The following is a 70,768-nucleotide window of genomic DNA, read 5'->3' on the forward strand; positions in this document are numbered from 1 at the left end:
CCTGCAACCCATGGTGTGTGTGTGAGTGTGCACAAGATTTCCTTGTAACCAATGCGATATCAACCGAGAGGAGCACTCATAAAAGTCATCCTGACCAGAGGTCACCAACTTCTTTGAACCTGAGAGCTACTTCATAGCTACTGAATTAGCAACCAGTTCTCCAAACTCTCTTGGAATAGCAAATTGTCTCAGTTTTCCTTTACTGATATATTATTAGTGTTACTCATGTATGTGAAGACACTGATCATGTTAATTTCTCACAATAATGATCGACAATGACTTAACAAGGCTGGATACAGATTCTAACGAGACTCAACACTTTATCTCTAATAATCAGAGTTCCCCTGAACTTCTTCTGACTAATATTTTTAATCATTTTATTTTTAAGATTACATCATTTTTCAATCTATATAAATACAAGTGTGATTACAAAAGAATAGCAACAGAATAAAATTACATTATAGATGCAGCCCACTGAGTTGTGCTATTTTTTTTAGAACAGGCCTGCAGGCCACCGATGTGGTCTTTTTTTTTGGGGGGGGGGGGGGGGCAACCTGGTGCCCAAGGGCACCGTGTTCCTGTGGTGATCCTACCATCTAGTGGTAAGAAATGTCACTGCAAAAGAGATTACCGCTTTATTTTTATTTTTTGGCGCGTGCCGTGTCGAGATGCCTTTGAGTATGAACAAATGACATGAACTGATCTACGAGATGCCCCTCCTCAAACCGGATGATCTCGGCATCGCACGTCGCGCGTTAGCAACGAAACGAGGAAGTGTTGGGTTTAGTGTCACTTGAGCAAATAAGTTCCTATCATCAGCAAATTCCACGTGGGGGAAACCCACTCTCATGTTAGTTTTGATGTCTTGACGACTTGATGTCACAACGAAATGTCACACTTTGGAACTTTAATACACTGTATTTGACCTCAACAAACAATTTATTAATGTATTAATGTGTGTGTATATATATAGCGCCTGGGCCTGGGACCGTTCTGTGTGGAGTTTGCATGTTCTCCCTGTGTCTGTGTGGGTTCTCTCCCGGTTCTCCGGCTTCCTCACACAGTCCAAAAACATGCATGTGAGGTCAATTGAACATTCTAAATTGTCCGTAGGTGTGCATGTGAGTGTGAATGGTTGTTTGTTTCTATGTGGTCCTGTGATGAACTGGCGACTTGTCCAGGATGTCACCCTGCCTTCGCCCTAAGACAGCTGGGATAGGCTCCAGCACACCCCCGTGACCCTGAATAGGAATTAGCGGGTATAGAAGATATATATATACATATATATATATATATATATATATATATATATATATATATATATATATATATATATATATATATATATATATATATATATATATATGTATATTTATATATATATATATGTATATATATATATATATATGTATATATATGTATATATATATATATATATATATGTATATATATATATATATATATATATATATATATATATATGTATATATATATATATATATATATATATATATATATATATATATATATATATATATAAATATATATATATATATATATATACATATATATATATATATACATATATATATATATATATATATATATATATATATATATATATATATATATATATATATATATATATATATGAACCACAGAATAGGAACCATTTCATCGACAGACCCTCTCACTACGTTACCATGTTTTACCACAACACCAGCATCAACACCACTGACCTATAAATATCGAGCTCACTGGTCTGTTTGTAACAGTAAACACAGAGAATGAAATAAGTAATAATAGAGAAAAAACACCACTTTGACTTCATTTCTACGTAATTGTACTGTAAATCAAGTACCAAGGCCAGTCCCGTGCGGATGGGACGTGAGGAACTATCCAACCAGAGACGTAACGCTGTTTGACGAGCGTGTGCTGCCCCCTGGTGCCTGTGTAGAGTGATGCATCATCAGGGCGAGGTACTTTCAACAGCTAGTTGTAGTGGGCGTGAACGCCTTTACGGGTGAAACGTGACTTTAAGGAGGCATCGGACACATCCTGCTTTTCTCTCCGACTGCCGGAAACACGTGCCTGATGGAATTATTCGGTGCAGGATTCGCAACTAATTACCTGCATGAGGAAGAGGAGGGGGAAAGATGGAGAATCAAAACAACTGTTTGCGTCTCAAGACGTTTTTCATTTACAGAAACTGTAAGCACGGTTTAAATAAGAACCCCCCCCCCCATGAATGTTTCTCCACGGCAGCGGTAGAATGACGTGCGTGGCTTGACGCAGACAAACACGGTCTGGGCCTTCTTTGCCTGACTAATGAACCGCAGGCCACCGCAAATAACTCGACAGAATCCCGCAGCAGTCGAACACGCGCGAGCGAACAACCTCCCACGCGCTGTCACACTTCTCTCCCGTGTGATTTCACTACAGCAGGGTGTTCCTCTCCTCGTCTTTCTATATATCCTCGTCAGTGACTATATCTGTTCTTCAGCGGAGATCATTCGTGCGTCATGTCATCTTCAATGAAAGTCACGCAATTCGCTAAATGTACACAGAACACCTGGTCCCGAGGTGCGGTGCCTTTGAGGCGGGCATATTTCCCTGGCACCCAGTGACACCTGGAGATGATGGATGATGGTAATTATGTCTCTACCCTCCGATGACATCTTTAGAACAGGAAATAAAATTCCCAATATGAAGGCCACGGTGTGCAAATACATTTTTCTTCCTCTGTTTATTAAAAAAACAAAAACAAAAACAAAAAACAAGCAGAAAAATCTTCTTCTTTTTAAATGTAGTGATAGAAGTGCACGTGCTAAATCAAACCTATAGGGGCAGACTGTTGGAGCTATTCCATTTAGCTTCAATTTTATCCTGATATTCTTTTTTTCATGTTTATGTTGATGAAACTGGTCAACAATTCGTACCTTTTTAACACGTGGTTTTAATATCTAATGTTTAAGGCTAACTTGTTCTTAGTGATAGTGACAGACCAAAGTAATATACTGATAAAGTAATATAAAGTATTCCAAATGTAACATTTAATGGACATTTCACGTTGATAATTCATGTAAAATGAAAATGTGAAATCTCTTCGGAATTTTATTTTCGTCTGCGTCCTGTGTAACACAATTACTTCCTTGCTTTGCAAAATCACAATATGACGTGGTTGTTTTTTTTTTTTTTTTTTTTTTTGTGCTTTCATGATATCACATCATCTTTACGCAAAAGGAACATTGATCTGTAAACATAATCGCTACATTGAAAAACAATTCCTGTGTAATCTCTCTGGGATGATTTGCATGTAAACATTTGCAAAGGTATCATTCGTCTGCATTACAATTCGTAGTAAATGCACAAATATTTTAAAAAATAGACGGTACAAGTGTATCACACCTATACACACATCCAGCCTTCAGATCCAAGCTCCAGGTCGTGCTCAAGAGCTCCGTTCAGAGGCACAAAGTCACGTGATGTTCTCCTCCTTCCCTTTCCACAGGCCAACTCCTCCTCAGTGGGTTTTGCAGTGATCAGCGGCGAGGCACTAGTCAGAGTCTGGGCCAGAGACCTCTGGTGGGATCCTCTCGATGGACTCGGTGGAGGAACTCTGGGAGCGTTGGGACTGAGAGGACAGACGCTGCGACGCGTGAGGACTGTCCACCTCGCAGTGCATCAGGGGAAAGTGGATGTCGTCCATGTTTGGCAGCACAAATACTTTCTGGAGGACAACCAAAACAAAAACTGTGGGCTGGAAGACGATCAAAAAAAGAATGTTTTGTGTGGTTTTTTTTGGTTCTGTTTTGTACAGTAATATTTGCATTTTCACCTGGAACTCATCCTGGAGCTTCTTTTCAATCCACTCAGTCACGTGACAGGAAGTCACCTCTCTCTCCCCCAGTTTGGGACGCACATGCAGGTCCAACTTGGGAGGCACCGAGAAGCTGTACCTGCAGGGCGGAATCACCAGGAATACTTTGGTGATTTTTAACTAATGGCGTTAAAGGTGTTAGTGTGCAGTCACATTTCAATCTTAATAGACAAATCAATATTTTAATATAGTTGGGGGGTGGGGGGGGGTGTAATCAGAAGGAAAAAACACACAACGTAACGAACATGGCAGGCTATTTAAGAAACCAAAGAATCATGTCAAGGTATTTTCTGATCTTTCATAATTGTTGTCAAACAAAATGTCATTTTCAAATTCTCTGGTTCTTCCGTGGTGACAAACCTGACATTTTTACATGGATTTGGCATTTAAAGGCAAATAGCTCATTTAGGAATCCACCAGGTTAAATGTCTAACATGCAATCTGGAGTATCCGGTATGTTAAGAATGTTGGATGAAGTTGGGCGAGGTAATGAAATACACACATTATATCGTCATTTATTATTTCACTAATACAGAACACACTGATATCCCATGCAGGGAAGGATGGAAAGCAATTTGTAAAAGTGTTAGAAAAAGAGTTTCTTTGCGCTTGCTCAAAATGGATATCAGTCTCCTGGTGGCCTGTCAATGGCAGTGGGAGCTCTATCTGAATAAAACATGGATCATTTTTCAGTGTTTGTTCTTGTGCTTCACTTATAAATTCTGAGATATGTAAACTGAAGCCTTTATTTATAAGGTTTTGTCACGAAGCTGCTGTTAGAATTCCTTGGCAGGCTCCAGAGGATTTTCTGATTTCCACATGGTTTCTGAGTCACGGTCTTTGACTTTGGGAAAGGCAGAGTGAGCTCATGCTGCCACAGATGAGAACTATATTTGCTTTCTTACCATATCCTGTCAGTGGGTGGAGGCGGGACGTTGACGACCAGAGTCCCTGACAGCTCCCGCACCTCCACAGTGAGCAGCAGGGGCGTGTTGGACATCTCCTCAAACTTCTTCCTAATGAACTCGTTCTCCGTCGCCCTCTGGAAATACTTGGATTTAGCTATTTTGTCCACAAATCTCAAAATCTTCTTTCCAGTCTTTCCTCCCCCGGCCCTGCAAAGAGAAGAGGATTAGAGCGGGAGGGCGAGATGCGTCTGTACGATGCAAATACGTTGATGATGAAAGTCAAAAATCTGCCCGGAGACGAAGAGCCTGAAACGTAAATGCAAAAAGCGAGCGTTGGGCCATCTGGAGCGCGATGTCGGCTCCGTCTATTTCCTGCAGTGGAGGGAATGAACCTTCGCAGCACAGATGGGTCAAAGTGACACAGCGTTACTAAGATGAGTCCCTCATCTTACTCTTCCTTCCTATTGCTTTCCTTTGGGAAATATTGCCAACAATTCGACAGCAGGAGACAAGAAAACAAAAGTTTTACCCGTCAGCAGGTGGCGTGGTTCCCTTCTCCCCTACCGGACCCTGAGGCTCAGCCAGGCCCGGCGGCTCGTCCTCATCCGACGAAGCGGCGCTGGAGGACTCTTCATCACTGTCAGCCAACACGTTTAAAACAGGTCTGGAGGGACGAAGAGAGGGAGAGGAGGCCGCTCTCAAACAAAACCAAACGCTCATTATAGTGTCGTGAGGTTTTATTCTTAGTCTGTACATCCAGCCCCAGTCACTTGGTGCAGATTGAGAGTCGCAAGGTGTGTTTGTCCACCACGTATTTGCACAAATGCCCGCGTGATTGAGGGCTGTTGCGGGTGGGGGATGTTCCAACTTCACTGCTCTAATGTTACTGCATGGTTTTGTTTCCGTTCGACAAGCCTGTTTAGGAGTTTTCCATGTTTTCAGCAGGGCGTCTGATTTAGCTGCCGTTTTGATCCCTTTATTTCACTCTCACTTATCATGCTTCAAATATCACAGCCTCCTCTTCCATCCACTCATACTGTAGATGTGGCATGTGACCTTATGTATATCATGTTGTCTGCAAATGCATAAAAAGTATTTCCACTGTAGTTATGTTGAAAAAAAATCAGTACTTGATTTTTTTGTTCATTTCAATTTGCTGATGGAAATGCTCACATAATTCTTTAATGAGTGCCATTTAAAAAAAAAAATGACAGGTTATTTTATTGTGTATGTGTGGAATATCATGAAAAATGGGTTGTCTACTGTGTTTATTGAAGAGATAATAGACATACCCTGGGATTCAGCACAATGTTAACTGGAACGATTTTAGTCGTGCAATCACCCAACTAATAAAAAAAACCAAAAAAAAAACAAACTGTATTTTGTTTTTTTCCTTGATAGAACACTGACATTTTACGACCCTTGTATCAGTGACGATGACTGGAAATGATTCTCAAAACACTTGTACACGTTTGGTATTTCCCGGCAAAGCTTCAGATGCACCGCAGGCAGCAGATGTAAAGCTGCGCCGGCGATCCTAATCCTTGCTACTGTGGGCCAACGACGGGCAGGTCCATGTTTCACAAATGCAACGTAAAGCTGTGCTGTGAGGATCAGAGACGGCAGGGATCAGGGGGGAGACAGAGAGACGCGCAGGTCTGTGTGCGCAATAAGACGACGACAACAATAGAGGGTTTAATGCTCAGGGGCCATCGCTCTGGGCAGCATCGTGCAATATTATTTCAGACTGACAGTAATGTTGGGGTATTGGCTGAAAGCTACTTAGCGGTGACAGATAAAGAGCAGCTCAGTCAGCACAAGGATTACTGCCCAATCGGGAAAGAAAAAAAAAACAGCTGGAAAAAGCAGCTGCACATTTGTTATTTTTGAGTAGAAAAGGCTTTAAATCAGCAATAATCTTGGACATTTATGTACAATGTAACCTCCTACAGTGTTATAGGATGGAAATACAAACCAGTGGTGATAAAACTGCAACCGGCAAGTAAAAGTGTACTGACAGTGTTGGACCGGGGATCTGAGTCGGTTTTATAAGCATTGTCTTGTCAAGGGAAGTGAACAGCTGTTCATGTTAATCTAAATTATAATATAAAATGAGATGCTAACGTTTAGTGGTGGGTGGGTTTTTGACTCTTTGCCATAGTTTTCAAATGGCCTATCTATTTTTCTTGCACATCAAAGAAATACAGAAGTGCCAGTGAGGCAAATTCCCAAACAGACTCTTAAACTAGATATTCACATTCTGAATAGATTAACTGCCTATTATGTCTGGTCAGAATTTGATAACGCAGCAATGGCAGCACCTTACTTGTATGTGGATGTAACAATATTTTAAAATTGTTTTAACATACTGTATCCTCGTTATCTCTTTATAAACAAGAGCGAAGTAAATGTTCACTGTTTGTTACTGACCGTGAGCTCCTGGTTTCAGCCGCACAGTCTGCGTCCTGCCCGCCCTCCTTACCCAGCTTGGACAGGTTGAACTTAGTCTGCAGGGTCATCTGCAGGGCGCCAGTGTAGACAAGCTGCAGCTCCACCCACAGGCCTGGCGAGGGGCAGCACAGACATGGGGTCAATTTTGGCACGTCAAAAAATTAAGGCAGAGCTTAAGCGGACACGCAGCCTAATCTGGACACGCGGCGCTTAGTAGGCGGATTAAAGAGCTTTTCGCCGTGATTATCGAGCCTTGAAATTAAATTTGTAGCAAATTACGGGGGGACTGTAAATCTCTTTCGGGAGCAGACGTAGCGCAGACCAAGTGAAACAGCGATGAGGCCGAGAGCCAAGGGGAGCAGAGAGGTTGCGTAACAAAGAGAAAGAGGTGGGGGCAAGGGGGTGGAGGGTTATGATGTCACACACATGGATTCACATTTATATTCCATATATCATCTGCCAGATTGCCTGGTTTTAAACTGTCTGTACATGAGAGTAAGCGTGCGTGTACACACACACACACACACACGCACGCACACACACACACACACACACACACACACACACACACACACACACACACACACACACAAACAGAAGGTCAATATGCTCTAATTGTTAAAGGTTATAGTATAATGGCTCTGCTGCTCTGTGGGATTACAACAGGCGCTCAACCTCTGGTCTGATTTATATATGACTTATATATATATATATACATATATATATATATATATATACATATATATATATGTATATATATATATATATGTACAATGTAAATGCATCAAACAGAGCAAAGTGCCATGTTCTTATTATTGTGTGTGCGGGTTTTTGTACATGTGGCCGTGTGTGACCAGAGCACAATTCCATACAACAGAGAAGTGAGGACATTCCAACAGTATCAGGGACGTTCCTTCCACTAGCCCCCAATGTTGTCATTCAGTTTTAATCACAGCTGCCTGGTCAGTCAAAGTAGGCCTGCCCCTGTAAGCCATGGGCTTCATGGATGCTCTGTTGATTTTATTATGCAGTAACTTACAAAGTACCTCATTATTACCCCACGTAGCCCAGCACTCACATCTGTATATTGTCTGAAACTGAGTGAGTCTAGTACTGACGTTGTTATTATTAACCTTGTTGAATGAGTTTGACATTGTTTCCATTTAAAACCAACTTGCAATTGGTTGTGGCACAATTCTGTTCTATTGACTGGACATACGACTGAAGGCTCCTGTTAGTAGTAATAAGGACTTGGTTAGGCTGTGCAAAAGAACGGAACCTGGTACAAATGTGTGTGTGATTGTGTGTGTCTCTGTTTGGGAAAAACAGCGAGAGAAAGAGAGAAGGAGAGGGAGAGAGTGAGAGCTCCAACCTCTGCGGTTGACCTCTGGTCTGGAGGCAGCGGTGATCTGTGGCATGGCGGAGCCCATATCCAGCTCAGTCAGAGTCAGCTCATTCATAAAGTAAGGCAGCTGCAAGGATGACATAATCATCACCATCATCATTGCCACCGTTGCTGTCGTTATGGTGAGGTAGAATTTTTTTTTATACACTCATTCTTTTGTTTGAATTAGACTACTGTTCTCCGCACTCTGATTCTGCTCAGCTTCTTCTGAATCTTGTGGGACACCACGTCCGACCAGTGCTTCTCCCGCAGGAAGTCCCAGAAGATCCGACCAATGAGAGCGTTGGCCCAGGCGGTGTGGCTCATCCTCGGCGGCTCCGCAGGCTCACAGGTGCACTGCATGCGCGTGTGAAAGACAGCAGGTGGAATAAATTCTGTTTAGTTGCAGTTTAAGTCTTAGCTTTAAAGAGAGACTCACTTTTCCTTTGAAGGTGGGACTCGTCTCGGTGCTGCTGCCCGCGGGACTGGAGACGGGCGTCCACTCTTCCGAGGCCAGCAGGCGGGACATGTAGTGGGTGTACTCCAACAGGGACGGGCTCCGTGCGTTGCCGAGGTTGGTGTCAGCGGTGCAGGTGGCGGCGAGGTTGTTGGCTTCACTGTCGCTGCTGATCACTGCGCTGCCAGGAGCAGCAGCTGTAGGGCTCACACTGTGTGCCAGTGTGAGCTCTGTTGAGTGAACATTGGATGTTATTAAACCATCAGCAATAATTATCATTCAGGGGTGATAATTGTCATGTCCAGATATGCAGCAGGTACAACTAGGCGTCAGGTTCAGCAGAAGGAAAAAGGTGGACATTTTTTTTGAAGAGCAGCAGACAGGGTGTTTTGAGAAGCTGCTTCACAGGAGTCCAGGATAGCAAAAAGAACGAGAAGAAATTGGTACTAATATGGCTTCTTAAAGGCTTTGGAGACAGTGAGTTGAGTACTGAAGTGTGACACATTCACTTTTATTAAGCACAACTTTTCATCGTTTGAGGGTTATCTATCTGCTAGGCTGCATTGCCAGTCAAACACAGTCTTAAACTAACATTGAGGCTTGTAGAGCAACAATGATTCGTTCCAGACCTGTCGAAGACAAAACTTTGGGAATCACTGCTCACGCACTGGAGATTCGGCCTCTCTCTGTCTAACGTTCTCACTTCTGTCTCCATGTTAATCCACGTCTTTGGATGATAAAAAGTGACATCCATGTTGCAAAGTTGTTCCTCTCTAAATTTGGAATTAAACAGAACAGCTGTTTCATAAGCTGTATAAAGAATCACCACTTCGGACCGTGAAACTGAACAGAAAGAAAGTGTTGGGTAAGAGGAAATGTGACTCTTTGTGTGTTTGCTCTTTTACTTCCACTTAGAAGGTAGATCAGTACAAAATAAAACAACTACCTTTCTTTTTGACGTTTAATATATGACCTGTCTGCAACCTCCCAAGGGTTCGGCTTTAACAGGCATAGAACTGGAGCACATAATCCATAATCCACACACATATCACATTTTGTATGGATGCTTGATCTGGATGCTTTTGGCAATGCGTTACATACCTGATCTAGACACACATCTGCCAGGCCTCTGTCTGTCTCTCTCCGCATCCATGGACGCAAACAGGAAGTGACGGAACCACTCTTCTTTCTCCCGGCCCGTGCGGCCAAAGAGGTAGAGCGTGGTGGGAGCCTGGTGGGTCTGTTGGTAGGAACCTTTCTGGGGACTTGCTGGTTCACTTCCTGGTTCCTTTGACCAGCTACCCTCCGGTATCCCCGTCTGGCAGTTCGGCTCGTGTGCCAGCTGGATGCAGATGGGATACTTTGGGTTCCATGTCCTCTTCCGAGCCAACACAGAGGGTAGCAGGAAGACCTTCAGTAAGCAGAGGCAAGGATTAGGATGCAGCCGAGCATCAGATTTTGCATTAAATAATGCATCAGGATTTGAAGGGAATGGGGCAGGACAATTTTTGATTGTTTTTCTGTTTTACATTTACTTTTAATCCTGCTCAACTGACAATTTTAAAAGTTAGAGGAGCATTTTTTGATTTTGATTTCAGAATGAGCATGGACGCTGGGATAATTCAGGGTTAGGGCAACCTGGAAAGCAATCAGAGGTAGCAACAAAGACGGCAAGTTGTCAAAGCTCCACTAAAGAGACTACCACTCTCTGCAGCTCTGGCTTCAAATAAAAGCACGAGGACAGAAAAGAAAATCCAAGAATTCACTGATGTAACTGTGTGTATACAAAAGCCTGGTCATCACAGTATTTTACTACACAGTGACGGACTTGCACCGTGCTCTTTATTCCATATTGGAGGCTAAACTATGACTAAAATGATTGCCAAAAGACACCATTTCCTGGATGACAGTTTCACTACATAACTGGCTTTAAGTGGTCAAAGTTAAATGATGATGCATGAGGCAACTGTGCAAAATACATCTACAAAACGTATTGATCCTAATGGAATCACCTTGGAAATTACTGGTTTAAAAACAAAAAACACAATACACAATATATATCTGTATTAGAATTATTATTATTGTTATCATTTTTTTGCTTTGTTTTTCTTTTCTTTTTTAAATTATTTATATGAAGTCCTCAGTTTCCGTTTGTCTGAATTTAAGGCACAGAGTTTCATGTAGAGCATAAATCCACTTAAAGCAGTTACTCAGGCCTCACTCTCGTCTTACTTTGCTCTTTGCGAGCTGAAAGCAGTGTGACTTGACAAAACAGGCATCGAGGACTTTTTCATCGTACGTGGCCCTGCGGCCGATGTTGGTGCGTGGGTAGTCCAGTCGGAGACAAGATCCCTCCAGGGTAGCGAACGCGGAGTGAGTCAGGGCCGGATGGTATGTTTCTGGGTCGTAATCCTGTATCTCATTCATCCAGCCCTGCAAAAACAAGCAAAATGTTCAATTTGAGTTTGTCATTTCGGGCCAACATTCAAAGTTGGGGGCTGATTTCTTGCAGTGCTCTGGGTCACGGATGCACTAAGAAAAAAATGTTGGACTTTTGATTTGGAAAGTGAGACTGTGAGAGTATCTTTTTTTTTTTTTTTTTAAGTAGAATGACACAAATATGGGAGAGTTGTTTGTATTATAATTGACATTAATGATTCTGATTCTGACTGAGTGCTGTGATCACGATGTGCCCCAAAGACACTCAAGCAAACTTCCTCAAACTTCTAATGATTTAACAGGGGAATTAACTCAGCACTGAGAAGGCACCGGCAGCAGCGGCAGCGGCGGTGGCAGCAGCGGCAGCGGCGGTGGCAGCAGCAGCAGCGTTATCCAGCCATGTGTGCTGACAAATTACAGCTTCTTCCTGCTGGTATCCACCACTAATTGCCTTTAGAAGTGACAGTTTCTGTGCAGTAGCTGTCTTTGCCCCCCTAACCCTGAGTTAAGCTTCTCCAGGAGCGCTGCTTTAATTACCAGCTCAACTGAAGCTGTTTTTCTTCTGCTTTTTTGTCTCAAACTATTGAAGATTTGACAGTCGAGGCACCCAGGGCACCTTTGTAGTTAGTTGCCTGTCATTTTCAGAGGCTTAAATTCATGAAAGAGAACAGAGAGGCGTAAGTGGTTGCTGACTCTCCTGTCTTAATTACTGTATTAGCATGATTAAAAACGAATTAAATTTCATTTGGGTTATTGTATTTAATGTACAACCTATTAATATTATTTTTGAGGTTCACAAATATGCTATTGTATGGGTTTTTTGAGCTTGTATGCAGTTGTGTGATTGTGAAGCGTAAAGCATTAACATAATAAGGAAAAGCTGGCTGCCAAGAGAGTTTTACTTTGGAGCCACTTTAAATTTCCTAACAATGTGCTCTACGAATAAAAAAGATTTTATTTGGCACTTTTTTTGCTTGGTTCAGGTGGAAAAAAAGTGTGTGCTGAGTGTCTCCTTAGTGCAGAATGAACTTGCATATTCAGCACAATTTTACAATAATAACCCTCCATGTATGTCCCTAATGGAAAATAAAGAATATTTCCTCAAAATTCTTTAACTATTGAAAGAAGAGTTGAAAAACTTTTTGATATTACAGTAAGACAAAAGTGGTGACAATGAGAGAAATCATGATTGTTATTATTATTTTTTAATTCATGGCCACCTTACCTTGAGGGTGTCCGACTCGGTGCATACAGGCCCACCTGTCAAAATCCCCTCTCCCAGCAGATTCTGCTGGTGTCTGTATAGAGTGTCTGTACACCGAGGCCTGGAGGTGCCCATCCTGATGAGCAACAATCCTAGCAGGAACCCCAGCGCCAGCCCCAGGGCCAGGCCGGAGAAGTAGGGACTGAGCGGCAGGATGAAGTAGCCGTAGGACAGGACGGCCACGCAGAACAGGCCTGTGCGCGGCAGAGGAGGAGGGGACTGAGAGAGAGGGAACGTCCTGCCTGGTGGACTTGGTGCATGGATCTGTGGCGACCTTCTCTGTGGTCCACGAGACTCTGTGCTTAATGCCTGCATCATGTCAGCGTCCGGACATATCTCCAGCTCCTGTTCCCGGCCACGCTCCCTGCCGTGGTGCACAGGACAGCGTCTGTGGCGGCTCCTCCCTGGAAGTCTGACGGAGGGCCACTCAAACACAGGCAGAGCGTCGCTCTCCGCTCTTCTGACAGGAGACTCTGAAAGAACCGTGTCGGTGCTGCTCTCCCGTCCCAGACCTCTGGGACTACCCGCGTGGCTCCTACCATGGGACTTGGGACTGCCGGTACTCTCCTCTCTCATGATCTTACTGAACATGCTGCTGAGAGGTTCGTGAACGGCCTCGGAGAACTTCCTCTTGGTGTCCTCCAGCTCCATTTTGAAGAAGCCCCCCTTCAGGCCCTCCGCGTTGGGCGAGAGCGCACTGGGGGAAGGGGGCGCGGTGCGGGAGTCCCCGTTGCCGCGGCCTTTGGATTGTGTGAGCTGCTTCCACAGGTGCAGGTTGAGGCGGGAGTCCGACTTGGACTGCGACACCTCGGGTTCTGAGCGGGAGATCTCCGTGGAGATGGACTTGACCAGGCTGAGGAAGGGTTTGGGTCTGAGGGTGGAGCCCTCTTTGAGCTCCAGCTCTGTGGAGAGGGACTTGACCAGGCTTGCGAGGGGCCTGTGCGTTGGGGAAGAGGAACTCGGCAAGAGGAAGCTGCTGGGGCCAACGGTGGAGCAGTTGTCCAAAGAGCTGGGAGACGACGGCGAAAGGGGGACGTGGAAGTTTTGGGACTGCAGCCCTCTGTCATCCTCCACAGATAGCTGCCTCTCTTTGGAGAGGGATATGGAGGGGTAGTCCTCATCGTGGTCCAGGGAGAAGATGAGCTCACTGTCATCGAGACTGTCCCATTCTCCTTCCGTGCCGGTCAACTGGATCACGATCCCTCTTGGAAGATGCCTCTTGGAGCCAGTGGGCTGGGCGCTACTCGGGGACAGGCCTCGAGCCGGGCTGTGACGTTCCTGAAGGGGTCTGCCGACTCCACCCCCTTCATCCCTGCCTCTCCTGTCCCCGTTATCTCCGCGCTCTGCCATTTCTTGACATTACACTGCGCAGAGAAGGCACCTTCGAGAAACAGAGAGAAAGAAAGGCGCTCAGCAGTGCAGGAATGAGCCAGATAGGGAGGAGAAGGGGAATCTTATCTGCGCTTGAGAGCAAGAGCGACACATTCAGTAAAATGTCACGCAGTTTAGCTCTTAAGAGTTTGCTTAATCTACATTACATGGAATGCATGTAAGCCTCCGTCTGATGCAAGACGCTGCTGCTGTCATCCGACATACTGGATGGGTTTCAGACGCACGCAAAAATAGACAGGACAGTCTGTTCCCCCGACTGCCAAATGATGCACAAACTAGGACAGTTCAGGCTTGGATCTAATGTCTTTTGGGGACTGATTGGATGTTTATGCAAAATCCATTCCATTTACGTGCAGAGAATGAGAAAAAAATAAATAATGTAATGTGAGAGGCGATGCAGCCTTTCAAGGCAAAACAAATGGGCTAGTTTTTAGTATTACTGCTCTCCTGAAAGAAAAAAACACACACACACACATTAAAGACAAATCTCCTCAAGGAAGCAGCCAGCGTGCACTCTGCTGCTCTTAAAAGCTAACTGTGCACTATGAACTCTCCCCTGAGCTGCAACTCTGTCTCAGATGTGTCCTGCAGACGTTGCTCCTCTTGACTCTTACCTCCAAGAGGTTTTTGTGACACACAGTTGGCTGGCTCTGCAAAACGCAGCACCTACTCACTTGTCGCTGACTCGGCAACAGAGCAGCGCTACACCTCTCACCCCAAGCTGGGAAACAGAACAAAGATCCTGCAGAGAGCCTCTCGGGGTCAAGTCCCCTGCTCTTTATGCAAGCTGAACTCTACCTCCGACTCGTCAGATTTACATAACCGCATTCACCGCGCTGCGTGGCACAATTTCAACCAATTCTGCAGCAGCTGGTGGATTCTGACTAATCTGCTCTCACCCAAAATGGACAGAGGGGCGATAAACCTCGCAGACTCACACGCCGCCAGGCCGCGTTAAAACCTCTGGATGCTTTCAGTCGTCAAGGGACAGCGGAGGAGGAATTAAAACCCGTTAGGGGCCAAAATAAACTTGGCACGTAAACATGTGTGCTAAACTGCTCTTTATCAAGAGAAGCTAATTTTTTTATAAAGTTAATGTCAAAGTGAGCCCGTTCTAACACGTAGACACACTGCTTATGAAACAGTTGGAAATACTTCATATGCTGCTTTATTTGAAGACTAATTCAGTGTTCTTATTGTAATAAACTGCAAAGATTTAATGATTCATTTATTGTAGACGTCGGTCAGTTTGGAAGTCAAACTGACCAACAGCAATGGTATATTTAGGTTAAGGCAAAGTCAGTTCCCCCACTGTGGCCAGGAATGCATGTAAAACTGAGTGAAAATCTATTTGAAAGTTGCTCCGACATTTCAGTCACAGCAACAGAGCTCATGTTCATACTTAAAAAGAAACAGCAACAAAGTGGGATGCCTCCACTGGGGACGATGGCTGAGAAAAATTTATTAAATCAGATGAAGCCATCCATATAAAGGCTGGCTCTAAAAATAGCTTTTCAATATAAACAAGAGGAGCAAAAAAACAATATGCTTTGAAACCGTCTTGCATCTTTTGTCATCGTGAAGGCCCACTGTTGCAACACCAGACCACAGAGAAAGCAGAGGAATGTGCCTTAAATATGAGGGGACAAACAAAATGTGATGTTAAATGAAAAGCACCAATGAAACAGGCATAAGGCTGTTCTGGGCTCCATGTGGTGGAATTCGACACGGAGACTGATCAAGTGATGTGCTGTCACACGAAACACGACATACATCTGCTCTGAGAGCCCGAATGTGTCCGATCAATCCATCGGATAAAGCAGGCAGCATTGCGTGGCAGGGTGTGTGTGTGTGTGTGTGTGTGTGTGTGTGTTTACAGCTGTGTGGGGCGAGGTTTGCGTGTCACCCGCTGATCAGACACGGACAGTAACAATCTCAGATTAACATTAATGCAGGGTTTTACTCTCAAATCTGACAAATCACACGGCGGGATTACAGGCTAAACCAACGTTTGGTGGGGTCTTTCCAAGCGAGCTCTTCACCGTGACCCGGGTTCGATTGCTGTTATTAGTAACGTCACGACCCTTGGGAATCCTCATGTTACCCTTGCTGAGGTCCTAATGAGGAAAGAACTTCAAGAAGCAATATGTTTTCATTATCACTGGTTCTAACAGAAATAAACACATTATCAGAATTTCATCATTTCATAGCCTGATCTGAACACTCTATATACAAACGTTTCCACTTCCAAGTAAAAGTCATCATGCTATATTAATTTATTAAATTGTTTCTAACTCATCTCATCAACTCATCTTTCGCATGTTTAACCCTTTGTTGTTGTATTTTCTATCTGAAGCATCTATTACAAAACTTGAGCACTGATATTCTTGGCAGTTTAATAAATGTGTACAAAGAGTTTTTAAGAGTGATTTTTAATCTCTTTCCTATTCCCTTAAATTGTCTTCCCATAGTTTACACTCCGTATCATCTCTGCTGACTGAAAAAGCAACATGTGTCTTTGCCCCACCTCAACTTGTTGTCACTGTTGTCTGTGCACCTCTCTGTTGACCTCATACATGTGGGAAGCCTCTGTCCATATGTCCATGAAACAATGTTAATGTCTGAAATGTGTAAACCCTGTATTCTGGCGTCATAGTGGATGTCACATCTTTTTTTCTTTTTTTTTTTTATAGGCGTTGAGATCAGGGTAACAATCACCAGACCCAGCGCAGATTTATGTGCTGGGCTGCACATCGCTAATTATTAGCAAATATAAAGCACAAAAGATATTTATTTTTAGTCACTTTATCTCACTGAAATATGTATTTTCAAATCTATTTCATGTCAACAGATCGCTTTAAATGTTACATGTTGAATGTTGTATTTTCAATGCTTTGACTTATCTCAACAGACAGTTAGCGCAAACAAAAACAAAACATATATTGTACAAATAATGAAGACCGGATGTTCTATTGGCAAAATTGCCTCATCTTTAAGAGTAAATTCTTCTTCTTGGCTTTAAATGAAACACATTTCTGGCTGTTCAATATGTGACTAATCCCAAAACAATGAATCGTGAAATGCACGCACAAACGGAAAGCAAAGACACGATATGTACAATGACAACAATCCAAGACAATGTGAAACAGTCAACGTGTGTTGCATGGACCCATGTGCAAGTTAAACAAACCCTTGGAGATCACTTTGCGTGCACATAGACACCAGCTCGTCAGCCATGTGCCATTCAGAAACCCTGAGTTGGAAAAGAGGAGAGAAAACACTCACCCCAAAAAGTGATGCTGTGCATGAAACTGGCACTACTGCTGCCGCTCGCTGTTGCCTCCTCTCGCTGAAGTCCTCCTCATTTGTGTGCGCGAGGACCACAGAGTGAGGGAATCTCTCTCTGCCACGCTGCTTCTCTCGCCCCCTCCTTTTCTCTCTCTCACTCACACACACACACAGACGCACACACATACACACACACCTCCCCTCTACACACATCCAGATGTGTCATGCGTTGCCCAGAATCACAGTTCAGCAAACTGATTATGAAAAGCATGGCTGCTTGATAATCCAGATTAAGAAAAAAAAAAAAAAGTCCAGCAGCCCCAACAGACGACAACAAACTCACTCACCCACATGACTGCATGCAAAGACTGTCAACACATCTAATTTCATCAAACGTGGGGGTGGCATAACACCCTGATTACTGTTACTGCACCCCAACACCCAGGCAAACGTCATGTAAATCTGGAGTCGGACTATCTGCATCTCTGCAAAATCAGCCCCCTGGCTCTGCCTTTTCCCTCCAGCCTGTACTTTCACCAACTGGCAGTGAGGTGAAGTCTCGCTCACGCCTCCCTCCCCATGTCTTGGCCTACATAAAACACGGAGGAAGGCCCAGAAATGACAATTTGAAGAACATGCAGTCTGCAGCGGGGGTGGGACCAATGATGACCGCCATCCATCACTGGCTGGAAGGGGTGGTCCTAAACCGCCAGAATGAATGGATTCATGCGCCACAATTCATTGACCTGCCTCTACCAGTGACCTGCTCTATGTGTAAATATTAATGCTTAAAAAGATCAAACCAGCCAACAAAAGCACACTTGACACTATAAAATGCTAAATATGTATTTTCTATTCGGTCTTATGCTAGTAGATCCCTATAAAATGTAGACGTATCATCAGCATATGCGTTCATGCATTTGCCCCATGGTTCTCTATACGGCTCCCTCCTATCTGCAGAGAAATTCCCCCTTTGAGTTTAATTTCCCCTCATATTCTTAAACTATCAAATCATTTTGATAGCAAATCTCCACAGATCTCTCTATCATTATAATATGACTTGGATTGCTGCTTAGCATAAGAATTAAATCCTCTCAGTATTTCTCTGACTATATTTAGAGTGCGGCTATGAAAAGCCAGCTGTTTAGCATATCTCCCTGGCATATGGTATTATTATAATTACGCAGCCATTACTCCTGATGTGTGAGAGCAACAAGAGACCTAAGGCGGCCTCTTTGTTGCTCTCATCAGGTTTTATTCCATGTCTTGAGCATGCGTGTGAGTATCAGCACGAGCGTGCTGGCTACCCCCCGCAGAGCCCACATACCTTGCCATCTGTTGACACATGCAGCTGTTCAAAAATAGCCCACTCACCAGAGGCTTCCCAGAGCGACCGGCAGATAGGACACGCGGCTCCAACGTGAGCACACACTGAGTGACGATATTCTGGAGCTACTGACAAGATTTTTGTTATTGTTGTTTTGTTGTTGTTGCTGTAGTTTCGTGTTTTATCAGTTCTGGACCCTGAACTGAAATCGCCACTATAATCTGGGTCTGGAAACCAACAATGGAGCCTTTTTCCGATCATTTCATGGAATTCCACCCAATCCATGGCACCAATGTCAGACTAGACCACTCAGGAACCCAGGCCACCCGTGTGGAGAGCTTCGCCAATGGTCTGTGTTTTAGCAAGTATCCACTACAGCCAGGGGAGATCTTCCTAATTGAGATCGAGGACAAGGAACTGGGCTGGTGTGGCCACCTCCGCATGGGCCTGACCGCCAGGGACCCCAAGGCCTTGGAGGAGGTACCCGAGTACTCCATCCCTGACCTGACAGATCTAGGGGACAGCTGGGTGTTTGCCATCACCCGCAACCACAACAAGATCATTGAGGACGCTGTAGATGTGGGTCAGGAGGCTGGAGATGGAGAACTAGCCGGGGGCCACAGACTTGGACAGGGTGAGGCTGAGGATGCCGCTGGAGTTGAAGCGAGAGGCAACGACCGCAACAACAGGCCAAAGACTTTCTTCACCGATACGCACTTGCACATTGAAAACGTTCGGATCCCCAGAGACAAGCTGGTCGGTAGAAGCAGGCCGGGACGATTCAGTCACATTTTGGACGACTTGTATAAAACGAACGTCCTGCCTCCCACCGCCAGACGGAGCAGGATTGGTGTTTTGTACGTGCCGAAAGGGCGGGGCCTGGCGGACATGCACATGGTCATTAACGGTGAGGACATGGGAGCGTCTGCAAAGGGGATCCCCGCTGCAGAGCCTCTCTACGCCGTGGTAGATGTCTTCGCTGCCACCAAGTGTGTCCGAATTGTCCAAGTGGAATATGGATGTGAGTGTCACAAAGCTATTTTGTGTTTATTATGAAAATCTGGACACATTTAGAAGAGAATACTGTATATAATCATGCACATGTAGCTGAGGTCCATCTATGGTTAATGTTGACTTATTGCTATTTCCGCCTGTGCTGACTTAAATTTTCTAACTCACACCTTCTGTGTTTTGAGTAGATGATGTTGGCACAAATTTATAGTAGCCTGTGTTTTTCATCATTTGGTTACTGCAGAAAAATGAAAATACTGTCTGTTTTTAACTTTCCAGGGACCAAATTCCAATTTAGCTAACCCATATTCTACTTTGTTGTCCTTCTTTTCATTGCTTTAGTTTCATCCTTGCAAACATTGTGCAGGAAGGCCATCCAGAAGCACGTTGTCCACAGGATGGCCATCGACTGGTTAGAGCTCCCAGAGGCACTAAAGCACTACTGCAAATATGAATGAAGCACAAACTGGCCCTGGATAGTATACTTGAAGATTAAGTGAAGGCAACTGACTGCTTTTGGTATCTTGAAGCCATTTCGCCTTTTATCCAAAAGGTTTCTTCAGTTCTGGATGCAAATACAAGGGATATTTATGTTCTTGAAGGAGCAAGACAGGTAAACACTATTTTATATGTGGTTAGAGATATTTCCAATACAATTTGCTAAAGAAGTGATAACTCCATGGGAATAAATGTGCAGTTTGTTCAGCTGTGTGTCGGTTTTATTCAGCTTTCTTTCACAAATACACCAGGAAACTGCCATAGCTGTAATTTAACACTACCTGTTAATGACCAGCACACAAAGTAAACATTCTCAACTCAACAAGTAATTGTTGTGACATGTAGTATGTTTAGTAATATTACCAAATTCTAATATAATTGTATTTATAGAGACGTTTAAAAAAAGAAAAAAAAATCACACTACTAATACACCGTTGGCACAAAACGCAGGACAAAAGAAAATAAGGAAAACGTGATTCAAGACCATAATGCCGCCTTAGCCACGATCAATCCTATAAATTCACGAAATATTTAACTTATCTAACAAGAGTGGCGTGTTGAAGGGCAACTTAAACACATTTTCAGTCTCACTGCGTACGATTGCTCCGCTGCAGAAAAGAGAAAAACAAACGAGCGCTCCGTCGTCTTATAATTGGCAAACACTGACATCTAGTGCCCAAGCAGGGAACAGCGGTGGGCGGAGCTCAGCTCAAGCTCAAGAGCCACGATAGCTTGTGAGTTCTCACGAGAAGAGGCAAACTGTAGATCTTCCGAAACCCGTGAAAGCTCGCCTGCTCAAAGATTCCTGCAGAGAATCATCGGGATATTCCAGCAGGCGACACAACATGTCTTTCTGTCAGTTTTTTGGCGGTGAGGTCTTCAAGGATCACTTCAAACCGGGTGAGGAGACGCTGCCTGTCGTTCGGTTCACAATAGTGTTGTGATGTAACTGCCTTTCAGTCCGGCTTAATGCCCCTGTTTGGACGCAAGTTCCGACCTGTGTTGAAATAAATAAATCGTTTGGTTCACAAGCTAGATGAAAAATGGTTTATATTGTATGCAATAGTCAAGGAAAACAAGAATGTCCAGGAAAGTAGTTTTCCTTACGGATCTTTCCTGCTTTGTTGATTAAATAACCTATTACCTCACTACCACTACTATTAATAACTATTACTATTACGTACCGTGATAATTGGAAAAATAAAACAAGATAACATGAAACAAGAAATTACATTTATAATGAGTATTATTTAAGAACATTATTTGAATTCCTAAACATCAAAGTAAATCTATTTTAATCAAGTTTAGGTTTATTTCTTACAGAAATAACTACACTGCCACCCTTTTCACCCATTGGTAGTATAATCATTTTTGATGTGTTCTTTGAATCCACTCTTTCATCCACATCCATCATCCCCGTCCTTTGCTTTTTATCTTTGAGAACATGAGAAAACCCAACAGCTCAGTCCAAACTGTGTAAAGCAGCTCACAAATATCTTTGTCTTGTAAACAGTTTCACCATAGCTTCTAGCACTTTGCAAAGTCCAGGTGGGATTGGACATTTGTGGGAGAAATGTGATTACATAATTTGATATGGCTGTTTGTTTGTTTTTACGATCCAATGTTTCAATCTAAAAACCAACTGCCTCCTGCAGGTATATACGTGTGCTCCCAATGTAACCACCCGCTGTTCTCCAGCCGCTCCAAGTTTGCCCACTCGTCTCCTTGGCCGGCTTTCACAGAAACCATCAGAGAGGACAGCGTCACCAAGATGATGGAGACTCTGACTGCCTTCAAGGTACGTCTCTAGCCAATGAATCAGCGTGACGATGGACTTTAAAAATATAAAAATGAAACAGGTCAGACAGGATGGTGATAGGAGTGCATATAACAATCGCAGGTCCTTTGTGGCAAGTGTGGCAACGGGCTGGGACACGAGTTTGTGAATGATGGCCCTCAAGAAGGAGTCTCACGCTTCTGAATCTTCAGCCACTCGCTCAAGTTTGTCCCAAATAAAGGTAAGATGATGGTAGCCAAGGTAGTGATGCTGGCTGGGCATGTGTGTAAAAATAGCTGCATTCCAAAAGCAAAAAACTGTCATTACAGAGAGCTTTTTTTATGTGATGGCTCTTTGACTCAGAGAGCTCTCTGAAGATTCTCTCCAAAAAAGTAGGACGTTGTTTTTTTGTTTTGGATTTGTCAATTAACTGTACAAGATGTTCTTGTTGCAGCTCCCTGGAAGGCTTCTAAATTACAATTTTAACATGGCTGCACGACTAGGAGGAATAGGAAAAACAAGTAATTTCTGGGACTTTTAAACAGAGTTACAAAGTATTACTGCAACAAGTCCTGTATCATAAGGAAAGGCCTATAGAGCTGAATGCAGTTAATTGACCTATTATCTTGCAAGTTTGCTGTGAATTCAACCTTTTGTTTTGTGTCTGTCTGCAGGCAAAGACAAGCTGTAAGAAGCGAGGCCGGAATGCTTGTGATCTGCTGCTCGGTCCGGGACCAGTGAACGGGTCTGCTCAGTGAGTGACGTGCACAGGAGAAAGTCCTGAGAGGGACATCCTGTGCACTGAAGAAACTCTGAGCAACCTGTGACACAGTGACAGGACCACATTCCTCTAAATAAACCTTTAACAATGTGCATATGGCAAATACCTCACAGCTGCTCAGCGTTATGTAATTACTCCAATTTCTTTGGAGGATGAACTTGAGTCACTGGATTTGTTGAAAGGTACTGCAAAAATGCTTATGTGGACACTTTCCAGTCATGGCGACAGTAGCTTTGTCTTTTTGGTTGACATTACAGTGTACAGTGATGTACTTACTCTTTCATTACCTTTAACGTCAACTATAATGTTATGGACTATGCAATAAAGAATGGGACATCTCTTGCCAATGCTTTTGTGTGCACCCCGTACAATTTGTGTTGAAGAAAAGTTGTTTTCTTTTGAATAGCTGACTAGGAACCAGTGAGACTGCAGCAGCCTTCATGGTCTTTAAACTTCACAAGTTCATGATACAGACTGTTGTAAATCATAATTGCACAAGTTAAAATAACATTGGTTATTAATACATGTAAAACGTTGGACACTATTACATGATGTAAAAATGCATGGCACAATTTTAAAAATGTGATTACATACCTGATATTCAATAGTTGGAAAACCTCTCATTTAAAATACATTTTCTATTTTCAAGAAAATACTTAAGCTTGGGGGAGCGTCAACACACTGACTAAATGTTCTGGCTCATGAGATTATATTATTAAGTGAGGTGTCAGCAGTAAAAAGCAGTGAACTTGGGTGCAAACAATTTAATGAAAACTGAGAGCATCCAAAAAGTATTATGTATTGTTCTTGTAATCCTGCTCATTCTGTTCTGCTCCTCACAGCCCCTCAACTCATCTGCCACTGACTCATCTTGACTTGATTTGGGCTCTTCCAATATTCTGCTTCTTCCATTACCTCTCAGAGGGTCCCACGTGTTTAATTTCTGTTGCAGCGAGCTTTTGTTTTGATTCCCCAGTTTTTTTTTCTCAGGGAATAACGGCCAAGTGTCAAACGGACACCTTGTGGTAATTCCGAAGACAAAACAGGCCTGGAGATATGGCTTCTTCTTCTGGCGTCTTCTGAGCTTTCATTTTACTGTATTTCCACTCTCCAATCTTTTCCTCTCTTTTTGCTTCCTTGCTTTTGTTTCCTGAGGATTGCTGCTCAAGCCAGGTTATCCCACAACGTAAAGACTCTGATAGCATTCCGTCAGTGCTACCTTCTATCTGACAAGAAAAACAAGAGGACATGTGCATTAAGGTATACCTTTGTTCGTCCCAGCAGAGTGGACAACAACAACAACAACAACAAAAAAGCTGTATCAGTAAAAACTGAAGTTTCTCCTATATCAATCTTCTCCATTCTGCATGCACTATGTGAGTGAAAATATTCAGGAAAAAGTGAGATGTAAATCTTTCACAATGGGCCTCAACCATACACTGTTGGTGCTGGTTTAACCAAAACCCAGATTCACATGCAGAAGGCCAGGCTCCCCCAGACCCAGCCATTTAAATCAAGCATAAGTAGTTTCACATCTTGTATAGCTTTTACTGTCAATCACAATTAACTCAGCCTCACATACTGCACATATTCCTTTCTCTACCCAGTGATAGGACTAACCAACGTCAAACATTACCTGTCTTGGCTTTAAAAGAAAAGAAAAGTTGAGATAAGAAAAGAAAATCCTATGTAACCCACGTGGTCAGTTAAACTGTGTTCAAAATAGACTTCTTCTTCTACCTTTTCGGATGTTGCCGCTTTTTTTCTTCCAATTCATTGGCCTTTTCCGTGCACTGTGGGGGAAAGTCTATTATTACACAATATGTGTAAAACACTAAAGAAAAAATATTTAGATTACCAAGTACACATACCAAAGATATTCCTTTTTTCTCAAAGGAGAGTGATTGACTGATTTTTGAGGCTCAAGCCAAAACTTCAAAAGCCAAAAGTTCTTACCACTTCCATGAGAAGTTCATACTTCAGTTTCAGAAAGTTGTTTTCTTCCTTCACCTGTTCATATTTTTTCTTAAGTCGTTGAAAGTTCCTCCACAATTCCAACGAATTCCCTTTGGATTCTAGGTTAAGCAGCAAAACAATCATTTTATGTTAAGTGTGACACTGGTTGATGGGGCTATAGGTTGAGGAGCTCAGATCTTACGTATCATCCATTGTCCATCTTCAAAAATCCAGGACTGACCGTTAATATTCAGCACTGGAGGTCCATATTCAAGACCCAACTCAAATTCTCTCGCTGAGCGATCCAACTGCCATGTAAAAAACAAAAACAAAAAAATTGTCATTTTTGGAAAATATATGCAGGGACACAGGGAAGCAATTCAATTATTAAATATTTCTAACAAATGTTTTGCAGTCAGGGAATTCAAACTTACTGTGTGAAGAGAAGATAGCGTTGCAGATCTGCGAGGAGGAGCCTTCTTTGGGCTAAACATGTCGCCAATTTTTGGCAGTGTTACACGTTTCTTTTTGAGTTTGACTGACATGATAGTGTCATAATACCTTAATAATTTAGGATGTGCCATTTTGAAATTAAAGGTCATATCTCAAGATTATTGACAATCTAATTATAATTGTTAAACTCTAATGGGACATTTTAACTAAAAGGCTCAGAATGAATTCAGACAAATAAATATGATTTTATTACAGAGATAAATCATTTGTTTTCATCTTTTTTGCATTTTTTTAATCAATTGCATAGCATAATTATAAAGAAACAATACAATACAAGTTAAGAGTGCAAAGCTTAAGACTAAAGGAATAGATCAAAGCGAAGTTTTAAACATGTAATATAAAAGAGTTTCTTAAGTGTTTGGGACATTCTCGCAAATAGACATAGACATAGACATAGACAGACTTTATTGAATGATGGTGTGTTGCAAAGGGGCTGATAAAAATGCAGCCTTTTTTTTTTTTTTTAAATAAATAAAATAAATAAATAAAAGCCCTAGAGATAGTAACTAAAACCAAACGTCAAAATATTAAGTTCATTCAGTGTAAACGTTTAACATGTTGTAAACATTCAACAGTAGAGGGCGCTGGTATACAACACACTGAGCTAGAGGCGCTGAAGTTGGTGTTGCAGTCTTGCAAAACTGCAATAAGAATATTTTTTCGCCTGAATGTGTTTCAAATGATATTTTAAATACCGACTCCGAGTTTAACGCATACGACAACATAGCTTTCAACGTAACTTAAAATGCATCCCAGTTCAATGCATTAAATCGAACTTCGGTTTGCATAACACCAAATGGTGTCCCAATTGCATTTCTTTGTTTAAAACCAGAGACACTTTATTCCACACAACCGTCGGTCCAATAAAGGTAAACATTTCCCCACACATTAATGGTATTAGACGCTTTACTGGTCTAATACCCCAACATCCAGTACTGCTGGAAACGTCATTTTCTAAAATGTCTAGCAAGCTACCATGCTAACACTGAGCCAAAATAAAATATGTTGGGCCCATTATTGTAAGGCAGTTGTAAATGAAATGAACAGTTTTCACAACATGAGGCTACATGGCTGAGCAACCCACACTTCAGGCACATTTTAAGATGAGGATATGTAGAAAGTTAGATTTTATTTTATTGACTTTTTGCCGTTGAGTATGAAAACACATTATTCATAAACAAAATCATGCATTAATTGTCTTTACATCACAAATTGGTTCAAAGTTCACAATAAAAAATGTAGACGTGGACATCGGACCTTATTTTATCTGGAAAGTATTATGGTTACCTTCACAACATGTGATTTATCCTCAGATATCAACTCATTATAGGTTCCTGGTTTGTTACCATGACGCCAAGCCATGTTGGTCGTTGCTAAATCTTACATACCTTAGTGGGCATTAATCCTGTTCAGACCTTCACACCTGCACATGGTTAAACCTCACAGTCCCATTCGCTGTCCCGTGTCCTGAAGTATAATTGTGGGAGTAAAGGTTGAAGTTATGACATAAAGCAGTTATTACAATAAATTGAGCCATTACCATAGAGCCTGCAGTATATTGTTTCAAAACATTCTTTGTTTAATAAAATGCAAAGTAAAAACACGCGGATTGAATTCACCTACACAGAAAAATACATATGCTGCAGTGCTCTGCTATTCAAATGAAACAAAATTTCAAATTCTAATTTCATTAACTTCTCTCTGAGTCAAGTCTGGAGGTTCATTAATCACAGCTGCACTTGTAAAGCATCACCATGTGAATGAATTGCAACTTCCTGTGGGTTCAGCGGCTGATCTTTAATGAATTCATGGCCTTTTGTAAATCTGTCATCAATCATTCTGTTATCACGGTTTCAAGTCATCTGAGCCACCCATTTCAATCTCTCCATTATGAGGGCACGATGGTCAACTCAAATACCACAATTGCCATCGTATCTGCTGGACTGTGAACACAGCGGTTGCAGGAATGGGCCGTGATTGGCTGGTCCCCTCAGCAGCACGTCGGCTCCCTTGAGGGCCTGCAGACCTCTGACCGCTATCCAGCTATTAATCTTCTCACTACAACCCGTGTTGTGTTTGTGCCTCTGTTTGTTCTGCTGTGCATTTCAGTACACGCTGCTGGGCTCGAGTAGTTGCATTACTGTCACAATTCTGTTTATCCTACGGGCAGCATGAAGGCAAAGTTCTGCGAGATTGAATTGTTACGGGTAATTTTGGCAACCTTGATTTGAAGAGAGACTCTTCTTACCGGCAGGTGATTAACTCTAGAAACCCTCACCACTTTAAGACTGGCAGATCACAGATGTTGTGTTTGCATGCAGCGTACCACAGTGTTTATCGTGCTGGGGAGCACTTAGGTGATTTTGCACAGCAGCTGGGTCACTGAGAACCAGAAATCTTTCACACCCATCTGTCCAAAGAGCTACTAGAAAGTGTTGTCAGATGTTCTTCGCATAGAGGGACCAATCCACATTGTGTGCATTTGTTTTTAAGTCTTAACGAAAGCTTGAGGAGACCAATGCAAGTTGTATTTGGAATGGCACAGAAGAATTCCTTAGCGGAAAAGATTTTTAGATTTGTTTAGAGTTTTAATAAAACTTTGACATGCTTTTTTGTCTTGAGGCTGTGGAAAGACTGCATAATTTTTTTTGTCTGATTTTACCCATGCTTTACACTAGGCGCTACTCTAGGCCAGACAGCGCTAGTTTGGGACAGTCAGCATCAGTTAGTGTGTGATTGGGTACAGACTCAAATCGGCAAGCGTGTGAGGCCAACAGACCCCGCCTGACTTCAGCCACAGCAATTTAAACTGTGTTTTTTGAGCCAACTCTGCACTTTGCTTTAGGTCCAACATACCAAAATTAAAACAGATTTAGTTCAACCATAACCAGGCGCAGTATTAAAAGTTAAAAAAGAACCCTTTGAAATGTACAGATCATAAAAACAAAATCCTGTATGACGACACTATTCTGAACTCGGAAAACTGCTGAAGTCACATGGGTCCCTGTCGGCAGTGCCCAGAGATGGCTTGGTCATCGTAGGGCACTATCAAAATTAAGATGATTTGAATATATATGGGTCATTAACAATGCATGTTTTACCTTACAATCTATATTACTGACTAATATTTAGAAATCCTCTAACCAGTTCTTTGCAGTGAGAACACTTCTGTCGGCGACTCGTGTGACTTTTTTAAATTCAGCTGCTCAGTGAATTGCCGCGACTGTACCGACCAGAGGGTTTGCTGGTCTCTCTTTACGCACAACAACGGCAACAAGACCTGCTGACTGACATAAAATGGGCAGCGATCATCAAGAGTGGAAAAGTGGACTCCCTATACGTAATGTGCGCCATTTTGACTTCCACGCAAGCCATCGAGTTAAACTACACATTGCAAGTTCACCCACAATGGACGTATTGTTCGGAGTAAAAGAAGCCGTGCCAGTGCCCCAGCCACTGAAGGTTACAACCAGTAAGTACATAATAAAGCCAGTCATAATGATTTTATAGTGTCTGATCATTAAAAACATATCGTCCCGTAAGAGCGCCGCTCAGTGAGCAATATCTTGGCACCGCCCGACCTCCTGCTTCCAAGTATAGCTTTTGCAGTTGCTGGCAGCGCCCTGCCCAGACTTTATAGGCTTCCAGAAGTGGGAGTCTTCCAAACGTCAAGTATGTGTTGCGTACGCTGTAATTTCCCTGCCACCTGTGCGACTAACGATATCGCGGCGGCTGCTCGCAGCCATTGATTCCACCCGGTCTCAGGCAGAACAATGCGACCTGTCTCCTCGTCCGTGCATATGTCCTGCCAGGTGATACAGCGAAGGGGAGGGTTTAGAGGGTTTGGTAGAATGCAGCTTTGAATTGGGAACCTGAAGAAATGTTAATAACATACTGTTGAAAAGCTGCGCAAAGAATGAAATCAGTGGCATGCACGGAGCCAGATGCCATCATTACGCCACTACGGTGAGGTCATGGGAGGATCTCTGCAGCGCCGCTCATGTTGGCACAAGTATTCTTGTTTTGTCAGTCCAAGCCTTCAGATTTGAGAGCAGGGAGGAAATATTGCATTAGAGTTTATGAAAAGGAAGGGAAACTCAGCGTAAGATATTCGAAATGGCATTTAGGATTTGGAGAGACAAACGAAATAAGGAAAAACCCCCTTTTAGCTGCCGTGTGAATAAAAAAAAAAATTCTCTGGCCACTTTGTATTTCGTAAATACAAAAGCAGGTATCAGCTACTGCACCAGCTAAGGGCTTCTCCTCCTCCGTCCTCCTGCTGCGTGGCTGGCACGATCATGGCCTGCGTCCAGAATTGCTGCGCCCTTTCTAATGCTCAGCTTCAGATAAGTGTTGGACCGCCAGGAAATTAAGTAAGTGGCTTGACAAGCCTTTCAGGAACCACAGCAACCTCCATAGCAAGAGCTAAGTGAAGATTTGGCTGCACACTGGCAAGGCCGGAATTAAATCAGCCGACTGCACGTGAAGATGTTTAAACAACTTGGAGGATAATTGCCCAGTCGACTCTTCACATTTCCAGGTTGCTGAGTGTCTCATATAAATGCACAGGGTTGCAATTTTTTTCCAGAAACCCCTCTTGAAAGAGGGCTGACATTTGGAGAAGCTTGTCTTCAGTCTGGCCACGTCATTTATTTGTACTTTTTTCAACTTTCCCTTTGGATCTTTTACAGTGTGAGACTCTGGTATAATTTAGTAAGCCCACCCCTTGTATAACTTTATTTAAGATTTAAAAATATCTTCTCGCAATGGAAGACCCAACAAAGTGTCAATTTCAACAGGGGGATTATCGCAAGAGGCTGTAAACAGAGGGCTAAATGTGCTGTCTAACGGAGATCCATAGATTTTCTGAGTGATCGTGAAGCTTCTCCACTGGAATCCTGGTGCAACATAAAAATCTGAAAATGAGTCAAATATTGGTTCAAATATTCTCTCATCCAACCTTACAAGCCATTTGCATTCAAGCATCCAATAATGACATTATAAAGTTGATATGAAACATTTTATGAACAGTAAGTGGGGTTTTTCTGAGTGTGTGACACTGATGCCAATTGTGTTTGTGTGCATGTGTGTGTGTGTGTGTGTGTGTGTGTGTGTGTGTGTGTGTGTGTGTGTTGCCCTCTAACTTTAAGTTACAGAAAAATCCACCCAGTCCAACTTTTTCATGAACCCAGGACAAGAAAATCCCACCTGATATACAGCCACTGTCAATTTAATGTTACTCGCAAAAAATTATTACCCATTCATCATTTTAACTGTGAAAGGCTGCCGAGCTATAAGTCAGTCAAATCAAAGCCAGCCCTCCTTTCTCATTGACCGGTTAGCTAGTTCCCCTCTGACGAGGCCTGACGGGAATATCTTTCACTAGCATTCGACCCCTAAAAGCCTTTTTCACTCAAAAAAAAAAAAAGAAAACTTTGAACGTCTTGACTCTGCAAATGAGGAGAGAAACACATTTATTCAATTATCACCCGGTGATATACGAAACAGAAGCTTTCGTTCCTTTGACCGCACACGTTCCACAGAACAATGACAACTCTGTATTCTGGAGTGTTACCCCGAAAAGTGGAACAAAGTAGGACACAGTTTCACGGTGCGATGGCTTTTACGAGCTGATTGTTGAATGATTTCAGTGATTCTTTGTTTAGGCGCTGAATTTATTACAAGGGGGATCGAAGTTCATCATCTCTGTGGCCTCGGTGTGTGCACAGCAACAGCTTGCTCACTGTTTCAAATGGAATACAATATCTGGAAAGTTTTATGACAACGTGAAAAATTATGAAAGCTTGAATTGCTGCGACATCCAGCCTTGAAATGGACCACTGTTTGAAATATAAATCTTGTGATGTTGTGCGAAGGGAACAATGGCAAGGCTTCGACTTTCCAGGGAAGTTCCAGCTTTGACCGTGATTTATTTCTATTTTTTTTTTTGCCCCATCGAATGTAGAACTTTAATTGAACTATGCTAAAGTTAGATATACTTATAAATCTGTCTATCTTTGCTTATAAATCTAAAAAAAAGGGCTTTTTGTGCTAATACTTGTTTTCATTTAATTTATTTAATGCGCTGGCTTAAATCAACCAAAGAGCTCTGCTCACCATGACCACCCACAGCACAGAGATTATTAGCGTAGCTTAGCATGCAGCCTGGAAAAATGGTGGAAATCTTTGTCCCGTCCAAAGCTTTTTTCTTTTCTTTTGTTTTGATCTATTTGCCACATTTAACCCAAACCAATCAGATTTCTTTACTGCCTCTTTAACCACTTAGTAACGAGGCTTACGAGGCTTCCTATAGGTGCCAAGGCAAACTTCTAAGGCCCCACAGAGCTCCACAATGTGTCTCAGTGTTTCAGTCTGGGTTCAGACGTCTTTGCTCTCCCTTGCTGAAGAACTATTGTCAAGCTGCATTTATTGCAATCTTCCCGCTTCTGTCACAACAAAACTCCTAATGGCTGGTAGAATCTCAGTTCTGTACCTTTCAAAAGCGGATCAACAAAAGTTGAGACTTGAAATCTCAGGAATTTAGCAATCCTATGGAACTGGAAATTCAATTTTTCTAAAAATGTTCCATCACAGGGAATCTTTTCAATTCAATTCCTTCATTTTGTGAATTTGTGTTGCCTGTTTGGTTCAGGGCCAAAAGCGAATAGTTAAGAAACAGTACACATTTTTCACACAAATGTGGGGGAAAAAAATGCTTTTTTGCCCGTGTGCAAAAAAAGACTGGATCGAATGAGTGTGCGGGCCGTATGATTAAAGGACCAAATCACAGCGGGGAGGCACATTTTAGTCCTGCACTGGAGCGTCTCCCTCGGCAAGCCGTGCCACTTTGAACCCAAATCCTGCTGGATGTCACCTCGTCCCTCTTTTGACCAGACTCTGCCATTAGAGCCACTGCCACTGCCAGTCTTCTCCCCTCCGTATCGCATGTGGAAGACATCACGCTGCAGCAGAGTGGCTCTGCTCAGCGAGCGCTAATAACAGCCTGGCTACGGCTTCAATAGAAAGGAATGGACGAGTGATGGCCCCGTCCCAAGCCTGGGCCATAATGTACTGCAGCACATTAAGCAACCAGCGGTGAGTAGGAGGAGGAGGAGGGGAGGTGACTGGGAGCGGTGAAGCTTCCCAGTAATTACCAGTCAGGCTCTGGCTGCAGTAGAGAAGGGGAGGGGACGGAGACAGTCTTTATACCAGGAGCAGAAACACTATTTGACAGGAGCTTTGGAACTCTGTCGAGTCATCTCATGCAAAGAGATTGCTGGTAATCTACAGGAATTATAGGCAGATGTGTAGATAAACAAGGAGTAAGGCCTGAATTTGGTAAATGAAAAACAAAAACAAAACAGAAGAGCCCCCCTAAAAACCTGATGCCAAGAAACTAGAGAAGAAACTTTTCTGGACTAATTTGTTTGGATTCATATCAGAACAGATGATGCAATAACACATGAAGCATATTCTACTTCGTTAGAAATAAATAAAAACCTGCCAGGTGAGATACGAGGTGAAATGCAGAGCGCTAGTACACACTTTCATGTGTGAAGGAACAAAAAGGTCCCTTTGCCATTTTTTCCGGACCCAAGTTGAAATCTAACATGACAAAATCAGCCTTTTCAAAAAGCCTGAGAAGATTTTGAATGCAAAATCTGTTTGAGGCAGTGATTTATGAAGCTCTTGTGTTGAGCTCATTTGTGGAAGCTTGCAAGCGAGGCAGAATAAATAGTGGTAATAAAAATAAAACAAGACACAAAAGAAAATCCCACAAACACAAAGGAACATTTTTCAACTCTATGTTCACACACGATCATTTTCACACAGCCGCAGACAGACACACAGAGACATCTCACAAAGACTCAGCGCATCAGCGGCGTCACCGCTCTGTGCATCCTGATGACAGTGTTGCCAGTTCCGTCTGGTGGAGAGACAGAGAGAGAGAGAGAGTGAGAGAGAGAGAGAGAGAGAGAGAGAGAGAGGGAGGGAGGGAAGTCACGTGGGTGAGTAGGCGCTGGGTGGGTGCTGGCGCTCCATGGGTGGGCAGCAGACGAGGGTCCGTCCCTCAGCTGCTGTGACAGGTTAATCCAGACCTACAGCAGGGCAGGAAGTGCCAACGAGCCGACGTGAGGACGGCAGCTCGCCCGTCGTCTCACTCATCTCCAAACTTAACTTTGACCAGTTCTGCCTGGTCTTCTGCTGTGGTCCACCCTGGAGCAGACCACCACCCCGGAGCGGACCACCACCACCACCGGCTCTGTCTGCGTCTGGAACAACTTGTTTGCCTAATCAGACACCTGATATATTTGGATCGGGGGATTCGGGCGGGTCAGAAATGCTCTGCTCGCTGCTCTTTTTGGTTAATATCCCTCAACCTCCGAGTCCCCCTCCCACCACCACCACCACCCTCCTTCCCCTGCCAGTGTGCCAGACTAGACTTCGGACCACCAGAGTTGGACCTCTGCTATTTCACTCAAGGCCCGGGGATTACGGCGCTGTATGTTGAGATAATTACAACTGAGGAGGACCTTTATTGAAAGGCCTCGTTGCTACCGGGGCTGAAATGCCTCTCTGTGGGCTACTGGACGATAAAATGCACTTTCATACTCGTTTTGTATGAAAATGTGACGTTTGAGAAAGAAAAAGGATAAAGAAAATCCTCAAAAGACGGCGTGGCGCTTTGTATTCCACAGCCACGGCTGAACTAAACAGAGACTGCTTGACGAGTGAGTGCTGATACCAGTCTGGCCTTCGCATCGCGGCCGCCAGCCGGCTGTGTGTCATTGATTTCCTCCGGGCTTTATGGCAGCGCAACTGTTTCCAATGTGACTGCTTGTCAGCTCGGCCAAAGATACATTTGCGGCGTTAAAAAGATAAATTATTGCACACACACACACACACACACACACACACACACACACACACACCGCTGCCGCACAAATTCACACACATCTGCTCAGTGCAATCGCGGCTCCATCAATATCATATTACCTGTTCCTTTGGCCGCCTATTGATCAGGGCCGTTCATGTGCTGCTTACGATGTGCTCTATTACCTGGGTATTAGTGTCATAGCAGGCTGCTGGGATTGACTGGGAGTGACTGGCTGGGGACGAGTGGGGGGCGGGATTAGGGTTTGTCGCGGCCAGCGCACCATCGATCTCGCCGCAGGGGATGTGAAGCATCTCTGCCGCAGATGGACGACTCACGGCACTATGGGGCGTTTTGTGGTGTCCTGCCTGTGCAGATGTGGATCTGATCATCGTTTTACAAAAAAAAAAAAAAAAAAAACAAAGTGGGGAGGGGCATTCATTTGTTTTATAGCATTGATTTTCACCAATGATGCTAATTCAGCGGGGCCATTACGACATCATAGAGATAAATGAGACTGAAGTATTTCAGGGTCCTCTTCTGCGTATGTGTATGTAGCCAGTTTACGTCTATATTTCTGGTATCCAGTTGAATTGCATTGTTGTCCTAAAAACAAAGGAAAACAGCAGTCAAAGGGCCTAAAAGACAGATGTTCGACATTTTCTTGATGGCAAAGTTGTGAGAATTGCTTCCGAAGACACTGCACACAGTTGGGGATAAACTTTATTTCATGGACATAGGCTTTATACAGTAAAATGAATCTATTAATGGGACTAATGACTAATGGGAGGTCGGACTAATGGGCATGTCCTGATGGTTAGCACGCTAGCTTTTGCAGTCTGGCCACACATGCGGGTGCTTTTTTGTCCATCCTCCATCGGTTCCTCCATTCAACCATTGATCGTGTTGTATGTTAGATGCAAAAACAATAAAATCAATGTAATAGTCAAAAAAGGAGACATTTGCTGCAATAGCTTGTTTCTGCAAGAGCTTTTGCTCTGCTCACTCGTGAACATTAAAGAGTGTGGATTCATGGAGAACATCTAAAGCCTTTAACACTCATCTCAAGGTGAACATGAACTTCTGAGCACAACGGCCCATCAGATAACAGCAGGACTTCGGCATCCCTGCGGCCACGCAGCCACTGCTGCGAAGAGATTGGACATGGCAATTACACATTTCTCATTATAAAAAGGTGCACCAGATCTGGAATAACAAGGTGCCTTGGTCCGCAACAACCTCCACATTTAATGTAGTACCAGTCAAACCTCATTTCTTCCTTTTTTTAAAAAAATACATTTTAATGTGAAGTATCCAAAGAAATTGGCAATTTTGTCAGTGATCAGGTATTTCAATCTATACCTGAGTAGCCTGTTTGTGTCTTTTTCCTAGAAATGAAAGTTCCCCAATGGACAGGCTCCATAGCATATCTTTAAATCAGAAAGTGATTGTGCAGCAGCTGTATCAATACTTACTTTAGCTCTGCTTTAGCATTTTACAGAAGGAGCTCCATTAGTTATACGGACACTCATTTAATTTAATTAAGAAATAACAATATATCTGTAGAACTGTTGGTTTTTCCAACCAATTCAAATCTGCTGTGTTCTATTCAGAGGAAAAGTGATAAATTGTTATTTAATGAGTGAGATTTTTTTGTAAAGTCACTGGTTATTCTTTCCCCCTTAGTTAAACAGTGTCAGAAACAGTAATTCTAAACCTGGGAGCTGATGTTTGGGAAAGAGTTGTGGAAGACTGGACCTCAGTTGCCGCTCAGCTTTTCAACACACTGGGGTAAACTCTTGAAGATTTCTTTAAATTGAATTTAAATGTGAATGTTCTTAATGGTCTTGTCCAAACCTGGGTTTAAAGAGAGATTTTAGATTTCCCTTTGCAAAACAAGGCTTTGAGGTCTTCAGAGCAGCTTTTGTTGGAAGTCTTGGGGTCAAGGTGCTGACGTCGGGGGTTGGGGTGCTGAGTTTGACTTTTTTCTAAAAGTTCATTCAGACTCTGGAACAAGATCCCTCTCATACCAGCCACCAATGACCCAGGCCTTTATAAATCCAAGCTCGAAAATCACAGACAAAAAAACAACAGAGCCGTGATCATTTATTTCTGTGTGTTATGTGATTGCACTGTATTTTTAGGCAAAGACGTGTGGTCAAGCACCAGATAAATCCGCCAGTTTGCTCTTGTCATCTTGTCTGGTTACTACTTGAAGGATGTCTCAGTGTGTCAGTGTATTTCTCCTCTGGTTGGTTCCTGCGGTGCGTCACTACACCCCTATCAAAGGCCGGCATGCATACTCCAGAGTCTCTGGTTAACCTGGAAATATTTCAAAGCCCTGAAGGAAAGACAGATTCCATTTTTTTAGTGCCTTCCGCCCAAACGTGGCAACACATGCATACTTTTATTTTGACTTTTCAATTAAGCAATAATCACATCTGTTTGCAGTTACGGTTGTGGGTCCCTGTCATGTGTTTCCTATCGTGGCAATGGGGGGGGAAAAAATGGAAAATGTGTGTGGCCAACGCTCTCTGTTTCTTTTGGGACGTCTTCTCTGAATTCTCTCCCCAGTTTAGCAGAACGGACCTGGACTGGATCCACTCCCTCTCCTCCCATACCTGTTTAATGACCCTCGAGTTGATCATTCTACACTTTCTCCTTCTCAATCACCCTTCACCTCTTGGCCGCCCAACTCTGCATCCCTCCCTCTGCAAACCCTCCGCCCTCACTGCACTCCGCCGCCGAGCATCATCGTATGTGGCTCCGTTCTTCTCCCCCTGATCGCCGCTCCTAAATCTCTGACCTCCTTGTAGCCTCCCAGTAAAGCGCTCTGATATTAAATAATCAGACTTGGGGAAGCGATCTGGTCCCCCTGCTGTGGCCCTGAGGGATGGGATATGATATTGTTCCCATCTCCGGGCTCCAAAGTGGGAATTAAGCCTAGTACCGCTGCTCGCAGCAGCGCACAGGAAGAGGAGGCCGTCTTCAGTGTGTATGTGTGTGTGGGTGTGTATTTGCTGGAGATAAAGCTGGATATAAAGCTGGATATAAATATTTATTTGTTCCTAATACCAACAAATATTTGCACACAGAAGACAGAATGTGCACACTTTGACTAACATAACAAAACAAAAAAATTGGTTTGTGGGAAAGTTCATGAAGTGCACAAGTAAATAAGTAAGTGAGAGAACACTGCAGATACCGAGACAAGATCAAAATTTGAGATTTAATTGAAGAACTTGAAAAAATCTGGCATTCTTTGTAGGTATTTCTGACGACATATAATTACAATACTCATGGAATAAAATTGTCATGTAAAAAAATGGAATAATTAGAAAACATGGAATTTTTTGGGGATGTTGTAACTTTGATGAATTTAATTTTAAAGTTGAGTGTAAACATTTGAAAAGTGTTGCTGAATTTAAAAAGATGCACTTAGGGACGCCGTATGGCTACTACTAATTTAATAATGATTTTTTAAAATTTTTTTTTAATAATGACGATAATAATAATAAATAATGAACAATTCATAAATTCGTCATTACAGCGTCATTTCTAAGACACAAAGCCTAGCTGTCTGCAATGTACTTTCAAAACAATTTTTCTTGATTTGGGCAAGAAATAAAATCCAAAATAAAGCAAAATAGTCATTTGACTCACAATTGAACAAATTCATCTAATTGAACAATCCAACATTCGCCGCAGCCTCTATTTGCTATCGATGTGATTCACTTCTCTATTCTCTTCTTTAAAATAAAAAGAATTCATTGAGAAAGGAGAATTTTTCCTCCCTCCAGGTTTTTACTTGACTTTTCTGTGTCATCCCCCTGAGCTGCTGAAAGACGATCAGGGTCTCCAAGGACAAACTCCATCCCCGCTGAGGGAGCCGGATCAGAAACTCCATCTGACCTGAGAGAGCTCTTAGAGAGCGAGGAGCAGGAGATCCGACTCCCCAGACATCTGTTATGTAGAGCGGCACCTAATTTGTGTGGGGGGGGGGACAATAAAAGGACGGAAGGGAGGAGGGCTGTGAATGGGATGCCAGGCAGGGTGAGCTGAATATATAATTCTATGTTGCATAAATCTTCCCTTAGTTTAGTTCAGTGGAACTAAAGACACGAAAAAACAAAAGCACAGGCATGAAACGTGCAAATGACTTTTTCCTCTGGTTTTTATTCATCATAATAATGTTTATTGAACACAATATAAAAAACACATTTCCTTAACAAAGGTAAACCATGAATGAAATCATTGAATGAATGAATGAATGAATGAATGGATGGATGAATGAATGAAACATTTGTTGCAGTTAAAAAAAAAACTTCTTTCGTGATTTGCAGACAAAGAATATGCAGTTCACAATACAGGCAGTTGTCTCAGAAAGGAGTTTGAAGGAGTTGAAAGGTCACATGTCAACCATGGATACCCACCATGGGGTCGGGGCTTCCAAGGTGTTAATGACCCTCCCTGAGGGGGACAAAGAGCTGGTGGTCGTCTCATCTCAGCTTCTCATCCTCTTCATTCATGAAACCAGCAACGCTGATCGAAATAAGACATTTGATATAAATTTCATCTCTTGATCTGAATCTGTTTTTTCTGTTTTTTTTTTTTTTTTAATGTGACCTTCATCTTCAAAATAAAAGGTGTGGACATCTTGGTAAACATCTAGGCTGTTGAGCATCTCACTGGCTCTATTGAACATATGGTGGGATCGAAGAGAAGGTTCCCTAACAGTCACCAGGAGGCCGGTCAGAAGGGAAGATCAAGTGTGTAACACAAGCACTTGGATTCATTTCTCATGATTTTGAAATATCGCCGCATATCTTTTTGTTCATACCAATACACAATACCACAGATTTCCACAGTGATATGATACCAAGTAAGACTAAGGACTCTATAATGACACCAATCTCTTTTTAAATTCTATTTGGTGAAAATTTGATGTGGTCAGAATGGAAAATCCCGAGAATAAAGAGGTATTTCAAAAAGTACACAGTAACACTAGATCCCAGATCAACTTACTAATTGTTTAAATCTCAGTGGCACCAAACATGGAAAACATTCAGCCCAACTACATAAAAATAGTGCACAGTCTAGAAGAAGAAAAACTATGAAATCCAAGAGCATGTTCTCTAGCAGACTAAAAGTGTTAAATGTCAATGTGCTTTAATACCTGCATTAGTCTTTAAATGAACAAATAATCACATTTTGTGCTTAAAATATTGGCAGGCTTTAGGATTTCCCTCCTGTATTCAGATTTTGCTCACAACCTCCTCTGCCTTAAAAAAAAAAAAAAAAAAAAATGTGTTAGAATTAAATAATCTGGCATCATTACTGGTGTCATAATAATGATAATGATTGATAAAACGCTATTGATCCATTCAAGAGGAGCTTGTTCCTCAATCTGCTACGATGATGGAACTTGTGTCGAAACTTGTTTCTGCTCGGCTGCTGGAATGTAACCGTGGCAGCCAAAAAAGTGTTTCCAGCAAAAGTTTAAGGTTTTTGAAAAAATGATAGAAACCCACAGTTAGGGAGACGCAAGGCTGCGAGATTTGGCTTCTACATAGAAAAGAATGAAAGTCTGGGGGCGAGGGCTGAGAGGTTCCAAAGAAACCTTCTCAATGCTGAAAATGAGTAATATTTCAGTTCTGTCTTTTACTCTGAGCCAAAATACTTGATATATTCTTATAACCAAATGTTTAGAAAAAAAACAGCTGCTTTGTGTTACTCCAAGAACACCACAGACACGCACAGATGATGAGACAGTGGGACTCTCTACCTCTTTGTGGCTACTTTAAATGTCATTACAGCCTTGCTTTGTCTCTTTGAGGTTGTTTGTGTATCTTCTCCTCCAGCTGGATGCCTTGTGGTTTCTTTGTGATTCTTTGTGACACTTTGTTTCCCCCCCTTCGTTAGGTAAGTGTCGGTAATGCTTTTTCAAAAGGCAAAGCAATTTTCTGCTTCTTCCAGTGAACGGTTTGTTTGTGTCTCTTGTGTTAAAAGGATTTGGTTTTGGCAACTGTTGTGGATTACAGAAGGAAACAAGGTGTGCCCAAGACCAGACAATCAACTAGACATACAGATAAAAAAAAAAAAAAAGATTTTTATGTGTTGGGTGGCTTCAATGGGGATTTATACAATTGCAGACAAAAGAATCATCGGGTGTGTCACAATTGGTTTCCCCCAAACTAAATAATTGGGCCAGATCCACAAGGCGCAGCTTTTGTGGCAGAAAAACTTGCCTAATAATAAACAGTAGTGTTGACAGATTATGAAGAGGCTGATATATTATTACAGGCAATTTTACCACATCAGCCTGAAATCTGTGTGTAACAGATCTGTAAACTGCCCGTACTTGACTGGTTGCAAAACAAGCGGCCGCGGCCCGCGGACCATTCTCTGATTTGGCCTATGATGCCGTTACTTTTGTCTTACGTCAGTATGCACACATATACATACACGCTAGTGAGCTCACGTGTACCTGGATATACATGTCCAAATTTGTTCCAATTCCACCAGCTCTTTTGGAATCAACAAAAGCAGTCTTGCTAATTTATAACTCAGAAATAAAACACACAAAAAGAAATTAAAAAAACAACAACGTTGCCAGACATTAGCATCAGAACCATGAATTGGAACTATTGTTACCATAGTAAAAAATAAATAAATAAATAAATAAATAATCTAATTTCAATCCAGATATTAATCGGGGAATCTCTGTCTTTCTGAGGTGACCTGGACCACAACATTTTTTGGTGTATAGGAAAAACATACTTAATTTTCTTTCAAACTGATTGAAACATCAACCCCATGGTACCCAACCATAACATGGAAAAAAAAACAACTAACTGAGCTAGCATAATAATGTGACCAAAGATATTTTCCCAATGGCATTCCCCTCCATGATGAACCCCATCGACTCAATCACTCCCAGTGAATGAGTCCATTAGATGAGGACGTTATCGCCGTCCTCTCATCAGTCTGAGAATAACTCCACACAACGGAGGTCAAATGGGCACAAGGGTGATCCTACTTGCGGTGGTGGAATGCACTCTGACCGCTGACCCCTGGGCAGGCCAGAGGGCTGACCCTGACCGCGGCAGATCAGAGAAAGTCGTGAAGCGGAGCAGCGACGGCTGACCAGTTGTTTGAGTTGCTCTCAGCTAAGAGGACATGTGTTTGGGTTCATTTAAAGGGGCGAGTGAGTTGATGGATCGTGTGATGTGACTGAAGACAAAGTAACTTCACCATTAGTGTTGAATGCCTTACTACCACTTCAATTTCAATGTTAGTCTTAGAGGGCAGCCTTTAGCTTCTAGAATCTTCCACATTCATACTGCAAATTCCCAAGCTGAAGCATTAAATAGGTTACCAATCAGCATCCTGTCACTTGTTACTGTGAGAGGAAGCTGCTGCAAGGTGCCCTTTAAAAGAAGACCAATAAGAAGAAGGAACACAGGATGTGACTGCAGGCCTGGCTGCTGCTACAGGAACTAGAAGCAACATGAGCTCTACTTTCTACTACAGCTTAAATGCTTTTGTCAGGAGTTTGTGTGCTTCACCTCAGAATCACTTTGGCAAGAGTTCACTTTAAAGCACACACTGAGGCTCACAGAGAAGCAGAGACGCTTTCACCTCCACTCTACAAACACTTTTTAGTCAGAATTTAGCGCAAATTATAAAATGCTTAAACATGATAGACGCAGAATGTAGCATTCACGCTGAAATCTAAAGTGCCTCTTTCTCAAGTTGGTGGAGTGTGAAAAGTCACACGTGTGAATTTTGTGAACAAAATATTGATGTTGAGTAATGAAAACAAAACAATATTTTATCATTTATTGTTCAGTTCATTAAAAGGAAAAATTACTTGATCATGCCCACAATTCAAAAGGATAGTAATCACTTCTCCAGAAGCAGGTTACTCCCCTGCGCTTGTGCAACAAGACTGTGGTACTTGAGTGTGAATGAAAGAGCTGATCTGTCTGAGAAAAGTCCATCCAGCTGTTTCACGGTTGGCTGAAGGTGCGCACTGCCCCGCGAACAGACTGGCAGACTGGCACAAAGTCCTCACGCAGCCACAGTGGAGACACTTGACCCCCCCAGTGGCCGGGGTCACCGCTCCCTTTCACCGGGGTGACACCCTCAAGAGGTGACACCCTCCGATCCCTCCCATCCCTCCCAATATCCTGGCTTGGTTCTAATCCAGCCAGCGGCTCACATGGGTCACAAGCAGCAGGGTTTTATTGTGCGAGGTCGGATGAAATGCATCATGGATGGAGCTTTTCGGGGTTGAAAGGCTGATCGGCCGGCGGACCTGCAGCTGAACCGCCGTGTTTGCATCTCAATACCTTCAGGCCTGAGTGGCTTCAGTCAGCTGAGAAGAGGGATTTGGTGTTTCCCCGAGATCCCCGGCGCGGAGGGAGACAGAAAGGAAACGTCTCAGCAGCAGGAGTCTTGACGACATAGCCCAGTGATTCCCTTCAACCCGCTCCTGCAGCATGAATGGGCCTGTGTGACTCGCAGGGATCCTGTATCCAAGAGGGAACGTAGGGAGGGAAAGCCAACACCGCCCACCTGTCTGATGTGAGCCATATTCATCGCGCTACTTCCCAAGATAACCTCTCTGGATCGTTCGCTTAAAGCTGAAGTAAAAAAAAACACCAAAAAAAGCTTTCAAAGATTTTACATGTCAGAAATAATCAAAACTTTGTCAGTATCAGCAAGAGAGAAAGTAAGCAGTTGGGATCGCCTTTACTGCAGCAGAATACTATATTATATTCCTACTGTGCAATCTTTGTGATTTATTCATTCATTTTATGTTTGCGTCTTGACACCTGGCCAATGTAAAGCGTTGCCTGTCCATTCAGTTCAGCATCAGAGACACTGCGTCGACCTGCAGCAACAGAAGGCTGTTAAGTATTTATGGCCGTTTCATTTTGACAGCTTGATATGCATTTAGAAACATAAAAATAGATAATAGAAGATAATGACAATAATAAAAACAATAAAACAGGTTCCTTTACTTTTTACAGGTGGATTTATGCACGTGTGGTGGTTTACTGCCAGCTGACAGGTGTCTGCTTGAAGTGGTGCAGCCTCTCTTCTTGGACTTGAAGGAACATCTTTGCATGTCTTCACATCTTCATGAATACATTTTTTTTTTCTTCTTTCGGCACTTGCGTCTTAAATTGTTTTGTTTTGTTTTTCTTTTGGAGATATTTTTGGTTTGGACAGCATGTACCAGTCATCCAGTCATCCGACCACCTCCCGTGTTGCCGCTCTTTGCCCCAAAACCAGGTGAGGATTTTTTTGTGAATAGCATTGAAATCCCCCTAATTTTGCAAAGGCTATCATTTCTGAGTTCACCCACATGGACACACCGGCTGCGTTTATTACAGCTTTATTATTAGTTCTATTATATATTCAAATTCAAATCCTGCATCAGTTTATTTCTATCACCAGATATTTGTGTGGTCATTATTTCATGATCTTAAGATAGTGAAATTATACAGTTATACCTCTCGGGTTTCAATTGGCCAACAGCAATCCTCCTCTGCTCCCTAATGGAACAGAAGAAGGAAGGGGGAAGGGTGAAGCAGGAAGCAGAGGGAAATCCCACCGCTGGTCCAGCCTCTGTGTGTTTGTGCCCTGCATTGATTTCACATGTGCGGGAAATACATCAGGTGTTAAATAATATTTTACAAATGCAGGACGGCGACACACGCTGGAGCCCAGGCTTAAATCAACGTGACGGGGAGACACGGTGCGTCCGGGCGCATCTCCGGAGGGCCAATAAACCAAGCAGGCAGCTATTGATCAGCACCATCAGCGGAGATCCTCCGAGGTGGCGGGCCGCCGTATTAATGGAACGTGTGAAGCTCAGGCAGGGCGACTCCATTAACCAGCAGGCTGGTAGCAGTCAGCAGTTTATGGCTCACAGGCTCACAGGTCAAGGGGGAGCGCAGGGGTCAAAGATTACCATCCCCATAAGGTCTCTGATCACTGCCAGAGGATTGATTGCTTATGCATCAGAATCCCCCCCCCCCCCCCCCCAGTGGCCCACATTAAGTTCATATACATCTCCCTGCTCCATTTGCGCCTTTTGCACAATGAAATTAACCCTGAAATAGACATCTTGTTCTTGATGAGCAACTTAAATATGGATGTTAAATATTGTGCAAGGCAGAAGTAAAGTTATGTTTCAGAGCAGGAAGCAGGCTGGGAGTTAACTTAGTTCAGGGGTGTACAAACTTTTTACAACGAAGGCCAGATCAGACAACAACTGTTTCATCATATGCAATTATTTATTTATTAAAAAAAAAAAAAAAAAAAAAAAAAAAAACACGCAAAAATTTTGGAAAATTATTAAAAAAAATTAGGAAACAAAAGATGTGGCTGTCACATTGCCATGAAGGGGTTTTATGCAAATTAACAAGGCTACATAAATTGTAGGACGACGCTCAATGTCTGCCGGAAGACACAGAACAAAACCAGCAGGACATTGGAGAGAGGAGACTAGCTAACGTCAGCTAGCATCAGCTAGCGCTAGCCATGAGTAACGTTACTGAATTTGTGTTTTAGTACCAGCGCAACTGCAAATCAGACGATGTGATTCAAATTACGCTGCTTCCATAAATGTGTCTTTCCTTCTCCCCCCACTGACAATTAGCAGACGACACGCAGATGTGGAAATGAACAAGAAGTCACCCACAAACATGACTAATGTAAACAAATACCCCTTCGCTCTGGACGCGGAGGAGATGTCGAGGTGCCTGACTCGGGCTTCAGCCTCAGAACTGAATCGTATTTCTTATTTATGTTGGCAGCTTGTATGCAGCACTGCGTCTGTTGTACATCATGGCGGTCATTCTCTCTCTCTCTCTCTCTCTCTCTCTCTCTCTCTCTCTCTCTCACTCTCTCCCTCTCTCTTTCTCTCTCTCAATCTCTTTTTCAGAAACAAGGTGAAATAATTAGTTTGCCTCAATGAAAGTTAGTGGAATTAAATTAATTAAATTAATCATTAATATTTTAGCTAAATTAGTCTAAGCTAAGCTAACCGGTATCGGGCTCGAACATAAAGTAGTTGACGATAATGATTATCTTGGTCAAATTTGTAGATTGGACTGTTTTAAGCGGCATTTCATTTATTAACTAAGCAGTTTTACTTCTAAGAGCAACTTAATCTTTTAGGCCAGATGCAACAGTCTACAGGGACTTTTTAAATTAATTACCAAGTACCAGCAGGACCAAACATAACAGTGCCACACATTCAGACGCACACACAAGCAGAAATGTTGGTAGACTGGGTGAGAAAATGCACCAAACACGGGTTTCAGAATAAAAGACTCGTTCTCAGTCATCATTTCCAGCTATATTTCAAATACAAAAGTCTCACAGGAAAACATCTCAACAATAATTTGTCATCTCATAAATTATACTTGTAGAAATATACAGTGGAGTTTAGAGGCGGCAGCTACATGAGAAAGAAAACAATCGCAGATGCAGGTGTCGCTGCAAAGCACATTTAGCATGACTGTATAGAATAGCGACTTAAATAATGACCTCGCTGAGTGCACACACACACACACAACTGTTTTGTGTTTTGGATTCCTGTCAGGGGTCGATTCTTTCAGACGACGCTACAATAAAAATAAAGGACTCCAGTGCAGGAGTCCAGGAGGCACCTGGTGCGACCACGTGCCCTGATGTAAACATTCGATTATTTACCCAGAGATCCACAGAAACTAAGTCGATGGAATTTGGAGTCACCCTGAATAATTCATGTTTCAAAACACGCATCCGGGTTTGTTTCCACCGTGCCATCGAGCATCACTGGAAAGCGTCTTGCTTGCAAGTCAGGCGGAGCCGCCGATTGTTTCCCTCGTGGCGCTCGTGTCCAACTTTCAAGGCTCATTTCTCGTCATTTTGTTTTCAACTATTCACTTCGCTCGTTGCTGCCCCGCTGCTGCTGCTGCTGCTGCTGCTCCCAGGGTAATTTTCAGTTGAGCGCTTGGACGGCGATGCAAAGAGGGTTTTTGCGAAGTTCTGGCACCAAGGCCGCCGAGTGCCAAATGAGTTTGAAACGCTGTTGTTGTAGTTAGCTCTCCTTCAGCTACGTGGCCTTGTCGGACCCGGGTGGTGTTTTTCCAGAGCTCTTGTAGTTTCTGCTGCAGTTTGATAAAGTGACTCGGAGGATTAAATTGCAAGGCAGATGTTTTTTTTTTCTTCTCCTTCCTCTTTTTCGTAGCTTATGTAATTAATAAAAATGCATAATTTACAAAAGTAAAAGCTTTTGGATGGCTTTCCTCGTGCCGCTCCAGTTGCTTGAGAACCACCGGCGTCCTTGACGAGCTTTGGCGACGCTTCACTGCTTCAGTCCCAGCCAAAATCTTGTCCCGTCATTTGGTAAAACTTGAGGTTGAAGGGTCGGTAGAAGTCCCTGAGCCGCAGCAGCACCTCGGAGGGAATGTGGGGGTGGGGCCGGCCCTTGGACTTCCCCAGGCACCGCGGCCGGCTGCTCCCCTCGGGCTTCTTGAGGCACGGGAAGCCTTTGGTCTGGTTGAAGTAGAAGTGCTTGTCCGTCACCACCCGCTTGAGTCCCAGGAAGTCCTGCACGCGGCCCATCTCGCCCGCCGGGTCGCTCACCAGCCGCTCGCCGCTGACGAAGAGCAGCCGCGAGAGCGGGAAGTAGCGCAGCCAGTTCTCCAGGTGCTTGGCGTAGATGCCGATGCGCACGGCGCTCCAGGACGTGTCGATGAGGCCCGTGGTGGCGTTGCGGAAGGCCAGCCCCTGGAAGGACGGCAGCCCGGGCGACTTGGACAGAGTCTGGGTGTAGTCGGACACGGCCCGGGTGACCGGGTCCCGCACCACCACGATCAGCTTGGTGTGGCGGCTCATGGAGAAGACCCGGCGAGGGGCTTCCTTGGTGATGAAGTAGCTGGGGGTCTTCTCCATGGTGATCTGGCCCTCCAGGGTCCTGGGCATCAGGTTCCTGTGCCACAGAGAGACAAAAACAACGCGACAGGAAAAGACGGTTATTGAATGTGCAAAACTCAAGCGAAGTCACGCTACTAAAGTCATAAGCGTGAGTATTAAGAGAGGACAGAGCGGCTTTCATGTGGCCTGGCTGCCTGCAGGGCTTTTGTGAGTAATGAGCGGGCTGAGGCCATGATTAGAGGCAGATAAAGTCGACGCTGGCTGCCGCCACTGATGGAGTGAATTTGTGAGCGCAGACTGGGAGGGAGTCTGCACTGAGCGGGCGAGCGAGCGAGCGAGCGAGCGAGCGGCAGCAGGAAAACCGCACGGCTATAATAACCCCAGAAAAGTAATTTCCCCTCATCCGCCGCTTCGTCCTGAACAGGCTCATAAGAGCCGTGACTCTTCCTCCGCTGCCGTCCCGGAGGACTGAAATAATGGCCACATTACTGCCTCGCCACTCCGACTGGCATCCGTAGCGTTCGGTGGAGACATGCGACTTTTTCTGTTTTTCATTTGTTTAATTAACTGCTTTCCTGCCATTTATGTGGGGCGGTGGGTGGGGGGAGGAAAAGAGTTTTCATATTTTGAGGAGAAAAATAAAGTGGAGCTGGCTGGATTTGGTTGCAGCTTTTTTAAAAACACAGTGAGGGAACACGAAGGGAATGATATCTGTTACTACACTGCAAACCGTGTGAGCATGTGGAGAGTTTGGTTTAGTTTGGATCTTCTGAGATTTAGCAAATATGACTGACACCAGGTCAGCATCAGCACCAAGGATTTTTTTAAAGTGTGAGAACAGAAGGTCGACAAGAAAAAGAGGCAGAATGTTATTTAATTACACTGTAATTACACAGAGTTTTGTACATAGAAGTAGGTACCACTTTTTTATTCAGAACTTTTTTTTAAATAATACAAAACATGTAAACACTATAAAACAACACAAACAAAATAATACATTTTGATTCCCACAAAAACATTGATGTAAACTCAGAAAAACTCAGGCGGCGACTATTACCAGGCAGCTCCTGAACAAAAAGTTAGACTTAGGGTGAAAAAAAATAAAAACTTCATTTGATGTTACGAGCGAGAATGATGGCCACACTTGCATTCAAAGGCCTGAGAATTACCCTTTTTTCCGGAACACCTCTGCCAAGAATTGACTTTTATTCGCATGTTCACGTTGAAACCGGCTTGTTGCCTTTGGCTCTGCTCTTGTTATCATCAGTGGTCGAGGAATTCACGGCACACTCATCTTTTTGAAAGGCCTGGGCACGGCCTCGTTCCTTGTGATCTACAACCCGGCTCAGATGAGTCAGAGGCAGCGAAGACCAAACGGTACCTCTCCTTAAGTTTAAAAGAAAAAAAAAAACCCACCAAAGTCTGTCTCTGACTGAGAGTTCCTGTAATGTGGCCGAGCGGGTTGTATATGAAACGAGGAAATGGGTGGGAAAGGAAAACCTATTTGTCTCCTTTTAATTCATCCGGACGCTCCTGTGATGCTGAAAGGGAATCTAATAACCTCCGCTGTTGAACCACGTCCTGCCAATTTTCCTTTCTTACAATAAAAGAAGAAGAAGAAAAAAAGAAAACGCAGAGTTACAACGCAGCCGCTTCTGTCGGGTTTAAAGAGGCCAATCGGAGGCGCTTTGATCGTAAAAAATTGAAGCTAATTTCAAAGTAGAAGCAGGTTCTGCTCTCGGGGTGATGTCCCAGCGACTGAGGGACAAGGTTGACGTACGAACAGAAAGGCGCGTGAAGAAGCGATGTGGCGGATTTTGTCAAAGTCACTGGTCGACTACTCCGCAATCATCCAATCGGAGGCCACCTTCTTGTTTCTAGCTAGCAGATGACTTTTTGAAGCTTGGCAAGTAGGAAACGAAGCGTCTCTGTTTGATCGTTCTGGCTCCGAGAGGCAGAAATTTCCGTGGCCGTCCTCTCGAGGTGACCGCCAGGGCGTCTCGCTCCGTCCGGCCTGTTTACCTGTGTTTTCTGCAGCGGGGCCCTCCGGACGGATGGAACATTCCTGAGCCATGCTGTATATTTTTGATCAAGCTGCTCTCTGGCTGCGGTGTGGGCGCCAGTATAGCTGTCAGCCGAGGAGCCTCGTTTACGACGGACGCCTCCCGGCGTGACTCCTGATTTAAGGCGCCGAAGGACGAGCGGCTGCAGCGGGACAGCGGGCCAGTTGTTTACCGGGCGGCCGTGAAATCTTGGAAAAACAGACTCTGGCGCAGGATCACGAGCAAACCTGCATATTTAACTGGTGCAACTGATACACGTATTTTTTCTTCTGCGGTTGCAAGGCAGCCGTGAACCTACTATGGATCTTAAAGGGGATGGCCTTGTTGTGTGCGTGTTTATGCCGTAAGGGGTGTTTCCTCGCGACTGTATCTGCGCGCCGGCCCAACAGAGGCCCCCGGGTTCGGCGCTCAATTTGAGGGCCGAGCTCGAAGCTTTCATTGACGTCGTGTTTAGATTTTGGAACGCAAGCCTGTAATCACGCGACAGCCCGGCTACGGCAGAAAGTGCGCAGGAGCAGGGCGTGCGAGGGAGAGACGGTTCGAGGACGAGGAGCGAAAAAGAAGAACGCGGCTAAAAGCGAGGAAAACACACTTTGGCTCGATCGATCCAAAATGAACGTCTGATCCGATATCAAAGCGCGGCTGTAAAAGTGCTGCTTTTCCAAAACGCGGAAAAATCCACCTTCGTCGAAGGTCGGCGTTCAGCCGGGAGACGCGGCCTGCTGTTTGTTTTCATCACACCTCCCCCGTTAGCATCTGGAGGAGGAATGCAGCCGGGCTTTGAACGTGCGCAGATGTGCTATTATCTCCGCACACAAATGTGTCCAGACACTCTTGCTTGCTTGCTCGCTCTCTCTCACACACACACACACACACACACACACACACACACACACACACACACACACACACACACACACACACAGACACTTTGGCAGTTCTGGTTGTACTCGGTGTGGGTGGCCCGAGCTCCACTGGAGCCTGCTCGCGAAGAGGAGCGCCGGCTGGAAAAGGCTACTGTTGGTGGCAGGAGGGTGGAGGACCAACGAGCGAGAGAGTGAGAGAGAGAGAGAGAGAGGGAGAGAGAGAGAGAGAGAGGGAGAGAGAGGGAGAGAGAGGGAGAGGGAGAGAGAGAGAGGGAGAGAGGGAGAGAGAGAGAGAGAGAGAGAGAGAGAGCTGCAGCTCCATGTGCACGTCAGGATACAACAACAGGAGGCGAGCGGAAGGGCTTTGCTTTTTTTTTCTTTAAATCTTTGATGTACTCTATAAATGTATTTTTACAAAATGATTGAGCAGAAACACCATAAATGTCTTGAAGTTCTTTGCAGAAGAAGGAAAAGGGTGAAAATGATTCTCATTTGGGCAGAGAACATTAAGTTCACCTGCCATCAAACAAGGTTAAATAACTTTTTCTATGGACATTAAATTTAGATTGACATCATTTGAGTAATTTGGACAAGATGGCACCTTTAGAAGGGTCTTATTTTTGTGTCTGACCTTTGCCTCACGTCATTCTGATTCCATTGTAATTGTTCTTTGTTTTGTTTTTTCTACACATGCATATCTGTACTTGCTGTCCTGTGTGCTGTCTTGAATTGAGGACAATGAAGTCTATTTATCAAATGTGATCTTAATTAGGAGTAGAAAGCAAAAAATGCCAAATACATGTATACAAATCAATTTTTTTTTTAACTTTGTAAATTTTAGACCAACAATGGCAGAAAAAGTGTCAAAAACTGTCCAAAAAATAAAATAAAATCCAACCTAAAACTGCCTCTGCAACGTGTTCTCCCCGAATTTACAGTACTTTTTTTTTCTTTTCGCTTAATGCTAGCGTGTTCCTCCTTTTGTGGTATAATTATGTAAAATAGTATAAAATTAAGGTATTACTATGTTGGCGCTGCGAGACCTGCAAACCCTTTTTTTTCTCCTGTCATCTTTACTTCAGTTACAGCCTGATGACTGTATTCACTGTCTGGCTGTGCTGAATGAAGGGTTTCAGCCGTGCTCTGTGTGTGCGTGTTTGCATGCGTGCGTGCGTGTGTGTGTGTGCTTTAAAGCCAACACCTGTCTGCACAGCGGCTATTAGCACACCGGGAATCTCGACGTGTGTTTTCGATCATTTTCTCCTCAGCCTTTCTGCGCCGCCGTCCCTCCACAGAACCCGTTCCGTGCGCGGCTATTTCTCTTTTCTTTTTTCTCTTTTCAAAAACGGATCCACATCTGGGAGCAATGAAGTCGCCACATTATGCATGGAAGTGCGCGCGGTGAAGATGAGGGAAGTGTTTCTGGGCCCCTCGCCTCCTTCCTAAAGCCTCCCTAACATGCGCTGCGTGGATCCGGACTCATCCGGGCCTGAAGGTCGGCAGCGGCGCTCGGCTGGGACTCGGCAGACCACCGGCGGGATCAGAGGGGAGCCGAGCCACGCAGCATGACATTGATATCATACCGTGGATTTTTTTTTTTTTCTTTCTTTATCCGTCCCTTTCCCTTTCTTCTCGCTACTCCAGAGCCTCCGCTTGGCCTGGACCACGTCCGCTAATCTGAGAGTGAATCCATGTGACACGTGTAAAGGGATCTTTTAGTGCGAGCTGACGTTACCCCTGACCACAACTGAGGGACACATGAAGATGGATACGGTGTGAATGGGTGTGTGTGTGTGTGTGTGTGTGTTCAAAGGAGACACTGTTGGAAGATGGTTGTCATTACCAAGAGTAAAAAGAGGGCTGAGGAGCTCCTGTGGCCTGATTAGAAGTCAAGAGGGAGGGAGTGTATGAGAGTCAATAGGAAGGGAGCTAAAGTGGTACCTCTCTCTCTCTCTCTCTCTCTCTCTCTCTCTCTCTCTCTCTCTCTCTCTCTCTCTCTATGCACCTACTGGTCAGCATTATGCATTTTCTTCTGGTTGTGTTTGTTTTTTAGAGAGAAATTTGTTTGGAACCAACTTTATGTTTCCAGATACTGACAGATTTCTAACGATGTCTCTCTGTCAGAAGTGGCCTTAAGTCTAATAATGATGGGTAATTTGATGTGCCTATGGGTGGAATTTGGTGACAGGTTTGAAGGCAGCATTTGTTGAAATGAGAATTCAAAATAATGCAATATATACTTTGAGGAATAAAACATCAATGACAGCCTTGTACACGTAATGCCAAAATCACTACCTACTCTCCAGTTAGTTAATAAACTAGCTCATCAGGGTTCTTGGACCGGTCGTGGATTTCTCACCTTCCAAACATGTGGAAGGTCCAACAAAACATCAGCTTTAGCAGAAAGCTAAAACTAGCGGTTGTAAACAGAGGGCTAAATATTCTCCGATATGGCACCTTTAAAAGAAAAGAGGACACATTTCCATCCATTGGGATGTGACAATCAGTGGGACTTTAACCTTCATGTTTTCTTTTTTGTTTTTTGTTTTTAAAAATTAATTAAAAATCTAAAAAATCTAAAATCTAAATTCATCCGTCTTTATACTTCAAGACTAACCAGGAAGGTGGGAAATAAGGCCTTGTATATACTCCCTTCAACAATGTACTCAATTACACCTGCATTACATCCATAACTTCTCGGATGGTTATGTTGGCAACATAACCATATAATCTCATTTTGATGAGCACAGAAGTGTAACTCTGTGTTACACAAACACTCGCTTCACGGCCTTCTGCGTGTGTGGCAGACGGTTGCGCACTGCGAAGGTCACCGCCTGGCTGATGCACCAGCGGGGAGGTTTGCATCACTGGTGTAGGTCGGTAGGAAAAGAGCTGAAGAATGTGTCTAGCCGAGGGGAAAAACAGAGGCGTAACAGTTAATGGAGACGTCGCCACGGCCTGAGAGCGCAGAGTGAATCTCGAGTGGTCAGAGTTTCCTCCCAGAGAAGGCCGCGCACGGCGACGTATGCATGTGTGTGTGTGTGTGTGTGTGTACTTTGGTGGGTTGATGTATATGCGACACTAATCCCACAGTGATCCTCACACATTAGCGGGTTAAGTGTTAAATTGCCTCTGCAAAGCTCAGTGACATAAAAAAAATAAGGACACATCAGAGAGAAACAGACTCCTCCGGGTTTGGTGAAAGTAGAGAAGAACCAGCGGGATTCTGGGTATTTTTCTGCTGATGTGCATGACTTCACAATTCCGTGGCAAAGATCCCGACCAGAGGGCCACGTCCTACGCCGAAGGGGAAGTTTGTAGAGATGAATGAGGAGATTCCAGGTTTAGACTGGACAGGTTTGTTTATGAAAGGTATTAATATTTTGTGTTTCTTGTGGGGTTTTTGTTGGACATGAGCAGACATTTGGTTTGGACTAGTGTGCTACACTGGGTCTTTGCGGTCTTCCTAAGAAAAAAAAAAACAATCGAAATTTGCCACGCTCAAAGTCCTTAAATTTCCCTCTCTTCCAGATTCTGAAGCTGATTCTGATGGTCTTCACCACATCTTCAGCCTAAATACACTGAGATTCTGCCATGTGATTGGATGACAAGCTGTGTCAATCACTTAATCAACCAATCAATCAATCAATCAATCAATCAATCAATCAACAGCACAAACCCAACCAAAGCCATCTCCAAGCACCTTTGCACAATCAGGGGAAAACCAACTGAACCCTCCAGAGCAAGCAAGCAGCTGTTTGTTCCAACAAAAACATTTTACCGAATAAAGTAGACAGTGGAGAGAAAATGCAAAGACGACGACCATCATGGGCACAGTCTCACACACTGCACACAGTTTCAGATATTCATACTCACAGAAGTAATAAAACATTGTAGATCTCCAGAGAAGAACATGTTTAGCTTACCTCAAGCAAAGCCGTACTAGTGATCAGCCACCCATATCACATGATCGCTGTAAATAATAATAAGAAAACTGATGGGAAGTAACTATCTGTAGAACACCCACATGAAGGAAACGAGACAGAGAGATAAAGAACAGGAAGACGGGAAGCAGCAATCTGATCTGACTGAAGCCGGAACAACCTGTAATGACCACTGACGTCAAGACTGTCACGTGGTGCATGAACGTTAGTGCGCGAGGTCAGTGTGTGTGTGTGTGTGTGTGTGTGTGTGTGTGTTGCTGCTGCACAGACCCCACCCTCCTCCCTAGCTATCAAGTGGGAAAATCAGGCTCCCACACAGTGGCACTCTACTGGTGAGCAGCAAGTGTGTGTGTGTGTGTGTGTGTGTGTGTGTGTGCGCGGTCTCTGACTTATCCTCTATCCTGACTCTTGTGATGTCATGAAGCTCGTTGCCACCGTTGCATACGTTTGCAGGGAAGGAAACAGATGTGAACTCTTTGAATTGGAATGAAATTAATATTAATCAATAGTGAAATTGATTCAAAATAAATTTTTAAGTTTGATGTGATTTTAGTAGATCTAAGATCTATTTATTTTTAATTGACCAACAAATGATCTGAATATCATATAGCTGCTAATTTTGACATTTACATTATGTCACGTGTATTACTACATTCAACAACAAAGTAATTAACATAAAACCTGGATCTTCATTTTATTTCATTTACTTGTTGGGTACAGCAGGGAAAGAAAAGTTTTTGGGCACCCTTGAAATTTTGCACACTTTAAATATGGTCTAGATATTATTCATATTACAAACATTTTCGACATAAAGAAATGCAGATTATTTTTTCAATTGGCTAAGAAAAAACAACTCCGCGTCCAGTTTAGATCTGGATGGAACAGTGTGCGTGTTATAGGGAGCATGTGGAATGTGGGTGACGGACAAGTTGCACTTGGAGACTGAAGAGTTTCTTCATGCAATACATGAGAAATTCATGAAGTGTCCAAAAACTTTTTTCTCCACCTCTGTAGAAAGAGAGTTAGTTAGACGGGATGACAGTGCACTGGCTTCCAGACATTTATGTGTACTGCAAACTACTGCTTGGGTCGCCCTTGTTACCTCAACACTTGTTGATGCTACATTCATGAGGTTAACGCCACCATGACGCCAAGTTTTTCATTTCCTGATGTGTGTTTACATTATTTGGGCTGAACTGTGTATCTGCACTTTTGCCGATTCATCTGGAAAATCACGGCACGACACACAGTCTGATTTGAAAGAGTCCCTCGGCTGTGCTGTTTCAGCCTGCCGCTCTGTTGTGGCTTCTCACCTTCATCGTCAGGACAATCTGGGTTCACACGCACACGTCCGTCTCAAAGAACGTTCCGGTGTGAAGCAGGAGTCGCCGTCGGTTTTGCGTTGGACAGAGTCAGACGGCGCTCCGACTCAGCCAATCAGACTTTGGGGCCGTAATTAATCTAATTTCCCCTCAAAACCGGTGCGGACGTTGCCGACAATCAACCACTTCCTGCAACTCCCGGCCGTGTCGGAGCGGAGTGAGGGAGTGAGAGTGTATCTGGGAAGGTGTGCAGGGTCCGAGGTGGTTCTTCAAGAGGTGGCTTCAAGGGTTCTCACGATCCCAACCCCCGACCCAGCCAGTCAGACATTAAGCAGACACACACATACACACACAGAGTCAATAATTCGCTGCCTCTCCAGACAGAGTGGTGATGGTTGACTTGGTGTGGGTTTGACGATCTGCTCTGTCCTCTCCAAAACAAACACACCCTCGCTGCAGCGTTCTAGATCTGTGTCAGTATAGATAGCCGCCCTCCCTCGCGCAGTTAAAGTAAGGCAGGAAGGGCTTTGACGTAAATCAACATCTGCAAATGTTGAACTTGAGAATAATGATCTTGAAAGTATTGCATCGCAAAGGGATCGGCTTGCTACTTTCATTCTAATTCTGCAGGAATTCTGCATTTTCTTTGATTGCAAGCTGGATGTCGAGATCTTTGGTCTTGTGTCGGGTTTTAGGATCGTGCTTTAAACTTTTTACCATAATAGTAAACAGGATAAGATATAGAGACGTTTATTTAGTCCGTTTTTGTGCATGTTATTTAATACCATCTGATGATCTTCAAAATTCCTTGGCATAAGAAACCTGGTGGGCAAAGTAAAGTAATTACATTATAATAGCAGGTATTTCTGGACAATTGACTGCTGCAACATGAAATCCTCAGTCAGCGAAGAGTAAAAAAAAGTGGCAGACGTATACGCAAAACTCAGTGTGTAACTGCTAAAGTTCACCATATGATCTGATGTCATTATTTCTGATTGGATGGCAGGGCGTGGCGCAGGAGGGGGAAGGTCAACTAATGATAAACTGTCTAAATATTGATGGGAGAGTTGGATTGCACATGTTTTCCCCCCGAGCCATTTCTTTAAAATCCATATTAATCCAAGACCAATTTATTGAGTGGTGTCTAATTTTTCTTTTCACAATGTTTTCCAAAATGACTGCTTGTGTGGACCGCCAGACGTGCAATTTGAAACAAACTCATTTTGACAGACATGCTGGGCAGTGCTGTCACAGTTTTGGACGCTTCCTGTGCTGATGCAGTGCGAATTTGGTGAATCATCGAGCGCACAAAGCCCCCGTTCATCTATCAAGATTCAAAGCTTTCCTGTATTTCCAGATCCCTGCAGGCCAAAAGGCCTTTGCCAGTATGAAGACACATGTCTCTCTCCGCCTGCCGCTTCCAAGACTGCGACCAAGGCGGAACCTAACTAGGAAATAATAATTCCTGGTTAGGCTGCTGCCCATCAAACACTGGATTCGATTATACGGCACACATCCACGCGACAAAGAGTTGGTTGGAAGAGGGAGGAGAACTAGGGTGAGGTCGGAGAAAAAGCACTGACTCAAGTCTGTTAGAGGAGTGAGCGCTTGTCCTGCGGCTTTACATTAGACAGTCTGAGTGACCTGAACAAGCCAATAAATCCACGCTGTGGGGTATAAATGTCATTGGCGGTAAGGAGTTAACGAAGCCTTGTCAACAGGATTGAATATTCCGAAGTCAATTCATTTCTGCCTCAACGCCGCAATACATGCGGCGGGATCAATAGGAATGAGCTTTTTCCAAGAAACTGGATGTGCCGGGTGAATTTTGTGGCGCAAAGAGCAGAAAGACGAGGCGGACGCACCACAGGTACAGGTCTAAATGTGGAAGCGAGCTCACTCGGCACACCAACGCTGTCCAAACCACCTCATTCTCCACCGGCTGAAACCGCGCAATCATTTCCAGCAGGATGGCAGAAGCCGAAGGCTTTTCCACCGCACGAGCGTCGCAAAAGCCTTCTCCAGAAAAACTCTCCCTTTCAGAGCCGTCCGCGACAGAGTCCCGGGTCCAAGACATTCAACAGCGCTTTGAAATGAAGAGCTCTGTCAGACAGAGTGAACATTTTAGTGATACTTTCCAGCCCAGTTTCAGATGTTGCCATTGGCCCCCGCGTTTTCGGCGAGCCTGTTTCAAATCGGTGCGTGTGAATCCGCTGAAATTGCGCTAAAAGGGGATGTTGTAAGAGGAGGAGGAAGTCGGACGTCTCCGCCGTTTATCTGTGACGGCAGGTGGGCGGCCGGCCAACCTCGGCGCCAGTCAACACGTTGTGTTAATGCGGTGTGGGGGGATTTTGAAGAGGAGATGGGATAAAGCAATGGCAGGACCTTGAGATTGACTCAGCTTGGGGTAATGACAACAAAGACAAAGGTAAGCGTCAGCGATTTATCAATTACCTTGAGCTTTGAGTTGAGAAAAATTCTTGTAATGCAGCACCTCCCAACCACAAAGCTGTTTCTTACTTAAAGGTCACCTGACAATCATTTCTTGTGCTGTCATATCGATATTCGGTGAGAGAACACACAGAAATGGTGCGAACCGCTCCTCTATAACCCCCACTGCCCCGACCCCCTCAAGAAAGCCAAGTTATTTATTTCACCATTTAGCGCCAAACCAACTTCTTTTGCTCGTGCGCCAATAAAGACGTAATTCTTCCCTGACTTCACATCTCCACATCACCATGAATTAGACCTGATGCCTGCATGTCCCTTTTAACAGCAATCTGGTTATTTCTGTCTTTGGCATGGGCATGACTTCACCGGAGATGGGGGCTTGGGGGGTCTCAGATTCGAAAGGGAACAACACATGTAATTTCTGGAGCCAAAAATCAAGTAAATTTGGTGGCCAAACCTAAGCCAACCTCAGTGATGTTTTCCAAATTGTAACCATGCGAACAAGGAAAGTGCAGATGTAACGGCTCCACAGTGGAAGATGGCAATTAAGCCCATCTGAATTGGCCTCTAATGAAAAGAGAAGATGTAACCTTGTAAATGGCATAAAATCACAAGTCTCTTCTATCTGGGTGGTTGCGCTGCCCAGCAAAGGCCATGCCGGGGAAAATATTGCCGCTTGATACCAAGTAAAACCAAAGGTGGTACCACCGGTACCAGTACTTTTTTGGTAACGAGAAATAAAAAGGATCTTTTTTTATGAATGTTTCAAATTATACATCCACATTGACACTAGACCTCTATGACTCTATAACACTATTCTTAAAGCTGTGCGGAACATTCAGCACCATGACACGTAATTATGACAATCAGTCGTAAAAGGGACACATGCTATATTATTAGTATTGATTCTTGAGTATCAATTTGCACATCAAAAGCCGCTGTGCGGTGCAGTAATTACATTATATGAGAAAATATTGACTGTTATAGATCATTTGGATGTTTACACCTGGTAAAACACTGAAGCATGACAACATATGCAAGCTGATTGGTCCAACCTTCCGTACAACCACTTTATCCGTATGCAGGGTCGCGAGGTAGATGCAGCCATTTGAGGCTGCCATTGGGTGAAGACGGGGTTGCATTTGACTACAATTCACTCTTACAACTACGGCCAATGTATAGTTTCCAATCCGCCTTCATGTTTTTGGACTGTCGGAGGACCCGCCTCAGACTCAGACTTGGGGTTCAAACCCTCGATCTTGTCGCTGTGAGGTGACAGTGCTAACCACTGCACAACTGTGTCATCTTGGCAGTCCTTTCCTGCTTTTTCTTTTTCTTCTTTATGTCCTTCAGAGACTTTTAATGGCCGCCAGCAGTGACCGTCCTTTCATGCTCTCATCTCAACTAAAAGGCAGACTTTTATTCAAAGAACCACCTTGATCTTACAACCAAAACAATAAACTGTATACTTCAAGTTGGCAAGATGGATAAGCAGATTTCGGAATATCGGAGAGCTGCCACCTGACACAAGCAACTGTCATTGTTCGTCTGCAAGTTAGTGAACTTGAGCTGAGGACCTCAGATGGACATTGCAGAAACAGTGAAAATGCTGCAAAGAGGCCAGAAACATGAAGTCAGAGGATTGGGGATGCGATGGGGCGCGGTGGGCTAGTACTCAATGCTTCACAGTTCCTTGTTTAACAGCGAATCCCTGCAGGCCACTCAATGTGTCCCTGAGCTGTCCGAGTTAATGCCCCACCTGTCATTACACCAGGTCCGGCTCACACAGCGTTGACACAAGCTGTCGGCGAATTAGGTCGGAGAAAAAGTGACAATTCATTCGGCCTTCGAAGTAGAGTGAAAAGGGCGAAGACGAAGAGCGACAGTAACGAGTTGCAAGGAAAATATGGAGAAGAGGCCTGATGAATGTAAAAAATCTTTCTGTTTGAAGCTGCGATTCATTCTATTTTGTTTTGATAAGCGGGGAAACAGTGACCAAAGTGACCAAATTCAGCGCACCAAGGAAAAACACGCAGTCTACTGATATTTTCCGATCAACGTTGATCATAAACCCTGCAGTTTGAAGGATGAGCGAGCACCGGGCCACTCTTCCTCCTGTCTGTGGAGCCAAAGTTTAACTAAAGAGGAGCTTTTACGCTCTAACCCGTACCTCCAGAGCTGAGATTATGACATAAGTGGGTTTCATCTGAAGGTGAAGCAGGTAATAGCTACATTTTGCACATCTGAATTATAATTTTTTTCCATCTGCTGTCAGATCCTACTGGAGTCTGAGGGGGAAATAAGGCTTTTTCCGAAGGTAAAAGGCCCCAAAAAAAAATCCACCAGAGTTTAACAATAATTGCCGTCTTTTTTTTTTTTTTGATGATGTCTTCCTGTAAGACATTTTCAGGTTTCGGCCACGAAGATGCAACTAAAGTTCACAATTAGAGGCAAATCAGTGAAACAACTCGCAGACACACCAAAATGATAATAGTAATCTGTCACAATGTAATTATTTAATTTTACGTGTCAAGGACGATGACGCACAACCGTGTTCCAGACGTGACTCAGCAGAAATTTGCGCAACTGAAGCTCTTTAATTACTCCGACCTCAACAAGCTGCTGCTGCTGCTGTTCAGGAAAACCCCGGCCACCACCTCCACCTCCTCCACCTCCTACCTCCTGCTGCTCCTGCTGCTCCTCGCCAAGAACCAGGCAACACAGACACACTTTGATCTCCGCTGTCGCTTATTAGCGGCGCCTCCACCTGAGCCGGGCTGCCAACAGATCGTTACCCGGCTGTATTGATCGGCTCCCCGTGTCTCCCCTCTCTCCGTCTCCATCTGACCTGCCTATCTTTTTTTTCCACTCCACACGTCCGACTTCTCTCCTCTTTGTCAAACTGTCATTTTGTCTCTGGCCGCTGTTTTGTTTGTTTGTTTGTTTGTTTGTTGTTGTTTTCCTCTTCATTCAGCCTCCTGAGTCGTGTCAATTCATTTTATGTCAGAAACTCTCTTGATTTCACCTGATCTGCTTAACTGACAGAGGAAAGCTTTGGTTCTCGACACTACTGTCCCTGCTGAGGTGTTCGACCTTTGATAAAAACAAAAACTCGACTGACTTGATTGGAAATAGTTAAGACTCGGGTGTTCAAATTTAACATGACCCCTATTTCAGCAGCTGATGCCGAGACCGACACAATGCAACGTCTGAGGGGTCATCAAACCTACCACCATCCACAACCCATCCTCCCTCCGAGATCGGCCTGGGGGACTCTCGGGGGACCAACACGGGACACTTAGGGAGGGAGTGTCAGCTCAATAAACAGCAATTTATTGGCTGGAGATGAGACACGCTGCCTTCCCCTGAAACTGCAGGGGCAGAGCCTCTTATCGCCGCTGAGGGATATTAATGAAGAGAGCAGAGGGCCTCCACATGGTCTAACGCGTACAAATGTTGTGCTTTGTATTTGAAATTTTTTTCAGGGAAATAAAATGTGACGATGAGAAAATTAAAATCTCTGTTTTCTATAGAGCTGGTTTGTAAAATGACTTTACAGACAGAAAAGAGTCCAAAACTTGAAAAACAAACAAACAAAAAAACAAACTGCTGCGTCTCCGAAATTTACATCTTCATGTCATGGACTTTTTTTTAAAATCAGTGTAAATAATCTATCAAATAAGATTCTAGTCTTTTTAAGCTAACATGATCCACTGCAGAAGATAAATATTTAATCTAAAGTAATCTAACAAGTGTGCGGATACCGGCTGAAGCATTTTTCCTGGATTTTAATGTTGAGCCATTAAATGAATTATGGGTTTTAATTTAGTTAAGAAATAACTTATTAAACCTGGTACCTTTCATACTGACACTGGCAAAACATTTGAATAAATTTGTAATAACACAAGTTAACGCTCACATTTATTTTACAGAAACCAACAACTTTTATTTTGAAAGTGAATCCTTGACTTCTTTGCCTGCTCTTTATTTTGCTCCGAAACTTTAAATTGATTTAAAATATTTCATGCAAAAAGTGTGTTAAAAAAATAAGAAGAAGAAGAAGAAGAAGAAGAAGAAGAAGAAGAAGAAGAAGAAGAAGAAGAAACGGGACACCGACCTGTACCACTCCAGCCCCTTGTCGTAGAAGCGGTCGAAGAAGTGCGGCTCAGAGCCGACGGCTCGCACGTCCGGGTGGACGCGCAGGAACTCCAGCAGAGCCCTCGTCCCGCCTTTCTTCACCCCGATGATGATGGCCTGAGGGAACTTTTTGCTGCCGAAGCTGTTGGCCACAGTGATGTTGCTCGCCGGAGCGTCGTCGCCTCTCGACAAGTCCGACAGCCGCTGGCGTACGAATGACACCTGGGACGCGTTGTGCGCGCCGAGCTGCTGCTGCGGCGGCGGCGGCGGCGCGGCACCGTGTCCATCGTTCAAGACGCGTTTGCTTTGGAAGCGACCTCCCTGGTCGTAGACGGGGCCGGCGAGGGAGTCGCAGAGTCCGTTGAGGCAGTAGAAGAGGTACGTGAAGAGGACGATCATGGTGAGCAGGACGGACAGCTTGGACTGCGCCTTCACGTGTCCAAAGTTGAGCGCGGCTCTCCATTTACTACATCCCATGAGTCGCGCTCCTCCTCGGCTCCAAGACACAACGCAGGAAACACAACCACGCCGCCGCACCGTCGCATGTTGTTTCGATCCGTCATTCACGCGGAACCCTGCGGGGTGCCACCGCGCTCGTGCTGCTGCTGCTGCTGCGGACTGGGGCGCGAAACTTTTTGCCGCGCATGTTGTTGAGCTTCGGCAGCCGCTCCCCGCCCGGCAGCGCGCAACGTAAGCGACTCGGACTTATCGCAAGCGCGTCAAAAGTCCCCAGAGCGACGACCAGCTGTCTCTCTGCCTGCGAGCTCCCAGGTGCCTTCAGTGCGCCTCTCGTGCGTGCCGTAGCACTCTCTGGCAGTCGCGGGGTAGGAAGTCCTCGACACTCCTCCAGTCTGACCGCCTCGCTCACCCAACACACGCGCTTACGCGCATATTCTCTCTCTCTCTCTCTCTCTCTCTCTCTCTCTCTCTCTCTCTCTCTCTCTCTCTCTCTCACACACACACACACACACACACACACACACACACCAAAACAACAGTGAGAACTCATTAATGGTCATGCACTTTGTCCGTGTGAACAGAGGGAGTCAGGCAAAACTCTGTTCCCTTCTTTCAGGAAAGTAATAAAGTCTTTACTATGTTGTTCCTAAAAAATAAATAAATAAATAAAAATAAAAAAACATTTAATAGTGACACTGATGGCAAACTGAGAATACTGCAGCGTTTCTCTCCAGGACCAAGACCAGATCCAGATCCAGATCCAGGACCAGGACCAGACCCATACCAAGGTCCAAGACAAGGCCCAGGCATAGGTCCAAGACCATGTACAAGACCAGGCCGAGGACCAGTTCCAGGTGCAAGTACAAGACCTGGCCCTGGCCCTGGTTCAGGTCTGAGACCAGGTCCAGAACCAGGACCAGAGCCAAGTCAATGTCTAGGTCCAGGACCAGGTACAAGACCAGGTCCATAACCAGTACCAGGTCGAAGACCAGGCCGAGGTCCAGATCCAGGTCCAGCACCAGAACCAGGTCCAGCACCAGAACCAGTACCAGAGCATCCAGCTCCACACACGCACAGGGGCTGGCTGGCCCCTCTGACCACCTGCCGTCTGCCGGCCTCTGTGACCACACACCCCCGTGGAGCCAGCAGCTACGGCACAAACATTTAACCTTTACACTCCTGCACCACAGGGTCCGACAGGTGTGTCATCAACTTTCAGCCGCTTTCTTTCTCTCTTCCCCCGCTCACCTCCGCCTGACCTAAATGGGTTTATTTGTATTTGGCAAACAGCCGCTTTATTTTTCTGCTCAAATTCAATATGTTTTCAATATCGGCTGTGTTTCGCTGTGGACTTTAGCTCTCAGCCCGCAGAGCGTCAGGCTGTGCAGGGTGAGGGAGACACTATGTGAGAATATATTTAGGAGTTTAGGTGATGGTCCCAACAGCGCACTATATCAAAACAAGTTGGCATCGCCTTAAAAACACAAAGATTCAGGATTAACAGGCCCGTAAATTCCACAAAACGACCCCTCTGCGAGTACCACCTCTCAGCCCAGTCCTTTAAAAACTTCAGGGTTATTTTATGGACCCCACTGCTGGGTGGAGCCACTTGAGTCGCGTTTCTGGGTTATTTTGACAGTGGTTGGGTCATTGGATCAAAGCACATGAGAGCAACATGCTGCGGTTCCTTCATGCTCCTCAGTGCGTCTCACCAGCCCCACCTCACCAACATCAAGCAAATTACAGGAGTTGTTTGTGAACAATGTATGTGTCATGTGCAAGCCACATAAAAGCCAAAAACAGTTTTTTATATATATATATATATATATATATATATATATATATATATATATACAGCATATTGAATTTGAAAGTCTGTCTTCCGTCTCATTCCCAACCCTTGGCACCGCCTCAACTACCTTTCCAACTGGAAACTTGACGGTGAAGACCTGGCAAATATTTGTCCATGTTATTGAAATGTGCGAGTGTTGCTCAAAGTGCATTAGATTGCTTGCAAATACTATTGTTAGCCAGCAAGCTGATGCCATTGTGCCATTTCTGCAATGAATAGAGGACCTTTGCCATTATACAATGGACAACGAGACACAAAGAGAAAGTATGAGCCCGAAAACCACACATTAGCAGTATTTAGGCATTGAGCACGGAACAGCGCACATTTTACACGTCTGGCTGCGTGTGTGACAGTATAAATAACACCTCCACCTGACACGCAGTCATTTGAGTGAGTCGACACATCGCCACCAATCCATATGAATGATGAATCTGAAGGAGATGACAACGTATTGATCCTGGTTTCCGCCGTCCAGGCAGTACGTCAATTTCTCCCACGTCTCCAAACAGAGAAGGCATCATTTACCCGTCTGCACTCTCCAAGCACTCCTGCATATTGATCCAGGGCCATGTTGAAAAACAATCGGAGATGTGCCACTCTCTAGTTACAGTGATCAATAGTGTCAGGCTGTGTGTGTGTGTGTGTGTGTGTGTGTGCGTGTGTGCGTGCGCAATGGCAGTCTCCTCCACACCTCAGGTAAAGGATTTAGTTTTTGATTGCTTTCTTGGCTGTGTATGGCCATCGGCATGTTGCATAATCTAATCTTTTCACACACACACACACACACACACACACACACACACACACACACACACACACACACACACACACGCACACACATATGAACAAAGATAAAAAAAAAAATGTAAAAGCACATTTAAAAAATAAACTATTAAAAATTGAATCGCCATAAAGTTAAAGTTAGAAAAATACATGACATGACAAAAACCCTCCAGTGCTGACAACAACAACAACGACAACAACAACAACAACAACAACAACAACAGTAACAGCAGCAGCAGTGGCAGCATCAACAACACTACTGTATGCCTGCATTGTGTGTAATTCCATGCATGTTTCTCAGTGTCTGTGTGGTCCGGAGTCTCTGGGAACTTTACCCACATTGTCACTCTTTAAAGGTGAACACCTGAACTGAAGTGCTCTCCCACCCTCCACTCCCCACTGACACACACAAACACACACACTTACACACCTGTGTCTGTCTGTAAGTGACATCCAGCGTGCCGGATTCCTCTCCACGGCTGCGGCCCTGTGTTTGTGGGAAGGCCGACAGCTGTGCAAAGTGACTGTGTGACTCTGTAATTCTCCGGGACAGTCACTACCACCAGCCTGCAGCGGCTCCTTGAAAGACTCCAGGCTTTCATGCTGATATTTTGCCCGAACTTGGTTCACTTGAATCAACCATGTGTCCAGGGTGTCGGTGGCTTGACATGTCTTCACTTTTACACTTGTACTAGCATCAGTGCTTTCAAGTGTTGTCCTCAGGTGACCTTTGGGTTTTTTTTTGTCTTGTGTATTGCTCATAGCATTGTACCCGCTTCCTTGTTATCTGACTAAATAAACTTAGATATGGGTTACTTTTTTTTTCTTCTTTTTTTTTTACTTTCCCCCCAAAATATATAGTTTATCTTCTTCTTCGTCTTCTTCATCTTTCTTCGCCTGCTTCACTGCTGACTTCCTGTTTTCTGTTTGCTTTGCGTGATTGCGTTCCTTTCACTCTTTTGAGTCAAAGTGCAGCTGCACTGCGCTGTTCGCAAAGGGTGCAGCAGGCCTTAGCACAAAGCGCCGCCTCTCTGCTGCAGTGAATCACAGAGGATACAATACACGATACACAACTGTGCTGTTTAAAAAGCCTGCAGCTCACCTGAATAGCAGCTTGACTCCACCTCAGATTCTTTCTCTCCCTCTGGAATAAAAGCAAAAAAAAAAAACACAAACCGGTTAATCGGAATAATGCGCAACATTATACCGAGTGACGAATGGAAACTTTTTTACATGTGTATTATGGCGCCCGAGGCTGTGTTTATCTGCTGGTGTGTGAGAAGCTGACTAACTGAACAAACTTTCTGCATCTCAAAGGTATTTTTTCTCCACAACCACTTGTCATGGACGTGGAAGTTTATTATGCCTGAAGACGTTTGATGGTGACTTGCACAGCGAGTTTTCTCCAAAAGCAAACAATCTCTACCTCTGTTAACATAATGCAGACTTCCTTTTCACAGGGCTTTTCTGCGGTCAAGTGTAGCTTTTTTGTACAGTGGTGGTTCACACAATGAATGCAGACTTTTATATCTGAGGGTAGATAAACAAAGAATTCAGGGTCCCGTTCATGAAACTGCTGAACCTGACGTCAGTCTTCGTGTTCCTGAACCTCAGAGGCAAAACAACACAGAAAATAAAAATGATGCAGCGGCGAGTAGCAAACGTTTGATTGACGGCTCATCTCAAGAGGCAGTTCTCCCTGCAGGAACGTTCGCCCAGCGACGTGACCGAAGCAAAACAAGCCTTTGCGAGATGACATATTCAAGATTTCACGGCGCGCAAAAAAACAACAACCGACGAGTGGAACCTTTTCCAGATTCGATGGCCCGCCTCTTTGTATTGTATGTTTGTGCGAAACCCGCTGGCAGGGCCTGTAACTGCAGGGCAGCAGCTCTGCGGCAGGCTGGGTAAGTATAGGCCACGCCAGCGCTGCCGTGCATTACGGCTCGGGCGTGGCCTCCGGCTCGCCGTGTGTGAAAACGTCTCTCAGCCGAGGAGCGAAGGAGGAAGGTGAAGCGTCAGCCTTGCCGCCGCAGGATTTTCGCCTCGGCGGCGAGTAGGAAGCTGTCAGCGGCCAGCCAGCAGACTGGTGACAGGTGGGGAGGAAAAGGGAGAGGGGCCGGATACCCGACCAGATTGACACCAGCGAAAAATACTCATGTTGCGAACAGAAAGTCAGAGCACCGTATTGGTGTTCGAAAGAAAAGAAGTCCCAACGGCACACAGAAGCTTCAGACGGCGACGACTTCAGTGCAACATTTTGCTTTTTCGCCCTCTTTGACTCTGTGGAAACCGTCACTGTGGCTTCATCATTGCTGAGAACCAGTCATGCGTGTCCAGTTTTTTGTCTCCAGCCCATTCATAAACACGTCGGAGTAACAATCCGGCAGGAATATAACAAAACAGCCAGCGTCAGGTGTCGTCACGCAGTGTCAGCCTCCAGACGAAACACCACGAAGGGAAGTCACTTTATCTCCTGACATCGCAACGTCGCTGTTACCACAAGATGGCGAGACAAGCTCTCAGCGAGGAGGAGGAGGAGCCAGTTTTCTCTTTAAATTCATAAAGTGATGATACGGTCTATACAACGTGCATACACTTCAATGAAAAAAGTGTATTTTTTTCTTTCTTGACATTCCAAACAACCATTGACTTTGACACGCAAGGCAGGAAAAGGCTTTCAGGGAAGTGAAGTAAACATCTGTTCCCAGTTAGTTTATACCAATTTGGCAAATGAGATGAAAACCTGCTAATCACGAAAATTGAGCTTTCAAACCTCTCGACAGGTGGAGGCTAGTCGGCTTTCAGCCTCACCTGACCTCAGGAATTCAAGCCGCAGCTTTTATCACAGGGACGCGATAATTGCACCACTTTGCAGTCCACCTTTGAACCCAGCGCTGCGGCTGTTTCCACATTTCACAGGTTTGGATCATTCTGGGTTTTTTTTTTTTCCAACCAACCCAAATGCAACACTGGCATATACATGTTCATTCTCACCTTAATCACTAATCAGCAAAACAAACTCAGAGGAAGCAATGACTACATTAAGACATGCAGAGTGCACCCATCTGAATTCCAGACTGAGATACGGAGACAAAAAAATGTTCCTTCGTGAGTCTTTACACCTTTTCTTTGCTTAAAAAGATGCACAAATTGAAGTGTGATAATTAAAAAAAAAAAACAGTTCCAGGAAATAATGTGAACAAGCGACTAAATGCTTCTACCAAAACCCCCAACTGTTTGTCTAATTGAAAGTCTTCAGGTGGCTTTGTGCTTCAACAGGCCATACTTGCAAACACATGAGTAAAGCTGCAGCTCAGGTGACGTCAGGCTCTTCCAAAGGCAGCTGATAGCCGCGTCCGGGAATCAGCGTCGGCCGCTCGGATAGCTTATCAAGCAGGTGTACCCGGCGGTAATGAGACCACCCTGTCAAACGGGCCGATCCGAGTCCGGCCCGAGCATCTAGCGAGTCCGGCACATGTGCGTGTCTGCGTCCTATTACGCCCCAGGCATCCCTTTGTTGCCCTTCCATTTTCCCCTGCAGTTCTTCCAAAGAATCTTGGACGGCACGCTACAGCTACTGTGCGATTTACTGCGCCGTGCACAGAGGCCTTTCCAAAACCATACGGCTCCATGATCTACCGCCATGATGTCATTCGTGCAACAAAAGCTGGCCTTTAATCATCTCCGGTCACCTCGGAGAGGCAATCTCTCCGAAGCTGGACGTGGCTGTAAGTACACAGCTCGACAGGAGAAGATCACCGAGCACTTGTGTTTTGGCCAGCAGAGCAGAAGAATTTTTACAGCAGTAACTTTGATTCTTTGACAGTTTCGAGCAGCAGAAATCAATGGACGCCTGAAAAAACCAAAAACTTAAAAAATGTGAAAGATCTTAAGCAGTCTCGCCACAGAATTATACCTTTCTGTGCCTGAGTCTGCCCCACTGAAACAGACAGACAGCCTAAACAAACATGACCCCCTTAACCACCACAGCCACACACTCACACTCACACACACACACACACACACACACACAGTCTGCCTTCAGAGCATATCGCAGCTCCAGGTCTGCGGCAGAGAAAAGCTCCTGATTAAATAGTTTTGAAGCGTGCGACGCTCGGGGAGCTCGGTGGCTTTGAAGCCGGCGGTCGTGCGCTTTGGCTGTTATCTGCTCCCGGGATGAACGATAACGCAGTCAGACAGCTCTCAGAAACAATGTTTACAAATAGTAAGCGGCGCTGTCGGGACTCATCCCGCCCGATGCATTTTCAAAACACAGAGAATGCGGTTTGAATGATGGCTGCGATGTGAGCGCTGCCGCTGCCAGACGACGTAAAAACGCTTTGAGTCGAGGCCTGTGGGTTTTTGTGAGCTATGAAATTTGGAGAAATTGCCTGACTGACTTAAATTAGGCAGAATATACGTATGTGTTGTGCTGTTTGGGCCTGCGTAAACTCACGGTGGATGTTGGAGAGGGGGAAAAAAATCACGGCCTGTCTAATAAAACACATCTGCCTGGACGAAAACACATCTGTCGGTGCTTCAATACGCAACTCGTAATTCGTCAGTGACTTTCAATGGATTAGCTTAAGTTTCTGAGATGGGCACCTCCCATATACTAAAGATCCGAGTCCCGAGTCTGAACAAGCTAATTCTTTCCTTTGGTTTGAAGGCTGCGATCAAAGCAATTTAATTTATGCTCCCACAGCTTCAATTTTAATGTAGTTTGCTTTTTTCTGGCATGAAGTTGGTCTGGAGCACAGCGGCTGCCTCACAGCAAGGCGGCCGCAGGTTCGATTCCCAGCCCGGGGGTTGGGGGGGGGCTTTCTGTGTGGAGTTTGCATGTTTTGGCTCTTCTGGCTTCCTCCCACAGTCCGAAAGACGTGCACGTCAAGCTAATTGGCAACTCTACACTCCCCATAGGTGTGACTGTGGATGGTTGTTTGTCTTGCTATGTGTCCATGAGATGAAGTGACGACTTGTACAGGGCGTAACCCCTCAACCGGGCTGGACTCCAGCACCGGAGAATCGCACTGCTGCACTGGAGACGAGGCGCGACTGCGAATCTGTTTCAGTTTGAAGCAGCATGATGTCAAAGCCGGCGAAGACGATTGATTTCTGGGCAGATCAAAGCAAGAATTCACGAAAATCAAGCTGATCGTATTGGATGGATGAACTATCAGCTGGACCTCCTACACGGGGTCTGTTTGAACCTCACAGCAATAAGCAGCTTGACTTTAATTCCTCAAAAAAAAAGGGGGTGTCAAGCACACAACCTCCCTAACTGCAGATCTTTGGGTCTCTTGGGGCTCTTGACATTTATTTCCTCCTCACACGGTAATAGACTGACATCGAGTCGGAGCCACTGCAGGACGAGGAAAAGGAGAGGTGAAAAGCCATCAGGTCCCTTGTTGCTTTCTAACACAAATGCCAAATGCCTGAGCCGAAATGTGTCAATACCTCTCTGAGCGCGCCGCCCGCTCGCTGACTTATTGAGCACTGCAGTTCAATGCTCGGGATCTCTGCGCAGGACGCGTGGCGATTTGGCGCGAGGGTTTCACTGGGACGCAGCCGACACCGGGGACACACTTAAGGGCTTATGAGCGCACGGCCGCTGCGAGTCTACAGGCGTCACATGTCAGGACAGCAAGATGGATGCGCCGGATTTGCTCGACTGTCCCGAAGGCCGCCTGTAATTTACAGCAGATGACGGTTGGCTCTTCTCCCACCGGAGGCTGGTGAACAGCA

At 44.3% G+C, this 70,768-nt stretch overlaps 5 protein-coding genes across 6 annotated transcripts; 2 read left to right on the forward strand and 3 right to left on the reverse strand.

Annotated features, from left to right (window-relative positions):
- Positions 1-3,158: 3,158 nt before the first annotated feature.
- On the reverse strand, positions 3,159-19,283 carry tex2l (testis expressed 2, like). Of its 2 annotated transcripts, none has more exons than XM_076034678.1 (12): positions 17,461-19,283; positions 12,745-14,164; positions 11,313-11,513; positions 10,182-10,491; positions 9,063-9,310; positions 8,831-8,980; positions 8,612-8,711; positions 7,219-7,351; positions 5,318-5,452; positions 4,786-4,995; positions 3,839-3,959; positions 3,159-3,730 (listed from the first exon to the last, which is right to left on the reverse strand). In XM_076034678.1, exons 2-12 carry the CDS (start codon positions 14,131-14,133, stop codon positions 3,557-3,559), a joined length of 3,171 nt encoding a protein of 1,056 aa, XP_075890793.1. In that variant the 5' UTR covers positions 14,134-14,164; positions 17,461-19,283; the 3' UTR covers positions 3,159-3,556. The 2 variants fall into 2 exon arrangements, with proteins under 2 accessions (XP_075890793.1, XP_075890794.1); XM_076034679.1 differs by having other exon boundaries at positions 3,159-3,753.
- Positions 19,031-20,284, forward strand: neurl2 (neuralized E3 ubiquitin protein ligase 2). Its single transcript, XM_076034680.1, has 2 exons — positions 19,031-19,811; positions 20,144-20,284. Exons 1-2 carry the CDS (start codon positions 19,031-19,033, stop codon positions 20,257-20,259), a joined length of 897 nt encoding a protein of 298 aa, XP_075890795.1. The 3' UTR covers positions 20,260-20,284.
- A 744-nt stretch (positions 20,285-21,028) lies between these two features.
- Positions 21,029-23,206, forward strand: msrb1b (methionine sulfoxide reductase B1b). The gene is made up of 4 exons (XM_076034681.1): positions 21,029-21,199; positions 21,955-22,097; positions 22,200-22,317; positions 22,751-23,206. Exons 1-4 carry the CDS (start codon positions 21,145-21,147, stop codon positions 22,765-22,767), a joined length of 333 nt encoding a protein of 110 aa, XP_075890796.1. The 5' UTR covers positions 21,029-21,144; the 3' UTR covers positions 22,768-23,206.
- Positions 23,207-23,942: 736 nt separating this feature from the next.
- Positions 23,943-25,552, reverse strand: LOC142893789 (protein chibby homolog 1-like). Its single transcript, XM_076034682.1, has 5 exons — positions 25,248-25,552; positions 25,016-25,121; positions 24,814-24,932; positions 24,598-24,650; positions 23,943-24,079 (listed from the first exon to the last, which is right to left on the reverse strand). The coding sequence occupies exons 1-5, from the start codon at positions 25,413-25,415 to the stop codon at positions 24,073-24,075; spliced, it is 453 nt and encodes a 150-aa protein (XP_075890797.1). The 5' UTR covers positions 25,416-25,552; the 3' UTR covers positions 23,943-24,072.
- A 20,890-nt stretch (positions 25,553-46,442) lies between these two features.
- LOC142893790 (heparan sulfate glucosamine 3-O-sulfotransferase 6-like) lies at positions 46,443-62,793 on the reverse strand. The gene is made up of 2 exons (XM_076034683.1): positions 61,907-62,793; positions 46,443-47,198 (listed from the first exon to the last, which is right to left on the reverse strand). Exons 1-2 carry the CDS (start codon positions 62,401-62,403, stop codon positions 46,580-46,582), a joined length of 1,116 nt encoding a protein of 371 aa, XP_075890798.1. The 5' UTR covers positions 62,404-62,793; the 3' UTR covers positions 46,443-46,579.
- Between the last annotated feature and the right edge of the window lie 7,975 nt (positions 62,794-70,768).

The sequence above is a fragment of the Nelusetta ayraudi genome, unplaced genomic scaffold (assembly GCF_046127955.1).
Source record: "Nelusetta ayraudi isolate G7.1 ecotype Tasmania unplaced genomic scaffold, CSIRO-AGI_Nayr_v1 ptg000042l, whole genome shotgun sequence".
In the NCBI taxonomy this organism is placed as follows: Eukaryota; Metazoa; Chordata; class Actinopteri; order Tetraodontiformes; family Monacanthidae; genus Nelusetta; species Nelusetta ayraudi.

What these genes read in the sequence shown, in the direction of transcription:
- tex2l (XM_076034678.1), bottom strand. Translation starts at nt 14,133, where the DNA reads ATGGCAGAGCGCGGAGATAACGGGGACAGGAGAGGCAGGGATGAAGGG. An exon ending in CCGAGTCGGACACCCTCAAG is followed by an intron (nt 11,514 to 12,744) that starts GTAAGGTGGCCA and finishes TTGTTTTTGCAG; the next exon opens with GGCTGGATGAATGAGATACA. An exon ending in CAGATGTGTGTCTAGATCAG is followed by an intron (nt 9,311 to 10,181) that starts GTATGTAACGCA and finishes TTCACTCAACAG; the next exon opens with AGCTCACACTGGCACACAGT.
- neurl2 (XM_076034680.1), top strand. Translation starts at nt 19,031, where the DNA reads ATGGAGCCTTTTTCCGATCATTTCATGGAATTCCACCCAATCCATGGC. An exon ending in TGTCCAAGTGGAATATGGAT is followed by an intron (nt 19,812 to 20,143) that starts GTGAGTGTCACA and finishes TCATTGCTTTAG; the next exon opens with TTTCATCCTTGCAAACATTG.
- LOC142893789 (XM_076034682.1), bottom strand. Translation starts at nt 25,415, where the DNA reads ATGACCTTTAATTTCAAAATGGCACATCCTAAATTATTAAGGTATTAT. An exon ending in CGCTATCTTCTCTTCACACA is followed by an intron (nt 25,122 to 25,247) that starts GTAAGTTTGAAT and finishes TTTACATGGCAG; the next exon opens with TTGGATCGCTCAGCGAGAGA. An exon ending in ATGAACTTCTCATGGAAGTG is followed by an intron (nt 24,651 to 24,813) that starts GTAAGAACTTTT and finishes TTTCCCCCACAG; the next exon opens with TGCACGGAAAAGGCCAATGA.
- LOC142893790 (XM_076034683.1), bottom strand. Translation starts at nt 62,403, where the DNA reads ATGGGATGTAGTAAATGGAGAGCCGCGCTCAACTTTGGACACGTGAAG. An exon ending in AAGGGGCTGGAGTGGTACAG is followed by an intron (nt 47,199 to 61,906) that starts GTCGGTGTCCCG and finishes TCTGTGGCACAG; the next exon opens with GAACCTGATGCCCAGGACCC.